Raw genomic sequence first — 69,572 nt, 5'->3', positions numbered from 1 at the left:
GGTGTACCCTTAGTGTCTCTTTGATGATGAGTTTTATGTACTTGAGGCCAACCAAGTCATCTTCGGTGACAGTGGGCTTCCCTTCCATCTTGTCGCGCAGCTCATCTTGTGCCTTCTGCATCAGTTTTGGGTTTCTCACTAGCTCCGCCATGGCCCATTGGAGTGCATTTGCGGATGTCTCGCTCCCGGCAATAAAAAGATCCTATGTACAAGGAAGAATATGCTATCTATGATGAATTGCATGAATAGCCGGCCTCAAGAAGCAAAGAAACATGTGCTATGTGTATTTACTTACAAGGATGAGTTCCTTGATAATTGCCATGGTGAGCGGCACCTCGAGGCCACCTTCCTTCTGCAACCTCAGGAGCACGTCCACTAGATCCTCCTGCTGCTCGGAGCTGCCGCCTGCAGCCGAATCCATGGCAGCCCTCCGCTCCTGGTGCTGCTGGATGGCGCTGTCCATCAGCTCCAGCAGCTTTCGATGGTTGTCCTGAACCCAACGCGTCGTTCTGCCGACAAAGCTCGCGAGCCTCGACGACGGAAACAGGTCGCGGACGCTGAATCTGGCGGAGATCTTTATCCCCTCGGCGAGGTGTTCCAGGAACTCCTCCCGCCGCTCGAACCGGTCGCCGATCATGGCGCGCACCGCCGAGTCCGCGACGAGCGCGGCGATCCGCTCGCTGACGTTGACGGCCTCGCCGGGCGTGGACGCCGCGATGGCGGTGACAAGGCAGCCGACCTCCTCCTCCCGGACGCGGCGGAACGACTGGACGCGCCGGGCGCTGAGCAGCTCCAGGACGCAGATCTTGCGGAGTTGCCGCCACAGGGCGCCGTAGCGCGCGAACACGACCCCCTCGCCCTCCGCCCTTATGGCTTGGGTGGTGGGGCCCCACGGGCGCGTGGCGAAGTTGAGGTCGTGCGTCTTCATGACCTCGCGCGCGGCGTCCGGGGACGACGCGACGACGACGGGGATCTCGCCGAGCCTGAGGTAGACGATGGGCGCGTCGAACCGCCGCGCCATGTCGGCGATGGCGCGGTGGGCGAGCGGGCTGCGGACGAGGTGGTGGAGGCTGCCGATGACCGGCAGCTGCCACGGTCCCGGCGGCAACCTCAGCCCATCGTTGCCATCACGCTTCCTGAGCTTGAGGAGGAGGAGAGGTGGGATGACGAGAGGGAGAGCCAAGAGGAGCCACCCCAATTGCTGCATGAATGAAATGGCCGGCCTAGAACTCGGTACAAGACAGGTGGTCTAAGTGGAGTGGTTCATGAAATTTTTTGACGACGCCAACATATATAAAGACAGAGTGAGAGAGGACACGACAAACAAATAATGTTCATCGTAAGCAGCTCATTTATTTGGCGTGTATAGTTGTCTCGTAATTTCCGATCCACAGCGATTAGTACAAAGCAGCAATAGATAGAGAGATATTGCAAAAGTACAAACCTTCGTCCCAATGAAGTACAAACACCACGCACATGTTGATCTAAGCGGTGAAGTAAACGTTACATATGCATGATGCATTATCCGCACGAAGAATTTTCTAGTAGCCCAGGATGTGACATCACGAAGGAATTTCAACCAGGCCAATTTGTTGTCAGAGACTTTATGCATTTTTTTTAAAAAAAAGGAAGAGGATGAATTAGAGCAGGTTTATTTAGTATAGTTGTTGAGTCTGTATTTGTCTAGCTCTTATATATATTTGCCACCTCGTCAAAAGAGACAATAATGTAAAGTACAATCTCTTCCATCAACTAGTTGTCTCTAAGTTACTGTTGACGCAATTCCGGTCAAACACACGAATGCGCTAGCACGCATAGATCACAACGATCGTCACTTGCGAGCTCCCTGCAATGACCGGTCTGACCGGTTGTTACAAACGGTCTGACCTATCATTTCGGAGAAACTGCAAAGACATAAAACCACGAGCTCGGGAGAGACCTCATCGGAGCTAATGAAGCTAGGATTGCTCCGCGATTGGCATGCCACTCACACTACTGGAAAACAGGCATTAGGTACCGGTTGAAGAAGGACTTAGGTACCGGTTTTCCAACCGGCACCCGCAAACCGAGACCCTTGGCTTGGTTCTAGGATACCGGGTAACCCAGCCGGTGCCTTTGGCACCCATAGGTACCGGTTGGAAAAACCAACCAGTGCCTTTGAGGCTGCCACGCTGATGCAAGCGTGCATCCTCTTTGGTTTCCAACCGGTACCAAAGAGTTTTCCCCGTTTATCCCAAATTTCTTTTTTATTTGTTTTGTTTATTCTTTGAGAATTGCTCTGCGTACCCGATCGAGCTATACAGTACTATACTATACGTATACGTCCATCGGTCGTGTTAGAGTTCAAAGAAATTAACTAAAAGTCAAAGTCAAGCATTTAGTTAAGTTAGCTAGCAATTACAATATATATACAAATATGTAAACAACAAGACATCACGTTTAAAAATATTTACAAATATACAAGTCATGTTTTTACTGCAGTTACTAATCCCTCAAGAATTTCAAGAGGACCCTCTATTGATGTGTCCATCATGGTAGAACTTGCCTCTAGGATCCAGAATCTCCTTCACAATGAATCCTGCGAGCTGCTCGCACATAGCGTTAATCCGATCAACAGGTAAAGATTCCATGTAGATTTGCGACATCTATCATTTTTGAAAAGATTGATATATATTAATCCACCACGTTAGTATAATTAATTGAACGTAGTTGAGAACGGTATGGACATATTGTGGCATCCTCCGAAGTTTGTATCCCGCATTCTACTAGACCATGTATGTAGTCGCATACATAGTACCCACACCAATCAGTTCCTTGTTGTTGCCTCGCACACTGTAAAAGAAATAAATCAGTTATTCTATATTTGTGTATGCCTATGCAGAACAATTGATATTACTTAGAGAATTGGGCGCGATCCAACATACCGGAAAATCCATTCTAACATTCAATTGCGACTTCCCTCCACCGACTCCTTTGTTCTTCTTTACAAATTGTTTCCACACTCTGTGCAGGAAATTTACTTGAATGTTGAATAATTGATGTAAAATTGAAAAGGATTTGATATGTGCACATTGTACTTACCTATTTAATGGGTCTATGAAGTGTTGGATTGCAGACTGTGGGCACCTCATGGAGTCGAACACTGTAAGATTGCCACTCTCCATGCAAATTATGAGCAAACCCCAATGATAACTGCAGATATATACACAACTATATTAGACTTAGCATTTATTTAGGAATATAAAAGAGGTTTTACCCGACCAAGACTTACCCATAGTTGTAGGGTATCATTATATAAGATTTGCAATGTTGGCGCATCAGGGCATGGTACATGTTTTGACACGTCTACTTGTAGTTGTCGTTAAGAGTTTTCTGGTTGATTATCAACAGCATCATGAAGCCCACCTAATGATGCCATCCTTCTTTGCGTCATCTTTGAAGCTCCATACTGAATGATAAAATATAAATTATGAAGTGCACATAGTTATTTATGTTGATGACAATCTAAATTTTTTTTATACTTACAGAACCCAAATGGTCATGATAGAGACGTCTAGGGCTTGTCAATGATATATGTCATGTAGAAGTTCGAAGTAGGCCCAGAAGTCATCCTCCCCACGATAGAAATCATGGTCGCGATACTTAACTCCAAACATATTGATTTCTTCGTTGGACATACGCATGTACCATCTATGTAAATTGAACATCTGTGTGCCTAGTTTGATCTCGTCCTCCTCAGTGACAAGAGGTTTCCCAAGCTTGAATGGATGAGCAACAACTTCAGCAATTGGGATATCTGCAGTCCCCGCTGCCTGATCAAGCGTGAATCCTGTTTCGCGAAGAAATTCTGCTTCATTTGGTTGCCTCCCCACCACGAGGGGCTCGAGTTGCTTCTGTACTGAGCCAAGCTGAGGAACAGTCTTTCCACATTTCTTATTTTTTGTCTCCTGCTGTGCCTTTATCAGCGTGCGATCAAAGTCCGAGGGTAGTTGTTTCGGTCCTGGTGGGTTGTTCAAGCATGAGTAGACCTTGACTGCTATTTCTCAATCTATTGGTACCCTCTTCTCTGGGACTTTAGGTTTGAAATGTTCTTTCACCTCGCGATCCACTTCCTCGTCAAGTTCCTCTTGGGTCAGCTCATAAGCTAATTTATTCTTAGGGCCTATCTTCTTTTCAACCCTTTTCTGCTTCTTGTTTGTGGGTCCAAGCAGTGGGAGGGATGCTGTCTTTTTCTTTCCTTTTCCTTCCGGTGGCGGAGGAGTTGGAGTACTACCAGCCCTCTGCTTAGGTAAGGGAGTTGAATCGCGATCAACATTGCCATAGTCGAGTGGAGATGGTGCTGAGGGAGGCAAATCCACGGGAGCCTTGTTGTTCGCAGTCAGTTTGATGTCAACCTTGTGCCATAGAACAATCCCGTGTTGTGCGTCTCCTAACGTCTTCTCTCCATCACCTCCAACAAAATTGAGCTCGAGATTCTCATTAATATGGGTCAGTTCAACTATCTGCTCGACTGTGATGGAGGCATAGGCAGGGGGTATCGGCATTCCATGAATTGTACTAGCAGGATTCACGGGTAGGGCAGACCCGTGTGCTACCTGAACAGATATATTATTTACTCGCACATGGAGCTCGCATGTTGTTGGAATGGTGATATCATCGATTGGGTACCTCTGCTGCTCTGGTGCTGGTGCCTCAATCTGGAGTTGCTCAGCTTGTACATCGGGCGCCGCCGTGGATGCACAACTGCTGCGTCGCTGATCGGTCAGGCTTATCACAACATCCGGCGCCTGCGGGGCACCAATGGTCCTTTGGCTCAGAGCCTGCTGCACTGCCTCATTGACCCTTGCGTCCATCTGAGATTTCAGTGACGCAACTTTTTTATTCATCTTTTCTTGTATAGCACGGATTTTCTCGTTCTGTTCAGCCTTGCTCCTTCGATGAGTCTTATATGAGCTATCTCCGGCCCAAGCAACTTTCCATGGGACCACGCCGATGATGCGTGCTCGTCCAGGGTGTTCAGGATTCTTTAACGACCTAGTTAGCTCATCATTCTCCCTTTGAGGCTGGAATGTTCCTTGTTTTGCCTCATCTATTACTGTGACCAGATCGCGGGCCACTTCTTCCATATTCCCAGTCACGACCAAAGTTCCATCTGTTGGGTTGAGTGTCACACTGTTAGCAAATAACTACACTTCGATCTATCCGGCCATTCCCAAGTCACCGGCCGAATGCCTCTATCCATAAGGTCTTGCTCCGTCTTCTGCCATTTCTTTACTGCCTTCTTGTACCCACCTGCCACAAGGTGGTGGCTGTACTTTTTGTTTCCCGCATTCCTTTTGGCATGTTCAGATTTTTCTTGTGCGTCCTCAGATAGCTTGTACTGTTTGAAGTCCTCCCAGAAAGGTTTAACTTGAGAAAAATCGTTCTAGTCCGGTTCCTTATCCTTCTTGATGTAATTGGAGAACAACTTTTTCTTGAATGTTGCAAATGCAAGGGCCATCTTCTTCAAGGCACACTACTTCACAAGTTCTTCATTGACTCCTTCCGGAAATGTGAACATATCCTTCAGTTCTGTCCACAGCATTTCCTTCTGGTGTGGAGGCATAGCATGTTGTTGTTCTTCTGGATTGTTCGATTTCCAGAGTCTTGTGGTGATCGGAATTCTCTGTGGCAGAACCAGTTTGAATTACACCAGTTCAAGTGCACATCTCACTTCAATCAGTATAATCATTGGTCTGTCGGGTAAAATCCCGATAAAACTACTTGATATCGAATCATAACACAAGTATATTTCCCGCACGAAGGCGAGTCAGAGATACAACAATCCACAATATTTTACATCACATAGATAAGTGGTGTAACTTACATCAGAGTTTTGAAGCTAGCAAGCTGAAGCTCTAGCTTTTACAAACTTTATTCTTAAGAAACTTAAAGAGGTTCAAAAGAAACTAGGATAAGAGAAGTTCTGCAGTGGAAAAAAAACATAACTATACACAACCGTCGTGGGGTAGATGTCATGGTAAGACTGAGCATGACATCATTCAGCCGAGTCAATGCTGGCTGGGGATGGTTCCCTTTCCACAAACCAACCAGCAGGTACAACACTAGGCCAAGTCAAGCTAGTGTTTGGGTCTTCCAAAGTCATTCCTGAAAACAAGGTCACAAACAACACTGAGTATGCTAATACTCAGCAAGACTGACCCGTCTAAGGGTATATCATAGCTCTTTAACTAGACATGCAAGGCTTATGAAGGCTCTGGGGTTTCTTTTGTTGAAAAGCAACAAAGAGTAGGTTCTTACTTTCAATTTTTAGCTTTCATATTCTAGTTGGGTTAACCAGTCTAGATGAGCACCTATCTACACAAACATGGGAGAGGATATATTTGCATCCAACAAGATTGAGTATCATAAATGTTTCATTTCTTACTTTATGAGGTAAAGGGATCAAGCAGTCTCAATATCCACGAGAAACGGACGATTCTGAATCGAATTTCCAACCTTGCAAGGGTAAACCTAACACACACGCTTGGAGCACTGATGAGTCACTCCCAAGCAACCGTTTGCTTCTCATTCCGGTTCATGGATCAGGGCCACTCTCCCCGACTACAGAGAGCCCGACCCTCTCTGCAGCCGTGGTGTTGCGCAACTTAATATAACTTTCAACATAAATTAACTTTCTATCTCTACGAGAGAGTGGGGGTGTATGTCCATTTGCCGGGCCGATCAGTTACTAGGCTTGCCGTGTACCATATTTACGGCATGTGGCTAGTACTTTCAAACGCTTAACCACCGCTACCACACACTGCGACCTTATCAAGTTCATCAACACAGACGGATTTCCAATAAAAAGCTTGTAACCAAATCCTTCCATGGTCCTTATAGTGATTGCAAGAAAGTAAACAATCAACTCCTATGAAGCTCGCGAGTGACAGGCAATCACTCGACTTTTACCGGTCTTATTAGCATAGCATCTAATCGGACTCTGTTCTAGTGTTCAATCAATAGGAATCTAGAATTATGCATCTAAGGTTTTCATTCAATTCCAATAACTTAAATGCACAAGTAAATAATAACCATAAGTTGCATAAATTAAAATAATAGATTTATGCACCAGGGCTTGCCTATAGAGGTGTCTATATGGTCAGTGGACTTTGGCTCTTCCGAATCAGAGTTCGGAGCTTTAGTTAGTTCAACAATGTTGGCCTGAGCTTCAGAAAAATCCCCGTCTGGCTCCTGGATGAGCTCGTAAGTTCCGTCGACTAGCGGGGTAACTTCTATATGAGATGCAATATTTGGAAAATTAGTGAAGTGTTTGACTATAGCTTTGCTTCACTAAAGAGTTAAAAACCAATAAAGTAAACATTTAAGATTAAACTTAAAAGTTTTACTTTACTGGGCAATTGTTTATAGAGTAAAAGTGAGCACAAATAAATTCCATAAAATAGCATGGAAAAAGAGTTTTGATTTCAATATAACAAACAACGAAAAGGATTTTTAAAAGAAATCCTGAAAAAAATAAACAAAACACTGAAAATAAATTTTAAAAGTATGAGCTAGAGTCCACTAATAGTTTTAGAAAAAATTTATAGAGCTCAACATACTCTAAAGAGCATGTGGTTAAAGGCTCAATCAAAATAAAGCTTTGGAAACAAAGATTTCAATAAAAGGAGCCATATACTAACCCTATTTTTAGAATTAATTACACAAGGAAACATTTCAAACTCATCACACCAGATGATAGATCTAATTAAAAGGAACACAACAAAATTAATTTCACATTTTTCTAATTTTTTTACATTTTTCTAGGATTTTTCAAAGTTCACTAGAAAAAGAATAAAAGGAAAAGGTCTTTTTGCAGAAAAGACCCCAGGAAAGATTGCAAACCTTGCAATCAGGTCCTTGGCTAGGGTCAGCGGGGGGGAAAGGGTTGACTGGCCAATTCCGGCGACGGGGATCGCCAGCGGCGAGGGTAGAGTGGTCAGGGAGCTTTAGGAGATCGTGGCGCACCTGCAGGGTGGCTTGGGTGGGACGCGGGGTGGCCGGGGGCACGGCGGCGAAGGCACACGGTAGCGAAGGTGCTCCGGCGGGGAAACAGTGGCCAGAGATAGAGGGGAGCTTCACTGGTCTATAGCGAAGCTTGCTGGAGGGTCGAGGGAGTTGGAGTGTGACTGAAGCGGCGGGTCCACGGCGGCGGGGCTCGTCGGAGTAAAGGAGATGGGGCGGTGGCGAGGGATACCGGAATTGGAGATGGTCGGGGCTTTTTATAGCCCGAAGGGGAGGGGGATGAGCATGGGAGAGGGTTCCTGGAGAGGATAGGCGCGTCAAGGGGATAAATCCGGTGGCGGCGAGGAAGAACCACGGCGGGCCGGTGAGGTGGCGCAAGTGGGCAGCGTGGCGCGTGCGTGAAGGGCCAGCAGGGGCGGCGCTAGAGGCGGTGGAGGTTTGTGCGCGACGCGTGGAGGGGGTGTGGCAGTGCTCCGAGGTGGCGGGCTGGCGAAACCGCGGCGGCGCGCTTGCCAGAGAGGAGAAACAGGGGTGGCGGCTCTGCGGCGCGGCGTGGCAAGGGGAAAGAAGGCCAGCGAGGTTGCAGTGGGACCAGGAGGAGCTGGGGAGGCCAGGCGGCGCTCCAGTGATGGCGCAGGGAAGCTGGTGGGCGGGGAATCCCGCGGTGGCTGCGGAGCAGAGCTCCGAGGAGTCTGGAGGTTGAAGAAGAGTACATGGGGACCATTTTGCAAATATAGAAAAGTTCCGGGCTCTAACTGTAAACTAAAATTTCCCACTATTCTAGGGCTTAAATGAAAAAGTGACCAAAACAAAAGTTGTTCAGTTTTTCAAGATCTACAATTTTTATGTTGTGCAAATTTTCACTAGATCAAAAGATTTTGAAATATTTGGAAAATTTCAAATGAACTCTAATTAATAAAAGAAAAATACCTTTTTGATAGCAAATTTCAACAAATTTAGGACTAAATTGCAATAAAGCTGCCAAGTAATTATTACTAGCACTTTTGCAAGAAAGTCCTTCACAATTTTGAAATTACTTCCTAAGCCAAAACTTTTTGTAATAAATGACTTGTAATTTTCCATAATTACAAAAATACCCCTAATTTTGTATTGAAAATTTAAATTTCCACACAAAAACAAACTCAAGTTTCACACATTATATTATGTTCTAATAATTAGACACCTGAAGTGTCACATTCTCGTCCGAACAACAACCCCACATTGTGTGACAAACTTGGTGCTAGCAGCCTCTGGAGCACATGGACAGCCCTCTGCGTCCACTTCTGTGACGACCTGTCTTCCCTCAAGTTTTTTGGTCGGATGGCATCTCCCTTTCGACTTCGATGTAGAGCACGACTAAATGAAATAAAAGATATATTAATCGCAAATCTAATATAGTTAAGTCACCATGCATAATTAAGATACGTACTGCAACGGGCTGCTGAGCGGGCGTCGGGGTAAAGTCATCATCCCCGTCACTGCCATCTCCGGACATATTCAGGAATGAATCGGCTGTGCGGGCCTCTTCGTCACCGAATTGTTCAGCGGCGTTGACCCTAGTATCTTCGTTTATTGCATCCATCATATATCTTGCGGCGGCCTCCTCATCGTAGGTGTCCATCCTTAACTCAATTGAAAATTTAAAATTATATGAAATTTAATAGTACAAAGTATTTGAAAATTAATCGTACAAAGTATTTGTACATGTAATTCTTGAGGGCAATTAAAATACACTTACAAAATGATAATGCGCTTAGGAATAATTAACTCAACAAGAAAAAACAAACTAAATATCTAAAAATGGTAATTTATATTCTAGTTTATCTAAAAATTATATTAAATTTACTGAACCCTAAAGAATTGTAATATATCTAAAACACTAAAAAAGTAAATAAACTAAATTCTAGATAATATATCAAAAACTAACTAAAAACAATTGACTAAGTAAATTCACTATTCACTATTTAAAAAAGAATTGAAACAAAAAAAGGCCTGGTACACCGGCGGCCGAGCAGGGGGCAACCGGCGGCGGCGCCCGGCAGCGCGCGAAGAAGGGGGAGACGGCGCGTGTATGTCGAGGAGGAGGCGGCGTGGTGCGGTGACTGCGCAGCGGCACGCAGGAGAGGAGGCGGCGGCGTCGAGGTAGGTGGTGGCGAGGGGGAAGGGCGGCGGCGCGCCGGGTGCGCGCTCGAGGTCGGCGCGGCGTGGTGGCAGACGGGGCGGTCGAGGTCGGCGCGTCGTGGAGGCCGATGTTGGGGAGGCGGGGGCGTCGAGGTGTTGCGGCGTCGAGGGCGGGGGCGTCGAGGGCGGTCGGTGTCGAGGGCAGCGGCGTCGAGGCGGCGCGGCGGTGGACGACCAGGTGCGGAGGGGGGCGGCGGAAGATCGCGCCTCGAGGGCGCGGAGGGTGCGTCGCGGAGGTCGACGATCGGGCACTGGAGAGGAAGTAGAGTGGGGGAGGAAGAACATGGCTATATACCCTGGCCCTTTGGTACCGGGTGAAAACATCACCCGGTACCTAAAAAGGCCTAAGGCACCGGTTGTAAACCTAACCGGTACCTTAGGCACCGCAAAGGTACTGGTTGGGTTTACAACCGGTACCTTAGGTCCCCAACGGGCGGGAAACTAGAAAGGCCTAAGGTGCCGGGTCAAGAATACCAACCGGTACCTAAGGCTGAAAATTCTGTTGTCTTTAGTATTTTTGTCATCCGTTGTTTCAAATTCAGAGTCTAGCCCAATGCTAACACTACACACTTTGCAAGCCGCGGCCAGGGTTCGACTCCTGCCACGCAACCTTTTTTGTGAAAAGGTACCTTTGGTACTGGTTGAAGGTTTCAACCAGTACCTTAGGCCTCCTTTTCTATTCTCCTTTTTCTTAATAGTTCACTAATAAATCAGTTAATTGCCTAGAAAATCATTTAGTTGCCCAATAAATATATTAATTGCGTAGTAAATCATTTAATCTTCTAATAAATTAGATAATTGAGTAATAAATCTGATAATTGCAGAGTAAATCATTTAATCATCTAATAAATTAGATAATTGAGTAATAACTCCGATAATTGCATAGTAAATCATTTAATCGTCTAATAAATTAGATAATTGAGTAATAAATCTGATAATTGCCTAGAAAATATGTTTGTTGCCTAATAATTATAATAATTGTCTAATAAATCATTTAATGGCCTAATAAATTAGTTAATTCAATAATACATCTGATTAATGCTTAATAAATTTGTTAATTGTTCAATAAATCTATTAACTACCTAATAAATCATTTATTTGCCTAATAAATCTGATAAATGGCTAGAAAATCATTTAATTTCCCAATAATTATATTATTTGTCGTATTTATCATTTCATCGTCTAATAAATTAGTTAATTGAATAATAAATCTGATAAATGCCTAGAAAATCATTTAATTGCCCAATAAATCTGATAATGTTTGTGGAAACTATTACAAGAGATAATCATTCAACTAATGAAATATTAACTGTGGTTTGCTTTACAATCATCCCTTTATTGTGATCATGACGTGCGTAGGGAGCCTCCTCTTGGGCTAAAAGAATACTTGTGTCAACCTCCACTACGAACGGAGTCATGTCTTCGACCTTGTTGTATTCTTCTTCATCTGTGACATCGTCGACTGACAATTTTTCTTTTGCCAGCCAGGACTATGTGGCGCTTTGGCTCTTCTCCCACACCTATAAATCTTAATTTATTTCTAGACTTGTCCTTTTTTTGTTTGCAAGACATGTCCTGCACATAGAAAACTTGGGTGGCATCCTTAGCTAGGACGATTGGTTTGTCTCGATAGCCAAGCGCTTTGAGGTCTACTGTTGTCATTCCGTACTCGTCGATATCAACACCTTTCCCTGTCAGCTTAACTCATTGGCACCGAAATAGAGGGATCTTCAGCGGGAGTTCCTAGATCTCCTCAATGTAACCAAAATATGAGTTTGTTTGTCCACTAGAGTCTGTGGCATCTATATGGACACCACTATTTTGATTGGTGCTCTTGTTATCTTGGGCTATTGTGTAAAATGTGTATCCATTAATTTCATATCCTTGGTACATCAAGATTGAATTTGCCGGACCCCTGGCCAGCCAAGTTAGCTGCTCATGAATTTCACCGTTGGCCATGACTTCCTTCTACAACCAGGTGGCGAATGTATCGTTATGATGGTTTGTAATCCATGTCTCAGACTTCGAAGGGTACATGCTTTGGACCATTTGCATGTGCTCCTCCATATATGGAGCCACCAAGGCTGATTGTTGTAGAACTGTGAGATGTGCTTTGCTCAATGTGGCATGATCGGTGGCATTTACTGATTTTCTTCCAAGTGTGCCCTTTCCAATCAGTCGACCCTCATGACGTGATACTAGAACCCCAATTGGGCAGAGTTCATCCACATAGTCAACACAAAACTCAATGACCTCCTCTGTGACATAACCCTTCGCAATGCTTCCTTCGAGACGAGCCCGATTACGAACATATTTCTTTAGGACTGCAAAATATCGTTCAAAAGGGAATATATTATGAAGGAAAACAGGACCAAGAATACCAATCTCCTTGACTAGGTGAACTAGAATATGTGTCATAATATTGAAGAATGATGGAGGAAATATCATCTCAAGACTAACTAAACTTTGAACAACATCCTCTTGTAGCCTGATTAGACTCGATGGATCTATTGCCTTCTGAGAAATTGCGTTGAGAAACGCACAAAGCTTTATGATTGTTGCTCGAACATTAGCTGGTAGAATACCTCTTAGTGCAACTATAATTAATTGTTTCATCAACATGTGACAGTCATGGGACTTTACGTGTGCGAATTTCTTCTCTTTCAGGTTCAGTAGCCTCTTTATGTTCGAAGAGTAGCTTGATGGAACCTTGATACTGTTCAAACAATCGAACATACTTTACTTCTCTTCCTTGCTAAGAGTGTAGCACGCAAGACCTAGGTAATGACGTCCTTTATCCCTTTTTTCTGGATGTAGGGCGGCCCGTTGTTTCAATCGTTGAAGATCTTGTCGCGCTTCCAGTGTATCCTTAGGCTTACCCTAGACACCAAGGAAGTCTAAAAGGTTCACACAAAGATTCTTTGATAGGTGCGTCACATCGATTGCGTGGCGGACCTCTAAGACTTCCCAATAAGGTAAATCCTAAAAAATACTCTTCTTTTTCCACATAGGTGCGCGTCCGCATCACTCTGCACTGATCTGCTGCCAGGTCCTTTTCTGAATACTACTTTTACATCTTTAACCATTTTAAACACCATTTTCCCACAACGGTGCCTAGGTTTTGTACGATGATCTGCCTTTCCACCGTAGTGATCATGCCTCCTCCTTAATGGGTGCTTGATCGGAAGAAATCGACGATGACCCATATACACTATCTTCCTACAGTGCTTCAGATACATGCTGTCGGTTTCTTCTAAACAATGGGTGCATGTCCTATAACCCTTATTAGACTATCCGAACAGGTTGCTTAGTGCGGGTCAATCATTGGTTGTTATGAAAAATAATGCACGTAGGTTAAAATGTTCCTTTGCATGCGCATCCCACATAGCAACACCCTTCTCTTTCCACAACAATAAAAGTTCGTCAACCAGTGGTTTCAGATACAAATCAATATCATTACCAGGTTGCTTGGGGCCGGGAATAAGCACCGGCATCATAATGAACTTCCGCTTCATACACAACCAAGGAGAAAAGTTGTATATACATAGTGTCATAGGCCACGTACTATGGTCACTGCTCTGCTCACCGAAAGGATTCATGCCATCTGTACTTAAGCCAAATCTTATATTCCTCACATCATTTGCAAATGTTGGGAATGTTCTGTCCACCTTTCTCCAATGCGACCCATCAGCAGGGTGTCTCAACATATTGTATTGCTTACGTTCTTCTTTGTGCCATCGCATCAATTTTGCATTTGTTTTGTTCATGAACAAACGTTTCAGATGTGGTATTAGAGGGAAATACCACATCACCTTTGCAACACCCTCTTCTTAATACGTATCACGTCAACGTCGCCTGGATCATCTCGAGGGATCTTATACCGACATGCATTGCATACAGGGCACGAATCCAAATTTTCATATTCACCATGATATAAGATGCAGTCATTAGGACAAGCATGTATCTTCTGTACTTCTAATCCTAAAGGACAAACAACCTTTTCTGCCTCGTATGTTGTTTCGGGCAAGGTGTTACTCTCAGGGAGTAAGTTTTTTATAAGTTTCAGCAACTCCTCGAATGTCTTGTCAGAAAAACCATTTGATGCCTTCCATTGCAATAATTCCAGTGTGGTACCCAACTGTTTGTGGCCTTGTTTGCAATCTGGGTACAACAATGTTCTGTAGTCCTCCAACATACGCTCCAGATCTTTCGATTCCTTTTCTGTTTCACAAACTTTCTCAGCTTCACGCAGCATCTGACCCAGATCATCTTCTACAACGTGTCCTTCAGTATCTTCTTCAGGCTCACCCATTGCGGTGTCATCAAAAAAGGCACCGTAATTGGCTGTAAAGTCAATAATCCTGTCCTCTTCTTCTTCATTATTATCCAGCATAATTCCTCTTTCTCGATGCTTGTCAAAACATAGTAGTTCGGCATGAAACTACTATTGAACAAGTGACTGTGGATGGTTCTTAATGATGAGTAATCCCTCTCATTCTTACAGAATTTGCATGGGCAACGAACGAAACCGCCATACTTGTGTTTTTCAGCCGCTTCTATGAATTCATGCACGCCATCCATGAACTCCTTTGAGCGCCGGTCGGCCATGTACATCTATTGCCGACTCATCTGGGTTCACAATTCATTTATATACATCATAGATTGTCATAATAATTCATTCATAACACACAATTTAACCTAAAATAAATACGCTATCTCACAATTTTGTACATATTTAAATTTCCCCTTTAATAAATCACTAACTTATTATAATTGTACATTTCATTATAATAATATAATTAATTAAATCTCTTGCTAACTACATATAAAAAATAGCACATCTATAAAATAATAGCAAACTAACCAAATTGCTAACTACATCTAAATAAATATTATTATCACATGTACATCAATTAATATAATAATAATATACTAAATGAAAGAATAATTAATACATCTATAAACTAAATAACTACATCTAACAATTAATTTCTAAATCATGGAGGAAACAAAATACTAACCTTTCAAAAAAAATTGCAAAAATTCCCCTCCCCTCCCATCCCCTCCCCTCACTTGGCTGCCATGAACAGTGAGTTCACAGCAGCTTGAAGGTGGGGAGGGGGGGCTATTTATAGGCACGAGCCAAAGGCACCGGTTGGTGCTAATGACCCGGTGCCAAATCTAGCGCATAGGTACCGGGTTATATTACCAACCGGTGTCTAAAGAAGGAGCAACTTCCGGCACCGGGTCGTGGCATCACCCGGTGCCTTTACCTGCACAATAGGCACCGGGTGATGCCGCGAACTAGTGCCTTTGACGCCATCGTCATTTGGTACCGGTTGGAGGCACCACCCGGTGCATGTGCTCTAGTATTGGCACCGGGTCATGCCATGACCTGGTACCAATATCCCTCCCTTGCGCCCAGTCCAGGCCAAAGGTACCAGCTATTATTGCAGCCGGTACTGACCTTTGGCCTGGACCTTTGGCATGTTTTCCAGTAGTGTTAGGATGCCTTTAAATGCTATATAGATGCAGGAAGAACAACAAATCGAAGTTGGAAAAGATTAGAGCAAACAGAAAAGGTAAAAAGATAAATGTGTTTGATAGATTCAATTGAATGCACCCAATCGGCCGTGACCCTTCATATATATAGGGTGGGGAGGTCCGTACCCAATAGGAGTCGAAACTGATAGATATCATGTGTTAAAATATAACTCTTATCTCGGATTGGGCTATTCCAACCAGTCAGACCGGTTAGGTTAAGGTACGTAGATCTTTCTGTAGGCATAACTTCCTCATCCGGACTTCAAATTGGAAGTTCAATATATGCATTCTGATCATCTCGACAAGATACGCAATGGTGAAGTTCAATTTTTATTTTGACAAAGTCACCTTGACCTGTGCATACTGATTAGACCAGTCTGCACAGCCATTCAAATTTTGGTCGTCTACAGTTATATCTATCTTTCTGTGGCTCAGGATGATGCAATGTTGCCCACGCATGATGCATGCGCACTTTATCTCGAGTGATTCCTCTGATTGCAAATACAAACTCAGATAATGACAATAATTTAGATAACCCCATATTATTTTGAAATTCTCCATGATTGCCATTAAAAAATATTAGCTAAAGATATCCTACCTCTTTATAATATAACCACTACCATTATGAAAAAATAGCAAAAATACCTTTTAAAACTAAACCATCACTGCCTTTGAAAGAAGATTAAACCAGACAACTCATATATTTAATCCAACAAAAACAAAAAAAATCTAACACAAAGGAATGTAAAAGAAGACAAAATCTAACACAAAGGATGATTGATCTATTACATCATTATGAAAAAAGTATTTTCTCAAAGAAGAAAAAGAAAATGCTGACATAAGATATTAGCTCACCATCTTATATGATGTAGACCATCAATTAGATTACGCTATTTGCGTATGCCATAGCTGTAACATCCCACATTTGTGCCTATATTGAAAATGCTGAATTTTCAAAAAATTTGAAACTTTTTACGCAAACTCTATAGTTAAAAAAGAAACTTTAATTGGGCTATTTTTCATTTGATATGTAAACCTCGACTGCCAAAACCAGTTGCTTAAGAGGTTTATGCCGTTGAATTTGTGTGGTCACCAAATGACAAACCAAGTACTTGTTCTTCTTTAAAGCCGATTAACAAAACTCAGAAGGAAGAGATCAAGTTTACTTTTGATTTGTCGAAGTGTGAGAGAATCTTTGATGAATTAGCAAAGATTGAAAAAAATAAGTTCTTTTACACAATTCTGTCGATAGAAGAGTTAAAGCGGCGTGCCTATTGCAAATTCCATAATACTTTTTCTCATGCTACTAACGATTGCAATGTACTTCGTAGAAAGATACAATTGCCATAGATGAAGGACGACTGATTCCTCCTACAATGCAAATTGATCAAAATCCTTTTCCAATGCATACATGTATGCTTGGATTGAAGAATCCCAAGATTTTAATTCGGCCAAGTCAAGCCTAATCGACAAAAGGAAAAAATGTGATCATTGGAGAAGAGAGGCCTGACAAGAAGATGCTGCAGAACAAGACTTCCCGAGCTGCAACAAAGACTTCAACACTCGGGGTGCAAGGCAAAGAAAAGAAGACCGGCAGCAAACTGACCGGTCTGACCGGTGTCCAGACCGGTCTGACCGGTGCACCCAGCAAATCTGAAAATTCCTCCACGTCTGAAGTTAGAACAAGGCCAAGCTTTGAAGAGCTCTTGGCCAAGAATGAGAGGGAGGAAGCTGCCCAGAAGCATAAGATACGGCCAAATGAAGCTAAAGTTGCAAATTCAATGTCAACCGCTGGTCAGCAATTGGATTTTCGTCCATGTCAAGATAATTGTGTTACTATGCCATATTCAAGGCCGCTCCATTGTTTTGGCCATATTCCTATTATTACACACATTTGGATTACAGTTGGATGCATATGCAATCTTATTATGTTCAATATCCTTCTATATATCCAAGTTGTGTATCACCATGACCGGGTGCTGCTAGTAACAATCTGGTCAAAAGAGATCTTAGTTGCAGCAAGGAGGGTGAGAAGGACTTAAAGAAAGATTCAAAGAATTTACAGCCGATGTGGTGTCCCTCAGGCTTATCTCACACTCAGAAAAGAAGGTTACAACATTTGTGCAAGCAAGAGTCAATGGAGCAACAAGTGGAGGTCAAGCCAACAAAGTCAGTAGCCACGAAGAAAGTTTGGAGACTAAAGCAAATTGTTTCATCATCAGCTTGAAAAGAAGAAAGTCATGGCCGATAATTTTTATCGCCCTTAGCACAAAAAATGGTCGATGTATTATTGATCATCGCCCTTAGACAATTTTGGTCGAGAGGAGTGTATTTGGCACGCAAGCTTTGCCAAAAACAGGGTGTCAGACCCGGGGCAACGGGGCTGCTCACATGTGCAGAATATTATAGAGTAGGGAGTAGTCATGGATATGCCCTACCTCTTTTGTATCTACCCAAATAGGAGTAGAACTAGTCGGCATACTCGGAACCAGCTGAACTCCTCGGACTGGGAATCTAACAGAACTAGACCAGGACTTTTCGTGTAACCATGTTCCCCCTGATTATATAAGGGCGAACAGGGACCCCCTCAAAAGGGACGAGACACATCGAACAACACCTAAGGGAATACAAACCACCACACAGGACGTAGGGTATTACGCTCCGGCGGCCTGAACCTGTCTAAATCCTTGTGATCTTTGCACCATCGCATTCTGACCTCGGCGAGTCCCTACTTACAACCACTCTCCTCGGGATACCCCTCGGAGAACCCGACGGTAAAACACCGACAGCTGGCGCCCACCATGGGGCCTCTCGCCAACGATCGCTAGAACAACCCGATGGCTCCTCTCAACGACAACTCCATGCTCGATAAAGGCACCTCCTTCCGCGTAGGCTACTGGATCTTCGTCGCCGACGGATCAGGCGGTTTCGAAAGCTGCCCAATTGACCAAAATGCTCCAGAAGCTTCGGAAGCCGTAGAACGCCACGAACTCGACTTCATCGACCAACTCGAAGAAGTCGGATTCTCGGCCCTCAATCATGAAACTCGAATCCAACCCGAATTCGGCGCGATCAGAGCAAGAACGTTAACACCCTCTGAATTGGAAGAGGATTTGGAAAGACTGCTAGGAGATACCAAACAAAAAACTCCCATGGATGGAAGGGTTTTATCTTCCAATGGCATCCACTTTGCTGAATCAAGCCTTCGGAAGAAAAGTCAAAAACCGGTTTCAAGAAAACTACTCGCAGAAAGAAGCCATCAAAGGACATTTTTTTCAAACATCGATAACATCGATGAAAAAATCGAACACTGCCTTCAGCTAGTAGAAGACACGTTCAAGGACAAGACTTCCTATGAAGAATTCTCCAATCCTTGGGCTCTCAGCCCTGCAGAACTGGAGCAGGATCAAGCATTCATCAAATACCTCAAAGAACTGGACGAACCAATCTCCAAAGATGAACTAGCTGAATGGTCAAATGACATCGATTTGTTTATGGAAGGACTGACAAATCCTGACAAGCTTGAAACACTTTGGGAAAAATCCAAAGCGAAAAAGCTATGGGATGATTCGCAAAACAAATCATCAACGCAACTAAACCAGTACTTGTCTGAATCTCAACCTGCAGAAGACTCTGTTTCAATCGAAGACTACATGAGCCATTGGTGCAACGTCATTCAAACTCCAAATTCACCTACCCCGCAAGAAAATCATCGCACGACACAGCTATTTTCTCCGGAAGAACGCGACAATTTGGACAAGTGCAACAAATTCATAAATGAACTTTCGGTTCGAATCGAAGGCGGATGGCCCCCAGCAGACTACATCCCATATGACGAAGACCTTTTGCGACATACTATCGGACTCTCTCCCCGAGTCAAGACAGACAAAGAATCCTACCCGGATTCGGATCAAGTCCCTAAAAGAAACCGACTTGTGATACAATCCGATTCCGATGAGAAGACAGAATCCGACAAGGAGTCGACTTCTACTGCCTCTAAAAAAGGAGAATTGCAGAACTCAAATCAAAGAGAGGGGCAACAATTCTCAGAATACGAAGAATTACCGTTCTAGCAAGGTCTTCCACTCAAAGAAGATAACAAAACGAAAATTTCCGACGGCGATCGCGAAATTTTCATGGCGATCCTTTCGGATCCTACAAACCAAAAGGCCATTTCCACGGCACTAGAATACCTCGATTATGATGATTTCCTTTCTAAAACAAGGCAAGCGAAGCAGTAGCAGCCAGCTACGAATTCCCTCCATCACCACCAGGAATCACGGTCACTGTCCACCTGGACAACAATTCGAAGAAGATTTTCAAAACGGAGTACCACCAATAGCTTGGCGACTCATTCGACTACTCCAACAGTGACTTACACAATGTTATCAACATTGGCCGCAATGTGAAAACAGTCATCATCAATAAAGGGGAAGATCATGAAGAAGTCGAAGCCTACAGCCCGACATCCAACTTCAAACTACCCGACAACTACGGGTACAACTCGCGGAAATGACGCAGCGACAAAGCAGAACATCCTCCTCAACCGACCAAGCAGTCGAAGATCGATTCTACTCACCAAAAACTTCATTCAAGATGTTTTTTGCACCCCAAAGGGAAGCACTCAAGTTTCCAATGCATCATTCTTCGCAAAGCACTCGGAGCACCTCCACCTTCTGCCGACAAAGACAAAAAGAATCAACACGAGCAAAATCTCTTTTGACAATGAAGGAAGAAGGAGCTAGTCGGATGGGTCCAACCACCTCAGGGCTCACCCCCGGTCTTACACCCAATAAAGGCTAGGATGGGTCCACCCGAGGGAGGTTCCACCCCCGAACTACTCAAAGAAAAAGTACTCCCCATAAAATAGTCGGTTGGGTCCAACCACCTCAGGGCTAACCCCCAGTCTTACAACCAATAAAGGCTAGGATGGGTCCGCCCGTGGAAGGTTCCACCCCTGAACTATCAACAAAAACAAGATGGGAGTATGACAGCTACTCGATCGAGTCGCCTCAGGGCTTACCCCCGGTCTTACACCCAATAAAGGCTAGGATGGGTTCGCCCGAGTTCCGACTTAGTATCCAAGCTACTCGTGTTGGCAGAAGACAATTACTAAAAACCGAATCCCCTCAGGGACAACCCCCAGTCTTACACCCAATAAAGGCTACGTTGGGTCCGCCCAAGCAAGATTCAAATATATAAATAAGAAATCGAGTGTTTCAGAATCTAACAGAGGAGTGCACAAAGAAGAATTCGTCATCAAAGACCCCAGAGACAAGATCTCTACCTTCTTTAGGAGTCGTTACTCTATCAGCTACATCGAATACCAACCTTTCTTTGTTCACTCAAAGTAAAAGGCATGGCGAATCGAGTAGCTGGAACTAAGAGACATGAGCTCCGCGGCCCTAGAGATAAGTTCTCTACCGTCTTCAAGAGTTGTTACTCCAATCAGCTACATCGAATACCTACCTTTCTTTGTTTACTCAAAGTAAAAGGCACGGCGAATCGAGTAGTTGGGGCTAAGAGACAAGTTCTCTACCATCTTCAGGAGCTGGTACTCCATCAGCTACTTCGAATACCAACCTTTCATTGTTCACTCAAGATAAAAGGCACAGCGAATCGAGTAGCTGGGGCTAAGAGACATGAGCGCTGCGGCCCTAAGGGACAAGTTCCCTACCTCCCAAGAGGATTCTCTCGTCCATGAGACGACAACTAACCGACTACTTCGGTACTCGACCTTCGGAGGGACAAGTTCTCTATCTCCCAAGAGGATTTTCTTGTCCATGAGACGACAACTGATCGACTACTTCGGTATTCGGCCTTTAGAGGGACAAGTTCCCTATCTCCCAAGAGGATTTTCTCGTCCATGAGACGACAACTGATCGACTACTTCGGTACTCAGCCTTCAGAGGGACAAGTTCCCTATCTCCCAAGAGGATTTTCTCGTCCATGAGACGACAACTGATCGACTACTTCAGTACTCAACCTTCGGAGGGACAAGTTCCCTATCTACAAGAAGAGCAACCCACCCATGAGGTGACAATTTGTCGACCGCTACGGCACTTGACTCAAGATCTCAATCTCCCAAGAGGATTTATTCATCCATGAGATGACAACATGACGACTACCACGACACTAGACTCCAAGAAGATACAAGATTTCTAATTCCTAAAAGGAATTCTTAGTCCATAAGACGACAACGCGTCGACTACCACAGTACTCGACCTATGAAGAGACAAGATCTCTATTCGTCCTCGAGATGACAAGCAATTCGACTACAACGGTACTCGAAGAAACAACTCAAGACAGCCAACGACAAGCTTCATGAAAAGGCAACCAGATGATCGGCCATCAATTAAAAAGAAAGTACTATACATACAAAATGTTAAAAGTACTTCAGTGGATACACAGCCACACAAAAGCCAAAAGAATATTACAACAATTGTTCAAGGCTCTGGCGCCAGCTCCAAGCCACTGATAACCTTATCAGCGATGGGTTTCATCTCCGTGACATATTCAGAGAATTTCTCCTCCGAACAGCCAACGGTCACCCCATCGCCAATAAGGGACAAGTTTGCAGAAGGGAGAAAGGATTTAACTAATCCTAAGGCATAAGCTAAGTACTCTCTAGACGTCTCGGAGAAGAAGCTACCAAGTCGCTGGGGGCTTCACGAAGAGGCTCCAGCAGACTCTTCTCACCAGCTTCCTCCTCCTCCTCGACCATGTCAACGACTACCTTAGCCGCCGCCTCAAGATCAGCTAGCTGCTGGGACAACTCCTGGATCTGCTTCATGTCTCTGACCATTTGCCTGTCAGAGTCAGCTTTGATCTTAGTCAGCTTCTCCACGGCATCTGCATGACGATACATAATATTTTTAAGATCAGTCACTAGTTCATCTCTTTGCAATAACAAGCTTTTAAGGTCTGTCAAAGCAAGGAAAATATGAGCACAGAAGAAGCTACTCGAAGGACACAAGCATCAAAGAAGGAAAAGACTACCTTTCTTCTCCTCGGCAGCAGCTTTGGCCTTCTCTTGCAGCTTGGAGGCCTTATCCTTAATAGCAGAATTGTCCTGCTCCAAAGCTTCGACACGGGCCTCCAGAAGCTTGACCTTCTCCGACTGCTCCCGAGAAGACTTCTCAAGAGCAGCCATCTCCTCAAGCCGTCGCGCCTGGTCAGTTGTCAATTGGAGACCCTCTCCAGTCTGCCGAAGGACCTCAGCTTGCTCAGCGACTTGTTTAGCCAAATTCTGTCAACAAAACATAGTCAAGACAAAGTACTCGACAATCCAATATAAGTACTCGAGTACAAAAAGTCACGTACAACATGAGCAGAGTGGCAGCCCAAAATCCCCTGGGCAACGGTAGTCGATCCCTCGACCAACTTCTCCGCCTCTTGCTACGGCATTAGATCAACATTGGCGGCAGCCAAAGGACTCTTTGTTTGATCCTCGTTCTGCTTATCTGAAAAACACAAAAAATATCAGCAAAAGCACGACAGAAAACCAGTCGATCACATCTCATAAAGCCACTCACCAGTGCCAGCAACAGGAGACTTCTTGCCCGCCTCCTCGGCCGCAGGACTCTCCGCCGTTCCAGCTGCAGTATCGACCAGCCGATCACCATCTTTCGATGGGCTGGGGGGAAACTGGGTAATGCTCTTAAGGGAAGCAAAGAATCCCTTCTCCGACTCATCAACCCCAAGAGCATTGGGGCTGCTACAAAATAGAGGAAGGACTCGACACTTAAGTACAAAAATAAAGAAAGCAAAAGACAAGTGATCTATCAACAAAGAATCACACTCACTGGGAAGATTGCTTCAAGACGAATTTTTTCGGCTTGATAAACTACGGGACTCCGCTGAGCCCCGAAGCACTCTGTCCCTTAGCAGAGCCACTCCCGCCGGACTCAGTCACCGCAGCAGGAGTCGATGAATCTGGGGTCACCACGGAGCTCACCGCCCGCCTCTTGGAAGAAGAAGGGGGCCTAGGAACAAGAAAGGTCATCAAAAAAACCAACTCAGAACTCCAGAAAAGCGACAACTCATACTCACCGATCACTACTACCAGCGGAGGCGGCCCCCCGCTTGCGAGTCCTCGCTGACTCAACGGCCGGCTCATCCGCCGCCCTGTCCTGGACATCCGACACCGTCCGACTAGCCGATGGACATGTGCACCAAAATCAACAATCATCAGTTGAAAATAAATCCAACAGCTCAATCAAGCAAAAGAGCAAAAGCAATGGTAGTCAGAGTCACACTTGAGTCAGTATGTGCCAGAGGCACATCTTCAGGCAGCGGAGGCCTACTCTGATAATTTTCGGGATTAATCTGCATGAAACACACCAAATAAACTCGACTACTTGACAAAAGTACTCGATCTAAACTACGATCGACTACTCGAAGCAGTACCTCCCGAGTACACCTGTCGGCTCTGAATGCCCCAGAAAGACTGGGCCTCCAGTCTATGTTCTTCAGAAGCGCGGCCACCCGGCCTTCCAACTCGTCCTCAGAGATCTTCCCCCGAGTATATCGAGTGGGATCCTCCTCACCCGTATACTCAAAGGCAAGATGAACCCGCCGTTGCAGAGGCTGAACCCTCCGAAGAGACCAATGCGCTACCACAGAAACACCAGTAATCTGGTGATCCGCCTTCAGCCTCTCGATCTCCCCAAGAAGAAAATTAACCTGGTCCACCCTACCTCCCCTGGAATTCCAACTCGGCTTCTTCACAGGGGGACCAGGAGTACGAAGAGGAAGAGAAGAAGAAAGATTCCTAACATAAAACTACATTGCCTTCCAGTCGATGACCTTGTCACTCAACTCGTAAGGGATATACTTGGGTTTCTTCCCCTGACGGAACTGCAGCCCAGCTCCCCCAACTACATCTACTTTAGAGTCATTGGGATGAGGCTTCAAATGGAAGAAGTATTGGAAAAGATCAAAGTGGGGCTCAATCCCCAAGAAAGCATCACACAGATGAACAAAGATCGAGATGTGAAGAATAGAATTAGGGGTCAAGTGATGCACTTGGACCCCCAGTGGGGAAGAAGGCCTCGGAAGAAATCAAAAACTAGAAAACCGAGGCCACGAAGAACATGAGGAAAAAACAACAGATTCGTTTTCTTCCTCATGAGGAAAAGACACCCCATCCGAGTGCCTCCAATGGATCACGTTCTGGGGCTGAAGAAGAAGACTCTCTACCAGATTCAACAGATGGGAGTCGGTACATTTACTCGACTTCCACCCTTGGACCTCCGCATCTTCTCCAGCAGCGTCGCTCGCCTTCCCCCTTCCAGCAGATCTCTTAGGAGCCATGGGAACGAGGAGAAGACGATTCGCTCTCGCTTCACACTCAGGGGCTAGTGGTGGCTAGTTTCTCGCGGCACTTGGAAGCGAGAGCAGAGGAGTTAGCGGTGGCGGAGTAGACTAAGGAAGCATGCTAAACCTAGATTTACTCGAACAGTTAAATAAGCAGAGCCAGTGGCAGTATGTAAAAAACAGGAAGTTCAAAGGCCGCGAACCAAGTCCTCAGAGATATTTCAGTTGCCAATCTCGAGATTAGCTCCAAAGGAAACAGAATCAACTCAGAAACAGAAATCTACATACAAAGATTACATTCCAAATAGAGGAAAATACACAGATCCGAGCAACTTCACCACTCGAAACTACTTGATCTAAGCTACAAAGGAGACATCCCAAAGGCTGGTACAGAGATACAAATCTTGTTACTCCCTAAAGGGAGTAATCCAGGAACATTTAGGGAGGAAAAGGCTTGTTGGCAAGAAGAGATGCATGATCAGGAACATCGCAAATCCTCTTCTTGCACCTGCTCTTCTCCCTGATATGTTTCGCAACAAAAACAATGCCATCTCTCCAGAATCCATCGAAGGGGAAAACACTAAAACTTCCACCCAGAGAATGGCTCCAACAGACCGCAAAGGCTTCTGATACGGCTTCCACCATCAGCCCACCCGGTGCAAGATGACCAGGATGGCTGTGATGTGAGAAGCAAAGGTGGCGGCCACAAAGATAGCAAGTGTTTTTGCTGCTCGCAAACACTCTTCTAGCACCTACAGAGATGAATCGACTACTTTCATCCGGAGGTCGAGTACTCTCCAGCAAAGAACTCCACTTGGAACCCATGGCTACAACTGCAAGATTGAAGAAACAAAGACCGCAGACCCTGCTTAAATAGAAGAAGCAGTGGAGCCTCACTACCCCTCGTGACACCAAAGGACAGGGCAGTTCACGGGCGAAACAAAAAAGATTCTACAGTAGTACTCGCCACGTGAACCCACGGGCACACAGTACACCGCACTGTCACCTTTTCAGAAGATTCGCCGCGGTACTGATGATCTCAGAAAGATCGCAGAGGACATAATACGATCTCCTGGACCCTTAACCCCAAATCACGGATTTGAATTCAAGTCTCGCGGGCTACGGAATACGTATCATAAAATGGCAACTTTTTTTGAAAAGGTTTCAAGTTCCAAACAAGAATCCGGAGCACCTACAAGACTGAGTTGATCCTCAGCCTGATTTATCAAATCAAACTAAGCTCGGGGGCTACTCCATATGGAGCCCGAGTACATCGCGCACCATATATCAAGACAGACTTGGGGCTTGAGCACCTCATAGCCTCGGTACAGCCGAAGAAGCACCCGGAAGACTACTCGAAGCACTCGATGGACTCCAAGAATGGACAACCTGCTCTAGAAGTATCCGAAATGCTCGGACAGAAGTCCAGAAACTCTTGAAGCACTCGACGAACATCTTCAGAAGCACTCGACGCCTACAGGACTCGACTACGAAGAGCTCGGGGGCTTGTCAGACCAGGGGCAATGGGACTGCTCACAGGCGCAGAATATTCTAAAGTAGGGAGTAGTCATGGATATGCCCTACCTCTTTTGTATCTACCCAAATAGGAGTAGAACTAGTCAGCATACTCGGGAACCAGCTGAACTCCTCGGACTGGGATCCTAACAGAACTCGACCAGGACTTTCCGTGTAACCCTGTTCCCCCTGATTATATAAGGGCGAACAGGGACCCCCTCAAAAGGGACGAGACACATCGAACAACACCTAAGGGAATACAAACCACCACACAGGACGTAGGGTATTACGCTCCGGTGGCATGAACCTGTCTAAATCCTTGTGATCCTTGCACCATCGCGTTCTGATCTCGGCGAGTCCCTACTTATAACCACTCTCCTCGGGATACCCCTCGGAGAACCCGACGGTAAAACACCGACACAGGGGGCATATGTTGATGACCAAAATTGGCAGCAACTTGAACAGATCGGTCTGACCGGTATGCTGAAGCGGTCTGACCGGTCGTGTTCCCTGTAACCGGTCTGGCACGACTGACCAGTCTGACCGGTGGGTCTGACCGATTTGACCGGTCCTACGGAGTCCGAGTACAACTAGTGATTTTCATAGATTTAGATCTGTAAAAGGATTTTTTGCGGGTAAGACCATCCCACCCTATAAATTAAATGGCCACGGCCGATTGAAAGAATCCAATCGATCAAAAACACATCAATAAATTACTTTTCTTTATCTTTTATTGCCTTTACTTTTATCTCCAAACCCTAGCTCTTCCAATCACGTATTAGTTGTTTTTCCTTCATGTCCGCGATGTCCAAAGGCGTTCTAGGTGGCCTGGCGACCCTAGAACAACCTTACGTGCGTCTGCCCTGACGGGGTCCCTCCCGGGCGAGCGTTCGTCGGATTCGCTGGTTTACTCCGGTGAACCGGTCCGGTTACCTTGACCGGTCTGTGCAGGAAGTGCTGCACCGAGCTCTTTCTCGCGCCGCGCGACCGTGCGCTTTCGTGTATTGGCCTAGATCGTGCGCCAACACCACTTAGTCTTACAAAAGATAATTTAATTAAGAGGAATTGGTAAGGTAGCAAATGATGTTGTTTTTGTCATATAGATGAAATAATACAACATCTCTTTTTCGATTGTGGCTTAGTTCGTTTGGTATGGGACAATAATACGCGGCTTGGTATTCCAAAGCCTCGAAGTGTATCATAAATGTTTGGAAATTGGCTGAGAGGGATTGACAGCGATCTTAAATCGCTAGTTTTACTTGTGTTTGGAAATTGGCTGAGAGGGATTGACAGCGATCTTAAATCGCTAGTTTTACTTGTAGCTGCAGCTACATGTTGGTCTTTATGGTTGTGTTGTAGGTCTAATCTTTCAAAACAATCATACTTCCTTTTTACTGGTTATCTTCATAATTTCACATGTGGCTTTGTACATGGGCTATCCTCTACACACGGATTAATTGCAGTGGTCTCTCAGCGCTTGGCACAAATGGCCAATCATTCTTTTTTTTTACCTAGGGGTGGCGATCTAGTCTATGGATTGACTGAGAGCCTGTTTCTTCTCTTCATTGGCAGGTTGTGTGCTTTTCTAGCAGAGGTTGAGAATTTATTCAAACATTGTTGTATCACCTCGATGTAACACTACTTGATATTGATAAAATTTCCCTTTTTGAAAATAAATGCAAGCCGCACATAATGAAGATGGTGGAATCCAATCGCCATATGAACAGTCTCCTTAATTTACTTTACTATATTACATTAAGTCCTTTTCATTTATTGTTTCTAATTCTAGACAAACTCCAATCAATTCATATATTCAAACAAACCACATTGTCATATCCATAGGACATTACATCTATATATTTTATAAAAGATATAGGAGATGTTGTTTGGTCAAACACTTTCCAAAACGGCTTCAACTCCATCACAGACGCCACTCTATCAGGGAGCCACAGCCTAAAAAATAAAGGCAGTATATAAAAATAGCCAAACGGTGTAATTGACGATAATTAAGGTAACAGTTTTCAAGTGTATGTGAATACATCATCCGCTCTTCAACTCAGTTTGAGTTGAACAGTTTCATCTATCTACATAAATGCTGTTGATCAGACCCTATCAGAGGACAAGTACTAATAATAATCAATAAATTCAACAAGTTTGTTGTTTGCCATTTCTAATTACTTCACTGATTCACCTATTACACACCACCACATGGTAGCATGTATTTGCCTGTAAACGCCCGCAGCACCTGGTAATGAAAAATGGATATCTGGCACTACATATGATGATCGATCAGGGGAACTGGAAGCCCGCAGTGCGTCCGCCGGCAGAGGCCTCCGGCGGGCTGATGGCGACCCAGAGCAGGGAGATGGTGATGGAGATGAGGCCCGACCAGACGAAGACGATGGTGGGCGTCTTGCCTCGGCGGCCCATGAGCCCCTTGGCGAAGGGGTAGAGGTGCGCCAGCACCCAGAAGCTGAAGAAGCCGCCGCCGATGAACTTCCCCCACCTCGGGTTGTCGCTGTAGACGGTGCGCGCGAAGGCGAAGGCGATGGCGATGATGTTGATCATGCCGATGGTGATGGGCGGGATGAGCAGCGAGGACCACTTGACCACGTAGAGGTCGGCGTAGATGTCCTCGTTGTCGTCCGCCGCCGCCTTGGCCGTGAGCGTGAAGGAGATCTCGATCCCGGCCATCACCTTGAGCAGGCCCTGCACCACCGCGTACAGGTGCGCGCTGGTTCCTGCCAACAAACATTGTAGTTGTTGTTGTTGTTGTTGTTGTTGTTTGTCAGACTCAGAGATGCATTGTTGTTAATAAGTTGCTGGCTGGCAGAAGAGATTAACAACGACAATGAAGTGAAAACGCAATGCGCAGCGTGCCTGAGATTAGCCAGAACTGCTCGTTCCGCCACCAGTCCTCGAGCGCGATGCCGGACCACTTGACCTCGAGCACGCCGAGCGCGATGAGCGTGACGGTGATGGTGAGCAGGTAGCAGAGGAACGCCACGTTGAGCGTCTGCACGATGAAGAAGCCCGAGAAGAGGGACAGCGCCGGGATGAAGCAGTAGACGAGCAGGAAGATGGAGGTGAAGGGGTAGATGCCGACGTTGAGGTAGGCCACCCGCTGCAGGAACATGAGCCTCCGCGACGCCAGGAAGGCGTTGTTCCGGGAGAAGAAGATCTCCACCGACCCCGTGGCCCAGCGCAGCACCTGGTGCAGCCGGTCCGTCAGGTTGATGGGCGCCGTGCCCAGGAACGCGTCGCGCTTGGGGATGCAGTACACGGAGCGCCACCCGCGGTTGTGCATGCGGTAGCCGCTCACCACGTCCTCGGTCACGGAGCCGTAGATCCACCCCACCCGGTCGCCCCACTCCGTCTTGTCCTCGTACCAGCACGAGATGACCGACACGGCCTCCGCCACCGTCGGCGGGTCCAGTGGCGGGCGGGGCACGGTGAGCGCGCCGGGGGGCCTCCCGTGCCGCACGGCCGGGTGGTCCGCCAGCGGCCGCGCCTGGAATCAATGTTTTAAAATTTAGCTAAGTTGTACAAGAAAAAAATCTTAGCTGAATTTCTCTCAAACAGCTATAGCCGGAGAATAATGGAAGTTATAACCCGAGATTTAAAACCTTGCCTGGAACTCGGCCACCGGGATGGACGCCATGAGCGCCGACGAGTTGCCGAACCGCCGGGGCACCAGCATCGATGTCAGCTCCGCATCGAAGTCCTCGGCCTTGAGCGACTGCGTGTCCGTCTCCGGGTCGGCCTTGAAGGACGTCACCTTCTTCTTGTTGAAGAGCCAGCCGGTGTACTCGGTGGTGCGCGGCGGGTCGAAGCCGTAGAGCGCGAAGCGGCGGAACATGCAGCCGGTGCCGACGTACATGGGGCCCTGGAGGCCGTCGAGGGCGCGCATGTTGCCGTCGAAGAAGACGGTGTTGTTGTTGGCGTAGCGGTCGGAGGGGTCGATGCCCTCGAAGCGCTGCGGGAACTGGATGTAGGCGATGCGCTCGCCGCCGCGGTCCATGACGAAGCACATGGCCTCGCGGATGGCCTGCGCGTTGTTGATGTAGTGGTCGCAGTCGAAGTTGAGGATGAAGGGCCCGTTGGACATGACGGCGGAGCAGCGCACCAGGGCGTTCATGGCGCCGGCCTTCTTGTTGTGGTCGTAGCCGGGGCGCTTCTCGCGGGACATGTACACCAGCATCGGCAGGCGGATGTCCACGTCGCTGAAGTCGATGATCTGCTCCTCGTCGTGCATCCCGTACAGGGGGTCCGGCGACGGCGGCTTGAGCATCACCTGCAGGAATCATTCATGGCCATCAGATCGATGTATTCCCTTATTTATTTCAGATTTCAGATTATTCCATCCTCCATTCCATGGCGATCGAGTCGAGATCGAGGCATGCCTGCAGGATGCCGGCGTGGTTTCCCTTGGCGTGGTCGGGGGCCGACGCCGCCCAGGTGCCCGGCCAGTGCGTGCCGTCGGCCATCCACGTCGCCTTCTTCACCTTGGGCTGCTCCGCCGGGTCGGCGCCGCTCTCGCGGAGGTGCTTGAGCATCTTCATGTCCTCGCGGGCGTTGAACGCGTCGGAGCGCCGGCGGATGGAGTCCGGCAGGCCGTTGATGCGCACCTTGAACTCGTCGAACTCCCGCTTCACCTTGCGCCGGTCCTTGACGAAGTCCGACCGCCGCTTGCCCTTGGTCGGGTCGCCCTTGAGCGCGAAGTAGCTGTCCGGCTGCCGGGGCTCGATGTCGTGCTTCTTGCAGAAGGGCACCCACATGTTGGCGAAGCTCGCCGCCTCCGCCATGGCCTCGAAGGTGAGCAGCGCGCCGCCGTCGTCCGACACGTAGCACGCCAGCTTCTCCACCGGGTAGTCCGCCGCCAGGATGGACAGGATGGTGGTGGCCGTGGTGAGCACCGGCTCCTTCTCCGGGTCGGCCGTGGACACGAACACGTCCAGCCCCGGCAGGTCGGACCGCCCGTGCGGGTTGGACGGCGACGGCGTCTCGAACTTCTCCTTGAGCACGCTCAGGTCCGTGCTCCGGTTCACGGGGTTCACCTTGGGGAGCATGTCCAGCAGCCAGGAGAAGGCGAACCAGAGCTCGCACACGATGGACATGCCCCACAGCCACAGCGCCTCCATGTTGGGGTTCTGGATGCGCCACGTCAGGTAGAAGAGGAGCACGAACATCCGGATCACGATGAAGATCCGGTACGGGCTGATGATGGACGTCGGCATGGGCAGCTTGCGCGTCAGCGGCTTGAACGGCTTCTGCTCCGGGAGGTCGCCGGCGCCGCCGCCTCCGCCGCCGCCCTCGTCGTCCAGGTCGTCGTCGTACATGCCGCCCTTGGGCCAGTACGCGTTGCCGTAGCCGTAGGTCCCCGAGCTCTCGAAGAGCCACTGGTTGTGGTCGAACTCGCCGTTCTGGTTCCGCGCCAGCAGGGACTTGCTGGTGTTCATGCCGCCCGGCCCCGGCAGGTAGTGCTTACCGTCGGCGGGGTCGTCGTCGGCGTACTCGCCGATCTTGTAGTGCTCCTTGCAGCCCGGGCAGAGGCACCCGTCCTTCTGCGCGTCCAGGTAGCAGTCGCGGCAGATCTTGAAGCGGCACTCGCAGGGGTACATCTCCTCGCCGCGCTCCGTGCGCATGACCTTGCCGTCGCAGGCGGGCATGCCACAGCGGGAGGCGCCCTTGGAGCCGGCCATCTGCGGGTGGCTGACGTCGGACTCGATGACCTTGTCCATCAGGTGGGCGCGCGTGACGCTGTTGAAGCCGCCGGTGAAGAGCGAGTTGGAGACGTACTGCTCCTCGGCCTTCATGGCCACGGACGCCGGCTCGGCGCCGTCCATCATCGGCTGGTTGTCGGGCGTCGGCGGGATGTGCACCGTGTAGTTGGCGTAGTCCGCGCCGAGCTCGCCCTCCATGTCGATGTCCTCCCTCGACAGGCTCACGTACCGCCCGCTCGGGGTCCGCCGCGCGAACTTCACCGTGTTCCCCGGCGCCGCCGGCCCCCGGGAGCCGCCCGCCGCCGGCCCGCCGCCGCCGGGGCCGGGGTTCCGGATCGCCTTCTTCGGCGGTGGGTTCGACATCGTGCGTCTTCGATCCCTCCTCCTCCCGACGATCGAGCTTCTTAATTAATTACGTGCCCATGGCGATCGATCGATCACTCGGCCGGCGCCCGCCACACGCGCCGAGCTGCGGGCGATGATGGTTTGTAAACCAAGTATGGAGGCGAGAGGGGGAAGTATATGAGGGGGAGTGATGGGTGGTGGCCTGCGCCCCGGCCGGCGTGTGCGGTGGTCGCTGCTGCGGAGGAGATCGATGCCTATATTAAGGAGCGGAGAACTAGCCGGGTTTAGTGGACGGCTTTTCGGTGAAGGACATTGCTGCTGAAAGTATGCTTGGTAAAACCAATGCAAAAAGAATGGGAGCAGCATTGATATTTACCACATGTATGCTTGGTAAAATTTAACAAATCAGGTGGAATATATGAAAACTCATCCTACAAGTTTGCCCCGAGTTCAATTTTGGTTCCTCAAGTATCAAATAGGGAATCCAAGTAAGTTCTTAGTTTCTTGGCTGGGTCAAAATTATCCCTACGCTGACATGTCATCCGTGCCATGCCAGCATTTAGGTGCTCATAGATTAATTAGCATGTTGGAATTGCCTCTTCTGAATAACATTCATAAAATGCAGCTTCATCTTTATTTACTAAAACTTCATATATGATGGCTAACACATATCACATGGCGTTCTTGCCCCTGTTTCAAAGTGAAATGGTGATTTGGCCCTGCTTTTTGAAAACGAAGGGAGCATTTGCCCCTGTTCCATAAAAATCAGTTAACGTGCCGACGGCGGAGCTTCTCTCATCCTCTCTCATCACCGACGCGTGTCGGTGCCGGCGCCGGGCATGGAGGTGAGGCGGTGGCTCGTGCGGCGGATCTAGTGTCCTAGTGACCGGATCTGGCACTCCCGAGGGCAGATCTCCGCGAAAAGGCTACGGCGCCCCCGTCCCCGGCTACTCATGGCGGTGAGCGTCAAGGAAGGGCCACGGCGCAAGTGCTGCCACAGTCCTCTGTGTGGAGAGCAGCGTGGGGTGCAAGCTAGGCGATGGCCCTCCACGGCCTCCTGCTCGGCCGGCCTAGTCGCCTCCACTCCCCCCGCCCTTCGGATGACGTCTTGCTGCTCGATGTCTACCATGCAGCGGATGCGCTTGGGTCGCCAGGGATGGCGATTGTGGAGTACGCGCAGTGGGATGCTTTGGCGAATGCCTTTGCTGGCGACTTTGCTGGTGCCGATGGCGGCGGCGGCCTAGTGCGTCATCTTGAGTTCTATCCCTACTATACACATGGTTCTTTAGGTGAAAACTGTATCCACGCCTGGATGAGCGACGACGGCGCCACTGGCATCGTTCCCTTCTTGGAGGCGTTGTCTCTTGAGACCCAACTCGACCTCCAGCGGCGGTTGGGCGATGGCTAGGGGTTGTCTCATCATTGCCGAGCTGGCTGCTTGCAGCGCTCCGCGGTGACTGTCATGGGTCGTGGGCTGCGTCGAAGGAGGGCGCTTGCAGCACCAGCATCACAGGACGACTAGGCTTGCAGCGAACTCTGTTCATCGTCGGAAGACAACGCAAATGACTACCCTGGCTCTCCAACTTCTATGTTGTTGCTTTTTTAGTGGTTATGCTACAATTCCACCCTTATGTTGGGGTGTAGTGTTTTTCTACTTGTGGTTATGCCACAAATAGACCTTTTGCTTGGGCTTCGTATTGGTTCAGACCTAGTTTAGCTAGGTTGTTGTTGAGGTTTTAGCTCGATTTTCCTAAATTAACCAGGCAAAGGGTTTTGTCTCATTTTTCTTAAAAATAAGGCTTTTGATATGTGATTTGCCACACTAGTTGAATACAATTCAGGCGGGGTACTCCCCCGGCCGTGACCATTAAAAAAACAGTTAACAGTGTTAAAATTGCTATAAAAATACTAAATTGTCCTTGCAAATTTGCCCCTACTATTATGTGAACTTTGTGATTTTACTCTTACCCTATTTTGAATAGAAGAAATGACAACATTTTGATAGATTTAAAAAGAATTTTCTCAAGCAAATTCAATTGTCTTATCCCAACAAGAGCTTGCAGTGTGGAAAAAAAAGCTATCATTTAGCTGTGGTGGCAATGGAATTTTTGTTACTTCTGATAAAGCAAGGAGAGAGATTGGCTTTTCACAACATATTGGTTTTTCACCTAAGACATTCAAATTACCCGAACACATTCAAAGCAAGGAGAGAGTTAGAGAGACTAGTCAGGCCAAAAACGTGGACCTAAAATATTAATAGAAAGATATTATTCGTTATTATGTTCGAAGCAACATCGTATCGATGTATTGGGTTAGATATAAAAATTACAGTAAAGCGGGCATAGTAGTTTTGTGTCTGAGAGCGCGCAAATTTCAAGCATTGTAGTATATAGGTACAGGTAATTTTTCCTTAGGAATATTTTTTTTGTGTCAGTAGGTATAGTTTAATTATTTTAGTAGGAAAAAAAGTAAGATTAGAAATGAATGAACAATTTAATTATATTTTGTGGGTTTACGGAGGGAAATCGAAGCCCAAGAAGTAGTACAACTACCACATGTAAATGTAGTATACAAAGTTTAGTTATTATTTTTTTATGTAGAAAGTAGTTAAATATATTTTGTATTGTGAAGAAAAATATTTTTTAAGATAAAAAGACTAACTTAATAGAATCGTGGACCCCACGTGGGTCCCGCATGAATAGTACATGGGTCCCACGCGGGCCCGCCTGAATAGTACGTGGGTCCCACGTGGGTCCCGCCTAAATAGTACGTGGGCCCCATGTGAATAGTTTGTGGGACCCGCGTGAACAGTGCACGGGCCCCGCGTGGGGCCCGCAAACAGTAGCAAGGCCCTGAGAGCGCGCCAGTTCTTGGCACTTTAGTATAGGTACTCAATGCTTGAGCAAAGCAGAGCCCGTGACGAGGCAGAGGCAGCCGCGTGCCTGAGCGGCCATGCCGGCACTCAACGTGTGCCCGCGCCAGGGCGCGCGTGGCCACTCCCACCAGCTCACGCGCTCCCGCCTGCACGCCCCCGTTCGCCCGCGCGCTCGCGCGGGAGCCCCCCTCTCCTGTGCCGCTGGCGCCGCCACCCGCTCGCCTGCTCTGCTGTAGCGCTGCCACCTGCGCTGGGGTTGAGAGGAAGTCTGGGAACGTAGTTTGGGGATGAGAAATGAGAGAGCTATTGGATAGGGTCAAGGGTAGTAAGGTCTTTTCCCACAGTTTAGAATTTTTCTCCACTTTATTTTTATTTTTTAGTGGGTATCCAACTAACACAGTTAAACCAAGAGTGAACGGTGCTTATTTTCAAAAAGTGAAAAATCACACAGTTGAAAAAATGAGGACAAAATCACCATTCGAGTTTGAAACAGGGGCAAGAACGCTAAAATCCCATCATATTATTATCCATTATATATGAAAAGGACCAGATAGATATTCATTAACCTAGCTATTTGATTAATTTAACCATCATCAAATGCATTTCAGGTTGGAAAGAAAACAAGTTTGGCGCATTTTCTGTGAATCAAACATCTTGGTATATTCAGTTCTTAAAAAAACTCGACATACGAGGGGCAAGCCGCCCCCGGACATTAACGTAAGAAGAAGACCTCTCACACAGGTCGAGAAAACCCCCGAACCCCCGCCCACCCTTACACAGGGGCGCGCCGTAACCCACACTATAACCTGTGTGAGAGCGGGCCGAGTGAGCCGGGGCCTATTTCTTTGTGCTTTAGCATGTAGGCAGGCGAGGGGATTTTTTTAACCTCAGCCTGAAATTCACTCCCACCGGAAGTCGAACTCAGGACCTATGGAGTGCTACTAAGGCCACCTAACCAATCCGGCTAGGCACCCTTTCGGTTCTTACAATCACATTAATTTTAATCCCACTGTTTTTACAAAAAAATTATGAAGAAACAACAGATCTTATTATGATTTATTATCTTTGTCCATTCCTTTTCAAGCAACACAAAGGAACATCATCTCGTAATCCATTGAGTTAACTTCTAGTTTCGCAAAACAAGGGGTAAATAAGACAGGGCCGACATGCATGCTAACTCAACCAAAGATGCTCACATTTGACGCGGCATGAACATGCATGTGGCGAAATATATAGTTTCATTCCATTAAACAATGGACACAGTCAAATCGCTGGCCACCGAAATCGTGATGCCTTTCGGTGAAACAAGTGGCATTTACAACAAATTGCAGCCAATACATGCGTAACTTGATCACAGATAATATATTTAAGACCCCAGATTCAGAAAATGGAGCTGCATCCTGAGCGGTCTTTCCACAAGACATAAGCCACAGATTACTCGCTCCAGGTCCCTTTGTGATCCGTGTCCACCGCATGAACTGGTCAGACACCCAACTGTCCAGGCGCCCTGCATCACTCCCATTCCGCCACCTCAAATCCTCAATCCGGCCGCTTCGATCACCTCACATACACGCACGCTATAAATGCCCCCGGCCGGCGAGCTCGATCACTTCCCCACCCTGAACCTCCATTGCGCTCGCACCTGCATGCCCGGCCGCATGGCTCCCAGCAAGCTGCCGCCGCTGCTCCTCGCCACGCTCGCCGTCCTCCTCCCCGCGCCGCCCGGCCTCGGCGCCGGCTTCGGGGCGGGGGCGGGCACCATCGACATCACCAAGGTCCTCGCCGGCTTCCCGGAGTTCAGCTCCTTCAGCAGCATGCTCACCGAGACCAACGTCGCGCTCGCCATCAGCAGCCGCGACAAGGTCACCGTGCTCGCGCTCAACAACACCGCCGCCGCCGTGGCGTTCGGCGGCACGCTGCGCGTCCCGCGGTCCCTGCTGGCGGACCTCCTCGCGCTCCACGTTGTGCTCGACTACATCGACAAGCCCAGGCTGGGCGCGCTGCAGCACGACCGCAAGGGCGAAGGCTCCGTGGTCACCACGCTGCTGCAGGTCCTGCGCGCGCCGCCGCGCGGCGTGGGGTTCCTCCGCGTCTACACCGGGGACGCCGGCCGCGCCATGCTCTCCTCCGCCGCGCCGGGGGGGCTCGGGAGGAACGCCACGGTCGAGAAGCAGATCACCGCCAAGCCGTACAGCGTGTCGGTGCTCCAGGTGAGCGGCTTCGTCGTCCCGCCGGGCATCAGAGTCCCGCGGGCGTTCCCGCCGAGGGCGAGCAGGCACATGGCGGCGCCTCCGCACAAGGAGCCTGCGCTGGCGCCAGTGCCGGCGCCGGCGCCCTTCTTCGGGTCCGGGCCGCTGGTTCCGAGCCCGATCAAGCCGGTGCCTACGCCAAACCTCGTCGATACTCCCGCGCCGGTGCCGGAGGAGACGGGAGTCATTCCGATCCCTAGCGTGCACGGTGGTCTTGCGGCGAAGGTACCATCGGCCGCCGGACGCAGTGCGGCGAGCTGGAGTATCGCCGCCGTGGCCCTCGGGATGACATGTCTGCATTTGCATTTGTATGTATAATAGGGGTAGCAACTAGCAAGCGGCAGAATGCAGAAAGACGGCCGTGGGTCGTGTACTCTGTCTGGTGTGCTTGGATCAACTAGTTAGACCCATTTTATCATTTTCGTTTCTTGATCTGTAGCCAGTTTTCCATAATCTGCAACATGCAATTTCATTTCATTTTCATTTGGTCGGAGTACGTATCCGACCAAATGAGCAGACAAATGAGCAGGTGGTCAGGAAATCTGATGCTTCTCAGATTCAGCAGAATGACAGAATACTCATAACTGAAAGTTTGAACATCATCTCTAGTCCTAGCTTTCAGTTCAAACTTCAAATGTTCATGACAGTATAGCCTAACTGAAAGCAGGATACACTTCATCAATCATAAAGTTCAAAGCTAGGATTCGGCAGAATAGGTTGTCCCCGGCACACCCAAACACACGTCCTTACATCAATCAATCTAAACATGGTTCAAGTCTTCTCACTCCGCATCCTCTATCTCAGCATCCTCTGGAACACCTCGGAGGTACAAAACATTGTTGCACCTGTTGATTGAACAAGCATAAATATATCATACAGGTGCAAACTGAATAAGCAATGCAGAAGAGTTTTAAATCAATATCAAAAGTCAAAGGATGGGCATGAGATGCACTACAGATTCCTAACTATTGACCCATTATTCCAGTTCTAAAAAGTTCACAAACGAATTATGGTTTTAAAGGATCCCTAGCTTTTTCCTTGAAAGATAAATTCTGCAGATCCACACTACCCTTAGGATCAGTAGTCAAGTCAGATTACGGAAGCAGGATGAAAGCATCTGGGTTACCTAGATTTACAAGGCAACACTACTTGGTAGATACTCAAAGCAAAGGATAAAAAAAGGCTACCTGATCAAAATCTCTCCCAAGTTCCCAGAGAATTGCCCATCAATGTACTCCTCTGTGTTAGCAAGCTGCATGCATTAGAGAGAGGTAGTAATTAATTTTATATGTCACTTCATATCCAATAGATATTTAGCTATTTGAAAAAAAAAATCAACAGATGGTAGATCTAATAGTCAGACAGCCAAATTGTCGAATTAGTACCTGAAGATTCATGTAGGAGTCAACAGAAACAAGATAACCTGAGAACGTTATATAAAGGCTTATAAATATTGTTATGGGCAGGACAGTGTCTAGAAAATAAAAATGTAACAGTTGAAATCTGAAAAAACTCAATACCTTTGTACTCCATACCCCACTTAAGTTTGACAATTACAGGCTTCCCTGTTAGGTTGTTCAAGAAAGGTTTAGGGTTGACTGGCACAGTCTGCACAAAGCAAGAATCCATTAGTAAGTGTACCGCAATGTAATGCTTTATTGTGGCAGGCAAATATACAAAAAAAACTTTTAATTCATTCTGTGGACTTCTTTAGTTCAATATAAATGATTCCATTATGTTAATGATGGCATGGTATTTAAAGCACCGGATCAGGCTGGTGCAATCAGATCACATCTAACAGGCCTGCATGATGAACCCAATGGCTCAGCCTTAACTGAGATCAGACTAATCATCCACTAAAACTTAAATATCACAGCAAAGATATATAGACAAGTCAACAATGAATCAGATGAAGTTATCTTTTTATCTAGTAAATTATCTTAGTGTTTTTCAAATTATTCTGCAACTACAAGGCTACTAGTAATTGGGCTTAGCAGCTTGCTGCTTATAGCTCATTGGAATAAATGCTTTTCACCAGATGTTAGATCACAATAAATTTCATTAACTGAATTGCAAAGCAGTAATCAACTGTGTGTCTGTGTATATGCACAGATAAATGTAGATGCACCTTTGGACTGAGCTAGCAGAAGCAATCGCAAATGTGATAAAAAAAAATACCATGGTACTGGCAAAGTGAAATGAATGGCCTGAACTTTTGAGAGGTTAAAAAGACTAATATCAGAAGCAGGTGCATTGGTAACTTCGATACAACAGTATAGTGCTGAGTTAAAACACAGAAAAATCCATCCAGAAATCAACCAAGGATATTAGCTACATGGAAGTACATAATAACCATTAAAGAGAAAAGGAACACTCCATTGAAGAAAGGGAACTTATTCTATGTCAATGAGTTCCAAGCATAAGGGCATGCCTCCCAGCATTACAAGATTCGGAATTAATTTCTCTTTGTAATCTCTGAACTTCTGATGCCAATACTCTGGTGCGGCATCAAGTTACTCTTTAACAATTTACCCTCATCCAAATACAGCTGATTCCTTCAAATATCCCAAACTATAGGCCTCGTCTATCTAGCATCTATCTTGCTGGACCTCGCCTACCTAGGTGCCTCAACTCTCAATGCCCTCTCCACTTCGGCTACGCGATTCCCACAAACACGGAACACCTGGACCAACATCGGACGCACGAACATCAAACTAAACGGGTGCAAGAACAGTCAACGACGCCAAACTACCCGACGACACTAATCAGTAGCACGAACAGATCTAGTATGCAAACCGCCTAGAAAGAGAGATCGAGAGAGAGAGGCGAGGGGAGTCACGGGAGCTTACAGCCATCGGAGCAGACGAGCAGCGGCCGCCGCGGGCACGAGGTCGAGGGGAGGGCGAGGGAGGCGGCGACGGCGGACGACTCGGCGAGTAGAGGGGGCAGCCGAAGCGGGGCTTAGGGAAGCAGGGAAAAACCGCAACGGAAAGCTTCGTAGGCTGGACCTTATGGGCCTTCGCCAGCTTTTAGAATCTCACAAGGGGCCTTAGTATTGCCTTTCGTTTTTTATAAATCTTTTCTTTTCTAAAAATCCCTTCTTCTAAAGGGAAAATGGCAAATGTTATGAGTTACACGTGTGACTTACGGTCAAATCACCATACAAGTCGAAATATTTTTTCTTTATTGCGGAACATTTTTTTGTTGCTGGAACAATTGAAAAATTGAACATTTTTTTGTTGCTGGAACAATTGAAAAATTGTTCCACAACAAAAAAATATTCCAATGACAAATTTGATTGGATCACATATGTGGACTGGTTTGTTGGGTCAGTTTTAAGCACAAAACACGGAATCCTTGCTGCCACAGTTTTGCTCAGGGTAACGCCCATGACCCTGAACAATGCCCAACAAAACACGATGGAGGGGTGGGCATTCGGGTGTTTTTCATAAATTTGGATATTTAATATTTGTGTTTTCAAAACAGCTACCCAAACTTAACCCAACAAATTAAAACCCCCAAAATATCATATTTGGGTTCGCGATTTCCCAAAATAATTGAAGAACTGCCCGTCTCTCTCGTCGCTCCCCAACAGGCAACATGCCATCGCCATGGGCGGGTGACGGCAAGCTGCAGCGGGTGGTGCTATGCGGCGGGGATGAGCCGCTAAAAGACGTGCGGGGAAGCCGGCGCCGGGACTCAGCGAGTCTACGTTGTGGCGTGGCAGGCATGCGCACTGAGCGGTCAGAGTGCGTGAGTGGCACCTAGTGTGGCGGCACCACACACTAGGGGTGTGGCGGAGGGAGTTGGGGTCGGGGGAAGGGAGAGTGCGGTTATATATGACCAATGACGACAAAACCTGCAGCCATCTAAAGAGTATTTTTTTCCGCACACGATTAAATAGGCTACTGCCCAACAAACTAGAATCACATTCTATTTAATTAACCAACAATACGGACTTAACTGGCTAAAGTAGTAGTGTGAGTAATACTCTCGCATGGGAAAATAGAATAAGAGATGCATGCATGAAGATGGAAACAAATTGATGACATCACCTACATGCAATTTAGTTTCCAACTAAAAGATCTATAATTCTTAAACCATATATCAAAATTAAATTCACCTTATTGTGTTTCTTGCAATAAAAACTTCAAAACAAGACCATGTTTGCTTATGTTTGGGTGAATATTTTTAAACGTACTTTTTTAATTCGGAATAATCAATTTCAACTACTCAGGACAAATATTTGAAAATAGTGAACACATAATTATTTTCTACAAACAAAAAGGGTTAAACATAGGGCAAAGATAATAGTGTATCACATTTGGAACATTTGATTGTATAAGATAAACAATAGAAATTGAATATTGCGAATAAATGTGTCAATACAACTGAATAAATTAGTCTATAAATATGAACAAAGAATATGTGTTGTTTGCACATGTGCACCCACCTCGTTTTTCCAGCTGTATGCATGGTGGTGCACCATCCTCTGGTGGATCAAGAAATTTTATTAGGCCAATTTATTACGCCGGTACGGTATGAATCCTCGTTAGGGAGATAGGTTGATGAATTGTAGCAAGGGCGATATATAGCCACACGTGGGAAGGGAAGGCCGGGAGGGGAATCAGTCTAAGGGATATGGAGGTTAGGTTGTGGGCTACTGCGATACCAGGCTTGGATGGGCTAAATATTGGACTTTCTTGTTGATTTGGGGTATTTTGAAAAATTAGGGTACCGGAGCTTATACCCCAATTTTCCGAATTAAATTCGGGTTTGTGGAAGTCAATACCAGACAAAGATAAAGTCTTTCTGGAGCATATTCGGGTATTTCAAGCTTGGATTTAGAAAATTTTGTACCAGAAACTACTACAAAAATAATTTGTAGAAATGCCCCATTTTCCAGGAGTGGAACAAAAGGTAGCCCATTCATATAAAGAGAGAGGAACTATTGTAGCAGTTGACCCACTCTTAAAAATATATTTCTAGGGGCGGGTGATGGTATTACCCGTCCCTGAAAATGAACACCATTTGTAGGGGTGGGTGATGGCGTCGCCGCTGCTAAAATAATTTTTAGTTGCGAGTGATGGCATGACCCACCCCTACAAATGGTATCACGTAAAATATTCATAATTTTTTATATGATCTCGGATGAAGATAAACTTTATACTAAAATTATAGAGCTTGGCGAGATCTAAAATATTGTAGTTAAGAATTTTTTTTATTTGAGGTCATTTAGTAGTCCAAAAAATTATTGTAAGTTTTATAGTTTCAAAATCTAAAAGTAGAGTAGTTCTGTATCAAAATTTGAGGTCATTTCAAGCAACCTAAGATGTAGAGTAGTTCTGTATCAAAATTGTAGTTGTAAGATCTAAAATTTTATAGTTTATATATTATTCATTTAACACTATTATGGATCACAAAATCATTTACTAGTTGTGCCCTGCATATGGCTATGACTATATAGTATCTTATATAACTCAAGTTATATTTTTAAGTTTCCACAGGCTTAATCTTCATATACTCTAAATTATATTTGGCATACTGTTGTCTGTATCTATAAAAACTATGGTGTAGAAGTTCAATTTTTTAAATATGTTCTTCTATATTTAAAGATTTAAATAAATTTTTGGAATAAACAGAAAAAATATAGAGGCAGGTGATGGTATCACCCGCCCTAGAAATAAATTTCTAGAGGTGGATGATAGCGTCACCTACCCTACAAATTGATTTCAGAGTTAATATAAAAGAATACGATATCTCATTGAATTACAAATGTCTGTGTAGTGTGGTGGAAAGTGTGGCTGAGAGAAAGGTGCGCGCGAGGCTTGAGGTAAGCGGTTCGAATCTCGGATTATGCAAGTGTGCATATTTTGCAAAAAAGATTATACCTTGGTAGTAGATGGGCTTATGGTGGTGACCGGTTGGCCGAGATATTTTTTCTTTTTTAGTTTGCTGTTTTCTAATTTTTTTTATTTTCTGAAAATTGATTTGTAGGAATGGGTCACGCCATAACCCATTTCTAGAAATCAATTTCTAGGGACAGGCACGTTTCTTATTCCTAAAAATTGATTTTTAGCTGCGAGAAATAGAGATGGGTACCACATCTGCTGTTAAAATATGTTTTTACCTGCCCCTAAAAAACTTTTTTAGTAGTGAGGGCTAAAACATGTAATCACCCCTTGGAAAGCAGGGACTAATAGTTACTAGTACTGTTCATGAGATGTTGACATGGCCTCGATTTATGCAAGTGTGCATATTTCGTCAAAAAATTATACCTTGACAATAGAGGGACTTGTGGTGGTGGCCGCTAGCTGGGATATTTTTTTTCTTTTGTATTTTGCTGTTTTCTATTTTTTTTTATTTTCTGCAATTTGATTTGATGTAGAAACTGTTTTCTAGGAACAGGCACGTTACCCGTTCCTGCAAATTGACTTAGCTGCAAGAAAAAGAGGCGGGTACTGCACCCGCTTCTAAAAATATGTTTGTACCCGCCTCTAAATCTTTTTTTTTTGGTAGTGAGGGATAAAACACGTAATCACCCCTCATAAGCAGGGACTAATACTTACTAGTACTGTTCGGGATATGTTGACATGATACCATTTGGACAACATTGTTGATAAGGGATGGGCGACCAAACTCACAGAGACATTTCCCACAATCACTTTCGTCTAACGCAAGGTACTCAGCGTCAGCGGTTGTCTTTTTGAAAAGGGAAATCTTGTAGAGAAAGACGCTCTTCGGAAGAAGAAGAGAAAAAGACAACAGCATCCAGCAAGAAGAGGGTGACACAGAGATAAAATAGCCGCGTACATACTCCTTAATCCTCGTTAGTCAAGGTTGGTTGGTTGGCATGGGAAACAAAACGCTCTACATGTGGTGTTTGGTTCACCCGTTTTTGGGTGTGATCCGATCACACTGCAAATGAATTACATTGTTATTGTTTGGTTTGATCTCTCTGTAATAAGATACTGCCGGATCCAATAGCAGCGTTGTACAAAGTCGTTAACACTGAAAATTCCCCATATCGGAGGTGTAACGATTCAATCTCCGTTTTGCCTTCTCTAGATAGACTTGTCGGTGGCTGAGGAGGCGACCACGCACATGATGCTCCAGCTCGATCTTCACGACGAGGAGCTTTATCTTCACTGAACACAAGCAAGCATTGACAAAGTTCAGAGTTTGGCATAACTTTTGGAATAGTACAGAGTTGTTCTATAAACTGGTTAACTTCCTGAAGTTGTATCTAATTGAGTACATGTATTTTTTAAGCTATTTAGATTACAAAAATTTCCTGCCGGGTCAATTTTACTTGAAAAGGTGTTACCTGTTCTTTGTTGATTTGCTCTTTGTTCACACATTTGGTTTGACTTTTCAGTAATTCTGCAATCCTCAAAACATTTTATTTGATCATGTGTATAGGACAGAGAAACAAAGAGAAAATTAAAATACAGAAGAATAGGAGGGAAATGTGCTAACCTGCATTGCCACGGGAGCTTGAAATTTTGACCCATGGCTTCTGTCAACTCAACTCCAAAAACCAAGAATGACACTCAGCATAACTCTTTGTAATGGCCACTGGAACATGCAAACAGCTAGGTGAAGAAGCCATTACAAACACAAGCAGAGATCTGAAACAAGCATCCATCAGTCCATCACCCATCTTATCTCTCTGTTCAACGAGCATTTGTTCACAGAGCATTAGAAAAATAGCACAATATAGAAGTTATCTTACTGCAAAACAAGATCCCTCCACAATGGACCATATGTTTATCAAGTTCAGCTGGGACCTAAAAAAGCAAAGACTAGCTGGTTAATACATGCAGCTATCCAGTTTCAAGAATTAAGCATGTCTTGATCACTGTAAAAATGAAAGAACCACTATATATATATATATATATATATATATATATATATATATATATATATATATATATATCCGTGATTGTTCCTGAGCAGTAGACTTTAAAGTGCTCCACATATAGACAGAGAATTATGAAGGGCAGCATAATTGACATAAGAACATGGGGGGCTGGCGGAGCTTCTATGGCAGGAGGTGTGTTTTTTCTCACAACCTTGTTGTGAATTTAGCCGCCGAAGGATGAGATCAGCGTCTAAAATGTCGAAAACAATAGACTAATCCTTGACCTATATTTTAACAAAAATTATATTAATTATTTCCAGAGCAATGTAACTTAAGCTATTGTACAATGTATGTTCTGCTCTATGTCCATCAAAAGCTCCCACTAAGTTCAATTGCCAATTACATTAATTGTTTACAAGTTTATATGGCTAAATTTAGTGGAGCTCTCAAGCCCTGATGCAGTAGCACCAAACAATTTTTTCTCAGTAAATCTCACCTTCAGTGCTTGCAACTCAACATAAAGCTCAATACTATGTGTTCAACTCGATCAGGCTCTTGGAGCAGCGCTCACCACAACATTCCCTCTCTTTGCTGCAAAAAAAAAAGCACTCCACATTCCACTCAAACCCCACTAGCAGCTGTGTCGTCACCACAATCAAAAATTGAAAACAACAATAAGCATAAGCACTGACACGAGCTGAAATACTGCAAAGCAGAATCTCCTTCTGACCTCATCGACATGCTGCTCCCAGACGCAGCTGAGCAGCCCAAAGACGACTTGATAGTCCTAAGTGGAATCAAATCACTCCAGATCGATCAGCCTTCAGCTTCGCGACAATGATGGCGATGTCAAGGGGGTCTATTCCTGCTCGGGTAGTAGTACTTTGTATTTGTAGCATAAATTTTGCATTGAGAAATAGACCAGATCTCGGTATGGGACACTGAAATCTACCGAGCTACTATGCCACGTTACAGATGCAGTGAGAACAGAAGGAGAGGAACCTTTTCCAGATGAATAGACTACAATAGAAGCTGTCTTCTCTACAAATTTGAGGAACTGTTCGAGAAATAGACATTCAATATCACGAAACTACATACGGACATTTGGTTTAAAATAGCGACAAAAGAATCACAGGCATTAGTGTCAAATTACTAAACTGAATCACAGTACCATTTCATATGATGCCAAACCATAGGTGTAATGCAGATGTGAGTTTTATTGTCACTTTATTTTCGCCATCAAAGTATATTCTATGACAATATCAAACAAACTTGCCTGTGATTTTGCTGTGAATGGATCACCCAGAAGCAAGATGTGAATGTCCCCTCTCAAACGTGCACCATCATGTAGCCTATGTAGAAAGAGATTTAAAGCATAGCATGAGAACACAATCGATTGGTAAATGGAATTAGGATTACCTCTCGGAAAATATATAAGTCACTTGATAAGAACGTAGACCTTCTTAGATATGTGCAAATTCTTTGAATTCCATTCCCTACAAGCCAGCAAGAAAAATTAGCCTTACGGTTACAAGTAACTCAAGCGAGAGAGTTGGGTTGACAAGAAATCCAGCAATTTAATCCATGAGAGTGTGCAGGGAGAGGGGGAACAGAGAGAGGACATCAAGGGCGTTGCATTTTACCTTTTACCCATGGAGGAGGTGCACTGTGGTGGCCGGAATTTGCCGGACAACGAGGAGGCGGCGGTCAGCTCGCGACCCGACCTGCTGGCGGCGAACAGGGTGCCGCGGTAAGAAGGCACCGCAGGCCACCCATGGCTCGTGCCCCATCAGGGGGGGTGGAGGAGGGGGTGCCGAGCGTGCGGCGTAGGAGTCCCGTCCGCAGCTTGCGCCCTAGAAGGAGGGGGTGCCGTTGGGTCGTGGTTTGGGGCGGTTGGAGAGGAGGGCGAGGGCGGCGGACAGAGAGGAGGGGGGCGGCGGACAGAGAGGAGAGGGAGGGAGAGGGGTTGCACAAGGGTGTCAAGAGGCAAGCGCTCCGGGATCGAATCGCTAGCCGTAGATGCACAACACATTAAAAAGGGCGCTCCACATTTGTTGGAGGTCGGACGAAGCGAGGAGGGAGGGGACGAGGGGTAACGGTCGCAGGGGTGTACATGGTGTGGGTGTGGGGTGTGAGGGGGTGCTAATTTACGGTCGCCCGTATGATTGATTTCCAGACACACGTGATTCCTTTGCATTCATGTCCCCTCCGTCTGGTCAATCCCTTTCACTTTCATCTTCACAGCATGTGCCTTTGCATTCATGTTTTGACACCAAATTTCAAGATTAAAAATTCAAAAGAAACAAAAAAAGTTGAAGGCAAAAAATAGAATACATAAAAGTTTGGATTAGAAAATTTTGAGATCAATAAATTTTGGAGAGAAAAGTCATGGTGCAAAAATTTTGTACGAGAAAAAATTTGAGAGCCAAAAAAAAGTCCAAGCAAAAGATTTTGAGATAGAGAAATTGAAGATAAATATTTTGGCACAGAATTGCAAGATAAAAAGATTCAAAAGAAATAAAAAAAAGTTGAAGACAAAATTAGAACACATAAAAGTTAGAAAAAGAGAAGGTGAAAATTGAAGCCGGAAGAGCACAGTACGTGTTTGAGTGTGGCCCACTAGCCCCCCACGTGCACTAGCAGCGCGTGCGGTTGACCACAGAACAAGGGTGTAGATGAGCGAAAGTACTGTGACCCTTAGCCTCTATTTAGTATATATATATAGTAGAGGGATAGAGAAGAGATAGAAATAGAGATAGATAGATATAGATTATCTAAAATTAAAAACAAAATTATCATACTAGACCACTGCAATGTCCTAAACAAAAATAGCTGCCATGCTATTTTTAGTAAACCATCGCATACCCGGCATGCAACCGCAGCCAGTGGTGGCATCGTACTGACTTCGACCATCCCGGACAGAGTCGCCACGTGGCAGAAAGATCGATGGCTTCCGTCCTCCCCACGGCCAACCTCACCACCTGATCGAGATCGATCAGGCTCCTCACCCGGCCAAGCAAGCAGCAGCAATGGGCAGGACGGCGGGCGACGACGACGACGACGGCCCGCCGCCGGCGTACGCCGCGCAGCGCGGCCCCCGGCGCGACCCGCGTCTCAAGGACCTGGGCATCTCTTGCATGCTCAACACCGAGGTGGCGGCGCTGCTGGCCGTGATCCGGCGGCGCCCGGACCCCTACTCGTACCTCCCGCCGGCCGTGGCCGCCGCCGAGGAGGCCACCTTCGCGGGCCTCATCAGCTCCCTCAAGGCGCTCCGGGGGCTGCTCTTCCAGCCCCGGCACGGCGCGTGGCGCTGCTCCGACCCGTCCACGTACCTGACGCCGTTCCTGGACGTGGTCCAGAGCGAGGAGGCCCCTCCCGCGGCCACCGGCGTGGCGCTCTCCTCCGTGCTCAAGATCCTCCGCATCGACGTGTTCGACGAGTGCTCCCCGGGCGCGCGCGACGCCGTGCACGCCATACTCGCCGCGCTCACCAACTGCCGCATGGAGCGCTTCTCCGACGCCGGCGCCGAGGAGGCCGTGCTCCTGCGCGTGCTCCAGGTGCTCGCCGCGCTCCTCCGCGCCCGCGCCGCGCCGCTGCTGTCGGACAGCTCCGTCTGCACCGCTGTCAACACGTGCTTCCAGATCGTGCAGCACGCCGCCGGCAGCCGCGGCAGCGAGCTCCTCCAGCGCACGGCGCGCCACTGCATGCACGAGATCCTGCAGGCCGTCTTCGCCAGGCTGCCCGACATCCGCGACGGCGACGGCGGCGACGACGCCGACCCCGCGGCGCCCGGCGGCGGTGGGTCCTCGGGCGCCGGCTTCGGCGCGCGGTGCATGGTGGACGTGTTCAGCTTCCTCTGCTCGCTGCTGCTCAACGCGCCGGACATGGTGATCACGCCGGACGGGCAGGGCGCCTTCACCTCCGAGGAGGACGTGATGCTCTTCTCGCTGGTGCTCGTCAACTCGGCCGTGGAGCTCGGCGGCGAGGCCATCGGCAAGCACGCCAAGCTCCTGCGCCTCATCCAGGACGACCTCTTCTACCACCTCATCCACTACGCTACCGAGTACAGCCCGCTGGTCCTCTCCATGATCTGCAGCACGGCGCTGAACCTGTACCACTTCCTCCGGCGGTTCCTCAAGCTCCAGCTCGAGGCCTTCTTCATGTTCGTGCTGCTCCGCGTGTGCGGCGGCGCCAACGGCCCGCACCTGCAGGAGGTGGCGGTGGAGGGCCTCGTCAGCTTCATCCGGCAGCCGACGTTCGTGATCGAGATGTACGTCAACTACGACTGCGACCCGCTGCTGCGCAACGTGTTCGAGGAGATGGGCAAGCTGCTGTGCAAGGCGGCGTTCCCTGCGTCGCCAGGCCCGATGACGGCGGTGCAGCTGCAGGCGTTCGAGGGCCTCGTCAACATGATCACCACCATCGCCGACAACGTCGAGGTGGACAAGGCCCCCGCCCACGACGCGTACGCCGTCGACGTGTCCGAGTTCCGGCTCTTCTGGACCGAGCGCTGGGATTCAACCTCCGCCGCCAGCGGCGGCGCTGAGCGAGAAACGTGGGTAGACTTCGTGCGCAAGCGCAAGCTGCGGAAGAAGAAGGTGGCCATCGCGGCGAACCACTACAACCGCGACCAGAAGAAGGGCGTGGAGTTCCTGAAGCTGTGCCACCTGGTGCCGACGCCGCCGGAGCCCCTGAGCATGGCCTTCTTCCTCCGCTACTCCCCGGGGCTGGACAAGAACAAGATCGGCGAGTTCCTCGGCGACCCCGACGAGTTCAACCTCCGGGTCCTCAAGGAGTTCACCGAGACCTTCGACTTCACCGGCGCCATCCTCGACACGGCGCTGCGCACCTACCTGGAGACGTTCCGGCTGCCCGGCGAGTCCCAGAAGATCCAGCGCATCCTCGAGGCCTTCTCGGAGCGCTTCTTCGAGCAGCAGACCGCGGGGGTGTTCGCCACCAAGGACGCCGCCTTCATCCTCTGCTACTCGCTCATCATGCTCAACACCGACCTGCACAACCCGCAGGTGAAGAAGAAGATGTCGGAGGAGGACTTCATCCGGAACAACCGCGCCATCAACGACAAGAAGGACCTGCCGCGGGAGTACCTCTCGGAGCTCTTCCACTCCATCTCCACCAACGCCATCACCGTCTTCAGCACATCGGCGGCGGCGGTGGAGATGACGCCCAGCCGCTGGGCCGACCTGGTCAAGCGCTCCCGCGCCATGGACCACTTCACACCCTGCGACTTCAAGCACAAGCTCAGCCGGGAGGTGTTCATCGCCATCTCGGGCCCCACCGTCGCCACGCTCGCCGCCATCTTCGACGGCGCCGACGACGAGGAGACGCTCAACCAGTGCGTCGAGGGGCTCGTGTCCGTGGCGCGCATCGCGCGGTACGGGCTGGAGGACGTGCTGGACGAGCTGCTGTGCTGCCTCTGCAAGTTCTCCACGCTGCTCAACCCCTACGCCACCACGGAGGAGACGCTCTTCACCTTCAGCAACGAGCTCAAGCCGCGGATGGCCACGCTCGCGCTCTTCACCATCGCCAACCGCTTCGGCGAGTCGGTGCGCGGCGCTTGGAAGAACGTCGTCGACTGCCTGCTCAAGCTCAAGCGGCTCAAGCTGCTGCCGCCATCGGTGATTGACCCGGAGGCGGCGGCAGCAGGGAGCGGCGGCAGCACCGGGCGCGGCTCCTCGGAGCGCCCGGGGCACCGCCACAGGGCGTCCACCTCGGACGCCGGCGGCGTCATCTTCCCCGCCACGCACCGCGGAGCCGGGACCAGCCGGCACGTGTCGGGCATGATCGGCCGCTTCTCGCAGTTCCTGTCGCTCGACTCCGGCGGCGAGTCGCTGCTCTCAGTCGGCAGCGAGTTCGAGAACAACCTCAAGATCATCCAGCAGTGCCAGGTCGGGGCCATCTTCAAGGAGAGAGGCAAGCTGCCGGACGAGGCGCTGCAGAACCTCGGGCGGGCGCTCATCTTCGCCGCCGGTGGCAAGGGCCAGAAGTTCAGCACGCCCATCGAGGAGGAGGAGACCGTCGGCTTCTGCTGGGACCTCCTGGCGCTCCTCGCGTCGGCCAACCTCCACCGCTTTGCCACCTTCTGGCCTCCGCTCCTCGACTGCTTCAGCGCCGTGTCCCAGCTGCCGCTCTTCTCGCCGTGCCCCTTCGCCGAGAAGGCCATCGTGGCGCTCTTCCGGGTCGCCGTGCGCCTGCTCTCGGCGGCGCCGCAGCGCGCCGTCGACACCCGCGCCTCCGAGGAGCTCGTCTTCAAGTCCATCAACATGATGTGGAAGCTGGACAAGGAGATCCTCGACACCTGCTGCGAGGCCATCTCGGAGAGCATCGTGAAGCTGCTCACGGAGCACGCCGGCGGCGTGCAGACGCCGCTGGGCTGGAAGACGCTGCTCCACCTGCTCACCGTCACTGGGCGCCACCCGGAGACGTTCGACCAGTCCGTGGCGGCAATGGTCAAGATCATGAGCGACAGCGGCGCGCACGTCACGCGGTTCAACTACGCCGCCGTCATCGAGGCCGCCTTCGGGTTCGCCGCGCTCAAGATCAGCCCGCTGGACGTGAGCACCAGGATCCTCGAGCTCATGGCCGAGTCCGTCAACTGGATCGTCCAGTGGCACAAGTCCGGCTACTCCGACCCCGGGAACAGCGCCGGCTTCAGCGGCGGCAGCGGCAGCAGCGCGTCGTCGTCGTCAGCGTCGTCGGTGGAGGACGCGTCGCGGATGGGCAACCTGGCGGCCAACATGTTCATCAAGCTCGCGGAGGCGCTGCGCAAGACGAGCCTGGTCCGGCGCGAGGAGATCCGGTGCCAGGCCGTGTTCGAGCTCGGGCGCGCCTTCAACCTGGCCGCGGCCGGCGACCTCGACCTGGGCCCGGCCGGGTGCCTGGCCTGCTTCAACCTCGTCATCTTCGCCATGGTGGACGACCTGACGGAGAAGACGCTCGAGTACTCGCGGCGCGAGGGCGCGGAGCGGGAGACGCGGAGCATGGAGGGCACGCTGGCCGCCGCCGCCGAGCTGCTGGCCGACGTCTTCGTTCTGCTCCTGCCGACGCTGGCGCAGGCGCCGGGGTTTCGGACCTTCTGGCTAGGCGTGCTGCGGCGGATGGACACGTGCATCAAGTGCGACCTCGCCGCGGGCGGCGGCGCCGGGGTGATGCAGGAGCTCGTGCCGCGGATGCTCAAGCGGATGATCATGGAGATGAAGGCCAAGGAGGTGTTGGTGCCGAGGGAAGGGGACGAGCTCTGGGAGATCACGCACATCCAGATCCAGTGGATCGCGCCGGCAGTCAAGGACGAGCTGTTCCCTGAGTAGCTAGTCATCACCATCAGTGACCATTGGCAGGGGGTGAGTTTTGTTCATGGCTGCATGACTAGTAGGAACCAGGAAACGATACTTTTGACTGCAAATAGTAGGATTAAGCCCAAATTGTGATAAATAAACTGCATCCAGAATTATTGTAATGGATTTTGATTGATTCGAATATAATCACGCTATTGCCATTGTTATATAAATATCCGATGGCCATCCGCTCCGGCCGCAAACCTAGCAAGCATCACCTCCTCCCATGGCTGCTAATCCGTGCGCGCAGGAGGGCTCAAAGGGGTAGAATATTCGATTTTATAGTTGGGGGTAAAGTAATCCACCATGAATAGTTGGGAGGAGGTGTTATGTAGACTTTTTCCCAAAATTTATAACAAAAAAAGATATATTTTAGTCACATAATACCTTTATTACAGTGTACAAGCGACAAACGAATTTTCGTCGAGTGAGTGCCACAAATTGCAAAATGTGATATAATTTTTACTTTATATGAGATAAATAAAACGTCATAGAAGACCGCATATGTTATAGTGCGGTCAGGGGCTGGTCAGGATGCGGTTCGGAATATGAAACCATTTGAAAGGGTGAAGCTAAGGTGTTTAGAGTCATGGTCGTGTATTCGTGTTCACACATGAAAATTCCTTGTGTGGCCCTCAAACAAATGATACTCTCTTTCTATGGCCCTGTTTTCATCTTGGATCCCTTCTAGGGGCCTGCTGTTATCTCTCCACTTAACTCCCAGTTAAGTGACCGTGAAAAAACAAAAATACCCCTGGCACAAACAACAAGTATTGAGATCTCATAGAGAACAAATATTGTACGTGTATTATGTTTGTAACAGTAGGATATTATGAAGCAAATTCCCCACATTTTGAACACACTAGAGAAATCATCATGCACAACAATATATTAGATTCACATTCAGTTGTTTCAACATAATAAGGTAAATCAGGTAAAGCTCCACAAAATGAGTACATTTCTAACATGCGAGTTGACATGTAGTAGGTTCAGACACTTCACTTGGACTGCATGACATTCATGTTCGCAGACAGCTCCACAAAACAGATTAATACATAAGCCAACTAGTCAAGAACATGGTAAATCACAAACTGATCCTTCTTTTGCTTCTTGTGGTCATTACAGATGCAAGGATCAACTTTTTTGCTGCTTGTGCCCATTGCAGGGCTTTCAAATAACACATCATTCTTCTTTCCTTTCTCTTTAATTTGCTTCTTAGCTTTAGTTTGGGCTTCATGAGCTTTTTCTAATTTATTTATTCTGTTTGTAACTAACAGAGTCTTTAATTTCAAAAGGAAGGGGGTAAAATCAAAGCGAACGATAATGAGGATAAAATTACAATTATGGTTCAAAGTGAGGGCAAGAACATAATAACTCCTTTTTAATTAAAACTACCCTAGATTCAAATCCTACGGTCCGCCGCTGGCTGACTCATCACATACACCAGCCCCCCATTGTGGCATCGCGAGTGCTCACCAGTCACCACCGAACCAGGACCACAACAAGGGAGAAAGCAACAACGTGCGCCAAAGAAAGTTGGCTTGGCGTGTGAAAACACGTAATAATGACTGTATCATAAAGACGGAGTAATACTATAGTTGCAATATGGACATAACATTCTTTTGACAATATTGTTTGGGAAGGGATGGATCACAGCCACATTTTCACGATCACTTTCGTCTAACACAAGCTGTTGAGCGGTTGTCTTTTGTGCAGGTCGCGCCAGGAAGAGAGAGAGACAACTTTCTTCTTGAGAAGAAGAGAAGGAAACATCACCAGCAAGAGGGCGACAGGGAGATTAAAAAAACACACTTGGGAATGAAAAAAAAAACACTTGGGAATGAATAATCCGGTCTCGTATAATACACTCGTTAGTCAAGGTCGGTTGGCATGGAAAACACCTAAACAAGTTGCTTTACAGACAGACATAAGTATGTATAGTTCAAACACAACATTACACGTACTCGGTGCGATGGTTTCAGACGAAGGACGATTGAGTTGGCGGATGGTGAACAAACAGCGTAACTGACCTGACGCACACGCACAGCAGGCAACACTAAACTAGCCATAAGCCCATAAACATGCTCGAGTTTGATGGCTGCCAATGCAATTGTGGCTAATCCGTGTTAGTACAATAACTACCCAGGAGCATCTGTCTCGGCGTACGTGTTATATTAGGCCAATCTCAATACGCTACCGATGCATGGTTCAGGGAAATTAAAGCAAGCCGCGGGCGGCAGGCGGCTACGTACATGTGCTGGGAACGAAGCTGCGCGTCCGCACCGCACAGCCATTTCGAAGTTTAGGCGGGGGGGGGGGGGGGGGGGGGGGGGGGGGGGGGGGGGGGGGGGGGAGCGCATGAGCGAGCACAGCAGGCTAGGAGGGGCGGCGACAGGTCATGACTCGCCGGTCAGGTCAGGAGCTCGATCGTGAGGACGCGGATCGGGATATAAAACGGTTTGAAAGAGTCAATAGCTAGCTACTCTTAGGTGTTTAGTCCATAATTAAGCCACATGATTGAGGGCTGCGGCAGCAACGTGTTATTAGTAGGTGACGCCGTGACGCGACCAGCCGTCGTCGTGCGCGTCGGTCTCTCCCAGCTCCTGACGTTGGACAACCAGGAAATGCTGGAGGCAGAGGCACATCTTGTACTTGTAGTAGTTAGCCTGCCTCGCGCTCGTCCACGCGAGTTGTTGCATTAGAGTAAGCATACATCATTATATATTATTCGATCGTACACCCGAATGCAAGCGTATACGCAGGTCCATGATCGCTGTCACACGCACCTGCCCCCGGTTGCAGCGACGTCGCCGCGCATGTCCACTAATTTTCATTACACTAGCATTTACTTCCTCCATCCTAAATTAGTAGTGGTAGTTTTTAACTTCACTAAATATATAGATTTTACCGTGCATTTAGACGTAATTATATACCTAGATTCATAGAAAAAAAATATGCATGCATATATAATAAAATTAAAATTTGGAGCGGCAGGAGAATTTGCCAATATAAATAGTGGCAAGCAGCAGGGGGAAGTTGCGGTCCGAAGCGAAAAAGAAAGAGACGAGTACATGTAGAGCGATCGAGTACCAACCGCGGCCGTACGTAGGCGGGGCGTGGCTGCCGATTGGATTCGTGCAGCTAGCGTACCCATAAATACGGTTACGGGTCACATGTACGCGGAGGACTGCCCGCGGGCCCACCCAACAACCCACCGTGCGTCGCCATGCATTGGGCATTGATGCACGCACACGGCTTTGTTGGACTTGGACGGCCGGATTGGACCTGGACCAGCTTTTCCACCAAACATCAACGCAATCCGCCACGCCGCCAACAACCTTCCCGGTTTCGGTTTCCCCATGTGGTGCGGCTCCCCACACGGCAGGGAAACAGCTAGAGGCTGTGTTTAGATGAGGGGAATCGGGGGAGAAAAAGTCACATCAGTCATTGTAGCACACTGTAGCACTTTTTGTTTGTTTGTGGTAAATATTATTCTACCATGATCTAACTAGGCTCAAAAAATTCGTCTCGCAACATACATCAAAACTATGCAATTAGTTTTTTTTATTTAACTACATTTAGTACTCTATGCATGAATTATTTGTTATATTTAATGTTTCGATGTGATAGGAGATGTGATGGATGTGATGGAAAGTTTGGAAATTTTGTGGGAACTAAACACACCCAGACTCGCTCCGCTGCTGCCTGCTCCTGCTCGCGCAGTCGCGCTGCCTCTGCCTTGTTGCGTCAGCGTGGCCGTGGCGTATGGAGGCGTCGTCCAACCCACCCCTCCCCACCCCACCCAGCCGACCGCGGAGATGCTTTTCTTTTTTCCCAGCCGCGCCGGTCCGTGGTAGGTGAGCCCGCCCTGGCGCCGTAGCGCGCTACAGCTCCACTCTACCCATCCATATGAGGCAGGGGTGGAATTGAGCCGAGCCTCGACTTTTTTCGAGCTTTCTTCAAAATCAATATATTCGTATTTATTATAGTCTCCCGCGTTGTTTGATATGCAGCTTCAAATCGAGCATAACGAGCCGAGCCGAGCCGAGCCTGCCAAAATTGACTTTTGTTCCAAATCAACTAATCTTTATTTAAAAAAAAGAACGAATGTAATCGGAGCAATTTTGAAACGAGCCACCGAGCCAGCTTAACGAGCTTTTTTCCAGCCCTGATATGAGGCAAGGGTGGCGAAATGACCGGACTGACCTTGAGGTTTTAAGTGAACCCCTCCCCTCCTATTGCTAAGCAACGGTAATCAAGCGTGGAGCCGTTTGCCAATCAATGCCATGGCCCATGGACAGCATCTAGGAGCCTGTCAGCTCGCGACGGAAACGGGTCACGTTGCCGTTGGGGAGGGGGTGGATTATCCACGCCCATACCCAAATATTACTCATTCCCAATTAATCTATATCCAGGGGCGGAGCCAGGAATTTATTTTTTTCATTATTAGGGAGCCAACCATACTAATTTATATAAAAATTTAATCAAAATTCAAATTTTCAATGTAAATTTAGGAGCCATAGGGGGCCAGGCCCCTGCCCGCCCCCTGTCTACGCCCATGTCTATATCCAAATGAGTGGATAATTACCCAACGGATATAGATAATGCAAGTGAAGTTGAATGAAATGCATCTCACATCAAGAGCCGGACCCTAAAAATAAAACATCGCGTTCACGCTATAAAATTTTATCAAAATTAACTGAAATTTGTTGGAGATGACTCAGTATGATTGGTAGCTGCTCTGTGCAAAGCAGTGTGACTAGACTTACACGTGGACCCCACGTCAAGAGCCAGACCCTGAAAATAAAATCTCGCGTTCAAACTATACAATTTTATCAAAATTGATTGCAATTTGTTGGAAATGACTCGGTATGATCGACAGCTACTCTGTGCAAAACAGTGCGGCTAGACCTACACATGGGCCCCACGTCAAGAACCGGACCCTAAAAATAAAACCTCGTGTTCACATTATAAAATTTTATCAAAATTAACTGAAATTTGTTGGAGGTGACTCAGTATGATCGGTAGCTACTCTGTGCAAAGCAGTGTCGCTAGACCTACACGTGGGCCCCACGTCAAGGGCCAGACACTGAAAATAAAACCTCGCGTTCACACTATAAAATTTTATCAAAATTAACTGAAATTTGTTGTAGATGACTCAATGTAACAAGCAGCAACTCTGTGCAAAGTAGTGTAGCTACACATACATGTGGGCCCCACGTCAAAGAGCGGAGTTACGGAACATAAGAGAATATAAAAGAACTAACTAACGGGTACGTGGGTAAAACGTGTATTATCTATATATATCCTACCCATATCTAAGTTGAGATGGATAATTCATACCCTATTCAAATACAACGGGTATGGATTTGAGTAAGGGTGGTGGGTATCCAGTGGCAACTTGAGAAACGGGCCTCTCAAGCCACCCGGCAAGCACATAATGCAAAACGGGCGGCATTTTGTTTGCCCTTTGACGAGGGAACCCATCCCTGACAGGACGCGTTCTCTTTGGTCCCATTATATTGCAAGATTTTACAATTCGGTGCTCCCACTCCACATGCGCCAGTGAGGAATGAGGTGGGTGGCGGTTGTTGGACTGACGAATCCGTTTCTTAAACCAAAAAACGATATTGACAAGGACAGTGTGGATCGTACGTCCTCAATGCAAATCAACCTTATCCTTATGATGTTATTGCATAAGCTCAAATTGGCTATTTTGGAGGTAGGTTACTACGATTCGTCTAGCGAGAATTCTGCGCACTTTTGTGGTAGATCATGCGAACCCCGAGTGTCACCGCCATGAATACCACACTGGACGGTGGTTGGTGCCCCAAGAGGAAAACATGCTTCGCAGAGAGGCAGGCCGATCCCGGACACAACGGGAAAACCCTGCCGCAGTTTCTTACCAAGAAAACTCGAGCACACCCAAGGGACCTTAGAAAGCCGAAAAGACGATCGCCATCACCAACCCCAGGCGCAGACAGAAATGAGAACACCAACACTCGACGGGGTCGCTCTCTGGCGCTGCTAATGGGGTTGGTAAACGACGTTGACGTGGCGCCCCCGTCCCAGTCAACGACCCACAGCTCTCTCCCACCAACCCCGTAGCTCTCTCCTCCTTCCTACCTCACCCCGACCGCTCTCCCACTTCCACCTGGCCCCCACCCGTCAGCCCCGCGGGGACCCGCTCACCTACTCAACAACTCCCCAAGTCCCCTGCTCGTATATAACCCCCTCACCTGCCGGTCCTCTGCCCTTCAGGAGGCGCCGAGCTAGCACCACCACCACCAGCAGCAGCACAAGGTTGGTTGAACCAATCGCCTGTTGCACAAGGTCACCAACCCGATTGACAGGCCAGTTCATCCGAGAGCGAGCTCGGTCGCCGGAGAGATGGGTTCCGTGGACGAGTCGGTGGCGGCGGCGGTGGCGGCGCCCGCGGCGGAGGTGGTGTTCCGGTCCAAGCTGCCGGACATCGAGATCAACAACAGCCAGCCGCTGCACACGTACTGCTTCGGCAAGATGGCCGAGGTGGCGGGGCGGCCCTGCCTGATCGACGGGCAGACCGGCGCGTCCTACACCTACGCGGAGGTGGAGTCCCTGTCGCGGCGCGCCGCGGCGGGGCTCCGCCGGATGGGCGTGGGCAGGGGCGACGTGGTGATGAACCTGCTCCGCAACTGCCCCGAGTTCGCCTTCTCGTTCCTGGGCGCGGCGCGGCTGGGCGCCGCCACCACCACGGCGAACCCGTTCTACACCCCGCACGAGATCCACCGGCAGGCGGAGGCGGCGGGCGCCAGGCTCATCGTCACCGAGGCCTGCGCCGTGGAGAAGGTGCGCGAGTTCGCGGCCGCGAGGGGCATCCCCGTGGTCACCGTGGACGGGCGCTTCGACGGGTGCGCCGAGTTCGCCGAGGTCATCGCGGCGGAGGAGCTGGAGGCCGACGCCGACATCCAGCCCGACGACGTCGTCGCGCTGCCCTACTCCTCCGGCACCACCGGCCTCCCCAAGGGCGTCATGCTCACGCACCGCAGCCTCATCACCAGCGTCGCGCAGCAGGTGCCATTCATTTCATTCATTCGATTCAATGAATCTCTCTCTCTCTCTCTCTCTCTCTCTCTCTCTCTCTCTCTCGTCGCCTGTCGGTGGCCCGGCAGAGCTTGGCTTGGCTTGCTCGCCGAGCAGGACAGGGTGACAGCCGCGTCGGCCAGCTGGACCCACCTGTCAGCGCGGCCGAGGAAGGAACATTCGTTGGTTCCCGCTTCCCGACAAGCTAAGCTAAGCCTGTCATAAATAATGCCATGGATCCATCCGGCCTTCTACGCCCGGCACTTCGTCAAATTGTTGGCTTGCGCGCCAGCACCCACGCCCCCACCCAACAACCAGTTGACCAAACCATATTTTTCTCTGAAGAAGAAGAAATTAATGATGCCATTGCTTCTGAATTGCAAACTGATCCAAGTACTCTCCCCTGTTTTCTTTTTATTTTTTTGATGTGAAAACAAACAAAAGGTCGACGGCGAGAACCCGAACCTGCACTTCCGCACGGACGACGTGCTGCTGTGCCTGCTGCCGCTGTTCCACATCTACTCGCTCAACTCGGTGCTGCTGGCGGGGCTCCGCGCCGGCTGCGCCATCGTGATCATGCGCAAGTTCGACCTGGGCGCGCTCGTGGACCTGGTGCGCGCGCACGGCGTCACCATCGCGCCCTTCGTGCCGCCCATCGTGGTGGAGATCGCCAAGAGCCCCCGGGTCACCGCCGCCGACCTCGCCTCCATCCGCATGGTCATGTCCGGCGCCGCGCCCATGGGCAGGGAGCTCCAGGACGCCTTCATGACCAAGATCCCCAACGCCGTGCTCGGGCAGGGCTACGGGATGACGGAGGCCGGGCCCGTGCTGGCCATGTGCCTGGCCTTCGCCAAGGAGCCGTTCCAGGTCAAGTCCGGGTCCTGCGGCACCGTGGTGCGGAACGCCGAGCTCAAGATCGTCGACCCCGACACCGGCGCCGCCCTCGGCCGGAACCAGCCCGGCGAGATCTGCATCCGCGGCGAGCAGATCATGAAAGGTACTCTTTAGCTAGTACTTGGATACATATGCATACGCATATCCATATCCTTGGAACGACGAAGCTAATTCACTTCATGTCGTCGTTACCGTTTAGCTGCCACACCACGCCACCAACCGCTGACGCTGACCTCGCACTTGCACTGGCACTGTCACGTGGGCCCACGTGCTGCTGGTGCACATAGCGCGCGTGGGCCCGGTGCCGTTGCTTAAGCTTAACTAGTTGGAGCTAGCACGAGTTGTCCTTAGCTTGGGGGAGAAAGTAGGCGCCACAACTTAGCCACAGGTTGGTGATGATGTGGACAAACCTCCTACAATGCTGGTAGTACTTAGGTTGTAACTAACCCGTTTGGTCTCTGCGATTAGGCCACGCGACAATCCAAACTCTTGCAATTTAAATTGTGGGTGGGCACTTGGGTGCATGATTAGTCTAGTATAGGAGTAGGGACCACCAAATATTCTTTGTGATCAGTTCCATGTGCATTTGCTATTAGAAGTTCCAGCTTCAATTCGACCCCACGAACCATCGTCTTGAGGTTTAAGAGGAATCTTACTTTAATTTCTTACTACTTAGTATAAACAAAAAGGTTTAGTGGAGATCCAAATCTCCTTTTACCAATGGTAGTTATCATTTGAATGAGTATTGTTTTAGTATTGACTATCTGGTGAGTCAAAGGGGTGAAAAGTCACCCGCCGAACACAGCAGAAAAGCCACGGCGTGCTTGGTCGTGTTCACGCTAGTTGGAGACCTTTTGTCCAAGTTCCCAAGCCTAACGATTGGTTTGGGCAAAGAATCCCGGTCTCCACCGCACGTTTCGCGCGTGTATGCATCTACGCGCACCCACAATTTGCGATGATGGCTGGCGAGTAGCCGGCAAGTGGCCTCGAAAAGTCATCATCGCCATGACACGGTCGCGGAATCCAAGTCCCAAATGGGCCATTTTTTTTGCCTTTGCGAAAGGCATAGGCATGTGACCACCATCACATACAAGATGGACGAACAAGGTGCTCGATCTCAATCCAGCTCCCTTGATTTTTTTTCTCTCTCTCAAAATTTTGGGCGTGCCAATGTGCCATTGATGAGCAGTAGACAGTAGTAGTTGGGAAGTCAAACTTTAGCGCGAGAGAGATGGCCAGGGATGGTGGTGGTGTGGACCAAGCCACCACCATGGGTCCGTCGGTGGCTGTGGCTTCAGCATCCAGTAGTCGGTCGAGGACAGATGCAGAGTAGCTAGCTTATTAGCTTTCGTGCTGAGATTTCTTTTCGTTTTCTTTTGCCGGGAAACTTTTCTGATGAGCTTTCAAACGACAGTCGCTTAGGTTCTCGCGCGGTCTACCTAATGCCAACTGCTGAACACGCTCACTAGGCATGATTATTGATTAGTTGGTGCTTGGCGATCGAGGGCGAGGACGGCATGCATCGCTCCAACCTGAAATGCGAGTCAATATTTGGTGATCCATCGCGCGATTCGGAGAAAGAAAGCTCCAATCGGTTGGGTGAGCAGGCCGCAGGCGCAGCGCGATTGACGAGTCAATGCCAGCCTTTCTCTCTTTGAACAGTCTGTCCGACCAAACGTTTCGGCGATATCTTTTGCTTTCTCTCTACCGCTGAATGGCCTGGTAGTTTCTGCCATTGCTGAATCTGTTTGTGTTGCTCAGAGCTCCAATAATAAAGGTTCTTTCAAAGTTACTGACCAGTCCTTTGGCGCACTGTCGTCAATCATTCAGGTTACCTGAACGACCCCGAGTCCACGAAGAACACCATCGACAAGGACGGCTGGCTGCACACCGGGGACATCGGCTACGTTGACGACGACGACGAGATCTTCATCGTCGACAGGCTCAAGGAGATCATCAAGTACAAGGGGTTCCAGGTGCCGCCTGCGGAGCTTGAGGCCCTCCTCATCACGCACCCGGAGATCAAGGACGCTGCTGTCGTATCGTAAGTCGTTGGTCATCGATGTGATGACAAGTTCAGATGGAACCAAACCACCACTGTGTGGTGCTGCCAATTTCTTGGATTGAATTCTGACATCTTCTGGTCTCTTCTTTCAGAATGAAGGATGATCTCGCCGGTGAAATCCCGGTCGCCTTCATCGTGCGGACAGAAGGGTCTCAACTCACCGAGGATGAGATCAAGCAATTTGTTGCCAAGGAGGTAAAAGCAATACCATGTTTCTTATGTTTCCATCACACAAAACTAGAATCCATCTGCATTTATTCAGGAACAGGTAGTACTCGTATTTTTTCAAAAAGAATAGGAACAATTAGTACTAAAACAAGAGCACCGTCGCACAAGCGCTTGCAAATAATTAAAGAACTCGACCTCATGACTGAAATCTCACACCATGCTGCCCTGCAGGTGGTTTTCTACAAGAAGATCCACAAGGTCTTCTTCACCGACTCCATCCCCAAGAATCCTTCAGGCAAGATCCTAAGGAAGGACTTGAGAGCCAGGCTCGCCGCCGGTGTCCACTGAGGCCGCAGTGTTTCAGTCGGCCACACTGTTGAGAAAAGGCCATGCAATAGGTGGTACCATTGTTCATGAAATGGCAGCAGAAGGGGCACCTAATCTTGTGGAAACATATATGTTGCCGAAAGAGGTTTTAGTTTGTTTGTTGGTTGGCCCTGTGTGGTGTAATGTTCATAAATGATATATATAGATGCATCTAGCTATATTGTTTTTGACCAAACGAACAAGGCTGATTACGGCAATACAGTAATGTATACCATGTTTAAATGGTATGGATTCATCTTAAAGTTACGCATGGCCTGTTCTTAAACTTGTTCGATTGTGTCATTTAGATCTATATACTCTGAAATTACAGATTCAGCTTTCTAAATTTAGCCTCGGGTGTCATTTAGATCCCTATACTTTCAAAATACAAATCTAGCTCTCTAATAACTTAGCTTCAGATGCAAGGCCCTTATACTATTAAAATGCAGTGGCATTCAAATTAAATTGATAAAACTTATTTTTTGAACAATTGATGATGGATTCACTTTGGAGGCAATATCTTAGCTTGTTAGGCGCGCCTGAAACTGTACTTGATTCTTGGAAGATTGTTCAAGCTTAAATAAGTTGTATCTGCACATGCCAAACTAGATAGTAGAATTAGGAACCTAGAACACCATGAATTACCAAATGAAATGTGGGGATAAGCTTAAGAGGCATCAACAATAAGTTTGAAAAAATAAAGCAATGAAAGTAATTGTGTGCTTAAAAGCGCAATATTTGATCCTATTATGCTTTATTAGTGGAATGTACTTGTATTTTAAGAGTATATTGACCTAGATGATACCGGAAGCAAGATCTGCAATTTAACAGTATAGGGATCTAAGTGAAAATCGAATAAGTTTAAGGACCGGCTGTCCATAACTTTTCTCTTACTACTACCTCAACCTCCTAGAGGCTAGAAAGTACAAGTAACTTTTTAAAAGTAAAATAAAAATGAGTTGAGAAAGGACAACAACGGAAGATGTTCAAATGGTCAAAGCCTATTTGCTGTTGCGCGCCTGTTAAGCATGAACAGAGTGCAGTTGGTGGGTTGCGCTTTTCGTGCCGTCACGGTAGTCGGAAGTTAGATATGGGGCGTAGAAGTAAGTGTAGTGACAAGGAATATTATACATGAGGGACTCGCTCGAATACTGAGTTTCTTCGATTCTTATATGGCGTCGCTGGTTGTGCCTGTCTCGGCGATTCTGGCAATCAACCAGTTAGCGTCGTCAGCTGCTGGCTACAATCTCGACGCAACGGTGGTCGTCCTGTGGTTTAGATATACTCTAAGGGCTAGTTTGGGAGCCCAAAATCCCGGAGGGTTCCCGGCCTTTTCCCGGGGCTGGATCGCCACGCGGAAATTGGCCCCGGGCCGCATTAATTCGCCATTTGGAAGCCCACGACACGGGGGTGTGAAACCCTATCCTCGCGTTTCCCCCGGGGCGAGCGCTCCCCACCTCGAGGGTCCGGGCGGCGCTTCCCCGAGCCGCGTCGCGTCCAGGCGAGAAGTGCCGCTCCGCCGCTCCTCCTCCGCGTCCAGGCGCCGCCGCCGGCCGGCCCTCCTCCGCCGCAGCTCCATCCTCGTCGTCTGCCCTCCCCGTCGAGCTACCTCGCGCCAAGCAGCCACCAACCGCCGCCGGCCGCTCCTACGCCCTACCCTGTCTCCTCTCCTCGGACCCTCCCCCACATCGGCGGTGCCCCGGAGCCGCCTCACCTCGCCGGATCCGTCCCAGCTCGAACGCGACAAGCCGGCGACCCTTCCCCTCCCCTCCGCCGCAGGCCGCACCGCGCCACCAGGACCTCGCCGGAGCTGACCCACCTCGTGCGCGACAAGCCGGCGGATTCAGGTATGCGTTCGTGCTATTTGCTTACTCTTCTTGCTTGTTCTTCTGCAGATTTTCTTGCTTGTTGCACTGGAAACCCTAATCCTATCCACAGCCCCCTCTCTGCCTCCTCCCCGCCTCCGTAACCTGCAGCTTTGAAATCAATGGAACAATGTGCTTTATCCGTGATTTCACATAACAATAGTCACTTTGCAACTAGCAGGTTTCTTCCTTGTCTTGCATGCTAACTGTGACTACTGATATTGCCTTAGCTAGCAACTAGCAGGCTGGTGTTTCCCATGTTCACTTGTTAGGAGGAGGTTTAGTCACTGTGCAGGATCGACATGGCAAATGTTGTTAAGTTGCTGGGACACACAGTTATAAATAGCCAGCTCCTAACACCTCTTGTTGTTACTGTTAAGTCAACAATAGTCACTTGTTATGAAATTTCGCTGTTTCATGTGCTTATGATACATGTGATTTATGAAATGTTTTTTATCTGTAGTTTACTTGGCAACACATTATTGAATTTCCAGAAAGTACAGAAACTTGTGCCCCTCTTGATTACTAATAGTGTCTGTGTCAGAATGTATATAATTTAGCATCGTGAATGGCTTATCTTTTCTTTTATTCTGAGTTTGGCTTGATTGGAGTTTCTTCAGGCACAGCACTAGCCTCTGTTCTCCATTTATGCTTCATTCTTTGTTTTGCAGTCTGCAATCTTATCCAGTTTCTCTGCTCTGTATTTGACTGAAATTGTGAGGCTGAAGCAGCTGTTAGACGAGAAGGCTGAAAAAAAAAGAACTCAATTATTAGATGCTTTCACATACAAGTAGGTGAGTGAGCTTTGTTTACTAATCGTTTTATGGCTTGAATTGATCTCATACTGCAGCTAGAATTATTCTAGAAGATATACATGCATCCCAGGTTGCTAAGTGATATTTTCTAGATAGTTGGTAGTTCTCTTGCTGCTGCTACTGAATTTGATAGAAAGTGTGGTCAGCTGGCCTTTTATGGTCAGAAAATGGATTGCCATGGCTAAAAGAACTCCTATGGCAGTCCATACTTAATTTTCGATAATATTATGCTTTTCTTTATACTCAACTCCTAGTCTTGTTTGCTGAACGACTTTCTCTTGCAAGTTTTAAATTTTTGTTCATGATTCTGGATGTTTGCAGCATAAAACTCCTAGGGTTTCTACTCTTCTGATTCCGTGTGTAGCTCTTGCAAACCTCGGCCATCACTCTTCTCCAAAAACCACTCCTTCATCGCTGGTTATTCTTAGATAAGCCTCCCAACTGTGTAATGCTTGATTGTCATGTCTGTGTGCTGCGATGTTGATTTTTTTTGTTCTTGATTTCAAGATCTAATTTGGGCACCTCATTGGTACCCAACATTTTACTTTCATGTTGCAATTGTGTGCATCATTCAATTGTTTGGCAGTATTTGCATGTATCTTCCTGACTCTGCAGTTTATATTGGTCTGAGTGCCTGCAGTATCTTTTCTTTTTTTGAACCAAATTCTGATCTTCGTTCTTTATGCTGCGTTCTTTATTTGGCACTGAAATCATGTTGAGTGTCGATTCTTTCATGAAAAATTAATTAAGCTGACATTCTGATCACTAGATCTTCTTATTTGGAAAATGCATTCTCTTTTACTTTGACTAAAACTGCAGAATTATTGTTTTTATTTGTTCAGGGTAGCAGACCTAGCTTAGGTCATGGTGGCGGAAACGCTTTTTGGTGCTGGAGCATCTTCCATGGAGTGATAATTCAGTACCCTATACTACTAGTATGAGGATCTGGGGAGCCCTTCATCTCTCCTCCTTGTCCTCCCCAAATCGAGCTCCTGCAACTTGGATGTGTAACTTTTACTCATTGGATGTGATTGTAGTAGCATACTGAGAACTTTTACTCACAAGTTAATGAGTAGTACAAGATTGCTCTTGTTTCTGTAGATTGCAGTGCTTAACTTGGTGTGTTTAACTACAAGAACATGGTAGGACATGACCTGCTAAGTAGTAGACTAGCAGTTGGTTTCTGAAGCTATTTATCTAGGTCTGCAGTGGACTAGTAATTATTTAATATTTTTATCAATTCAATTATTTCCTAATTTAGATAGTATTAAAACTGCTATACCAGTGGAAGCATATTTAGCAAGTCAGTTAGCATGTCCGAAAAAACTAATGATTTTTTTATCTCGTAGTAGATGTGTGTCAACTGTTATGATTTAGTTATGTTGTCCTATTATTCTCGTAGTCTCTTGCTGTTCTATGATGAACTGTTGATAGATAGAATTTGTGGATTGTCCTGACCATTCGTATCCATTTTCCATTCCTTTTTTTTGTCACAATATGATCTTTTATTATTGATATGATTGCAGATGTCTTAGGAATCACACCTACCAGAGATTTCTCCATAATTGAGATGCATTGAAGTTTGGTTTGATGCAAGTGCCGAGCAGGGTTTACAATTTCGGTGGAATTTCGCCGAAATTTCGTTTTTTTTCGTTTTCGCTAGTTACCGGGAGGTGGAATTTCGGTATATTTCGTTTCAAAATTCAAAAATTCAAAAAAATTGTAAAAAAATATGTAAAAAATATGATAAAAAACTAGATGTTTTTTTGAGCAATTAGCACTTGAAATAATTGGAAAATAAGTTGATTTGGTTGGTTGAAATCACTAAATGGGTTCGGACCTGTTAACCACTAAGAAACCCGTTAAGCGTTTTAACCTACCCAACTCACCTGGGTCCGCCTCGACGCAGCTCGTCACTTGTCCAGTCCCCTCCTCGCTCTCATCTCTGTTCCCCTTCCATCCCTCCGCCCTTCCGTCGCCGCAAGCAGCTGATTTTGCTGCCGGGAACCGAAATTTCGGTGGAATATCACCGGATTCCGACCGGTATGTAGCGGATCCTGCTGCTAGGAAGGCGCGGCGGCTTACCGCGGCATCCCGACCGGATTTCGCTGTTTTACCGGCGAAAAACCGCTACTAGGGTCCGGATTTCGGCGCTGGCTCCGGGAAAGAAAGGTATGAGGTTATTTTGCGATGGTGATGCTTGTTGATGTTGATCTAAGTTAGTTACTGGTGATATGTGATGAACTTCATGCTGTTTTTGCAATGGGGAAGCTAGGGTTAGAGGAAATGTTAGGATTTGTTAGTTGATTTGGCATGGAATGTATAGAAAAAATCTTTCCAACATTTTGGATATGAGTTGTATCTTTGGATTGTAATAATTCTAATGGACTTTGGATGTATTGCATTGTATGTGTGGACTTTGGACATGAGTTATGTGTTAAATGGTGTATTTGTCATTGTTTTGTGGAGTTATATATGTTATGTATTATAAACTGTCAATATACACATAATCAGGGGAAATTTTGCCAAAATTTTCAATTTTTCCATATATACAGTACAGTGACATCATTTTCTGTTAATTTGCATCATTTTTCGGTCGACAAAAACCAAATTTCGGTCCAAATCACCGAAATTTCGGTCAAAATAACCAAAATTTCGGTCGGAATGAAACGGAATTTCGGTTTTTGAATTCAAAATCCCTTTTCGTTCGGAATTAGCGAAATTTACCGAAATTTCGGCCGAAATTTCGTTTTCGGCGGATGGCGGGATTCGGTTAACAAACGAAAAGGAGAACCCTGGTGCCGAGTGAAGATGATTTTTTGTTGTAGAAAATGAGGATTGACATTTGTATTTGTTGGTGTGAATGTATGGATATATGGTTGACCCTGCAATAAGTTATCTTGTATATTTAATTATTGGGCACCGATATTCTTATTTTATTATTTTAATTATTTTTCATGATTTTTCTGCTTTAATTTTTTTTGAAAAAAGATTTTTCTGCTCCATTGAGACCATTTTTTGGTGTTCGGTAGAGATTGTTGTTGCTGCACTGTGGCCAACAGCAATCTGTACAGCCATCAAACAGCTGCAGCCGTTCAGCTACATGCTGCTAAAGCTGTTTTGGACCTGCAGCCGTTGCCAGGTAGCGATCTCGGACCCCAGCCACGTCCAACCCCACCCCCACCGGTTCCCCCAAATAGCAGCGGGAATATGCTAACCGCGGTGGGGAATGGCACCCAGGGAATTGAAAGATAGAAAATTTCCCGCGTAGGATTACCTTCCCCGGGCAAAGCTTCCCCCTCCTCCCAAACTAGCCCCAAACCCCGCCGGAATCCCTATCTTTTCCTGGGGCTGGAAGCCCACGGTG

At 47.8% G+C, this 69,572-nt stretch overlaps 6 protein-coding genes and 3 long non-coding RNA genes across 14 annotated transcripts in view; 5 read left to right on the top strand and 4 right to left on the bottom strand.

Annotated features, from left to right (window-relative positions):
- Positions 1 to 246, top strand: part of LOC120712128 — a 1,808-nt gene extending 1,562 nt beyond the window's left edge. Inside the window, exon 2 of the long non-coding RNA XR_005690704.1 lies at positions 1 to 246. This exon is cut by the window's left edge and continues 1,085 nt beyond it. This is a non-coding gene — a long non-coding RNA (uncharacterized LOC120712128).
- The window catches only part of LOC120712127 (zealexin A1 synthase-like), a 2,257-nt gene extending 990 nt beyond the window's left edge, over positions 1 to 1,267 (bottom strand). Inside the window, exons 1-2 of the mRNA XM_039997850.1 lie at positions 296 to 1,267; positions 1 to 202 (exon numbers count right to left, since the gene is read on the bottom strand). The exon at positions 1 to 202 is cut by the window's left edge and continues 990 nt beyond it. Coding sequence (XP_039853784.1) covers positions 1 to 202; positions 296 to 1,207 — 1,114 coding nt within the window. The 5' untranslated portion in view covers positions 1,208 to 1,267. The remainder of the gene's footprint in view (positions 203 to 295) is intronic.
- Positions 1,268 to 28,813: 27,546 nt separating this feature from the next.
- Positions 28,814 to 32,648, bottom strand: LOC120639149 (cellulose synthase-like protein D3). The gene is made up of 4 exons (XM_039915175.1): positions 30,966 to 32,648; positions 30,194 to 30,856; positions 29,443 to 30,073; positions 28,814 to 29,303 (listed from the first exon to the last, which is right to left on the bottom strand). Exons 1-4 carry the CDS (start codon positions 32,646 to 32,648, stop codon positions 28,852 to 28,854), a joined length of 3,429 nt encoding a protein of 1,142 aa, XP_039771109.1. The 3' UTR covers positions 28,814 to 28,851.
- A 4,671-nt stretch (positions 32,649 to 37,319) lies between these two features.
- Positions 37,320 to 38,406, top strand: LOC120713355 (fasciclin-like arabinogalactan protein 3). The gene is made up of 2 exons (XM_039999338.1): positions 37,320 to 37,979; positions 38,194 to 38,406. Exons 1-2 carry the CDS (start codon positions 37,320 to 37,322, stop codon positions 38,404 to 38,406), a joined length of 873 nt encoding a protein of 290 aa, XP_039855272.1.
- On the bottom strand, positions 38,285 to 40,765 carry LOC120712126 (probable small nuclear ribonucleoprotein F). The gene is made up of 5 exons (XM_039997849.1): positions 40,604 to 40,765; positions 39,275 to 39,362; positions 39,140 to 39,177; positions 38,942 to 39,006; positions 38,285 to 38,599 (listed from the first exon to the last, which is right to left on the bottom strand). Exons 1-5 carry the CDS (start codon positions 40,607 to 40,609, stop codon positions 38,536 to 38,538), a joined length of 261 nt encoding a protein of 86 aa, XP_039853783.1. The 5' UTR covers positions 40,610 to 40,765; the 3' UTR covers positions 38,285 to 38,535.
- Positions 40,766 to 44,547: 3,782 nt separating this feature from the next.
- Positions 44,548 to 48,556, bottom strand: LOC120712125. 6 transcript variants are annotated; one of them, XR_005690700.1, is made up of 7 exons: positions 47,262 to 48,556; positions 47,038 to 47,114; positions 46,115 to 46,970; positions 45,490 to 45,544; positions 45,234 to 45,385; positions 45,082 to 45,137; positions 44,548 to 44,902 (listed from the first exon to the last, which is right to left on the bottom strand). It is a non-coding gene; the product is annotated as an uncharacterized LOC120712125 (long non-coding RNA). The 6 variants fall into 6 exon arrangements; XR_005690703.1 differs by having other exon boundaries at positions 45,234 to 45,544; positions 46,115 to 46,209; positions 46,311 to 46,970; XR_005690702.1 differs by having other exon boundaries at positions 45,234 to 45,544; positions 46,115 to 46,256; positions 46,349 to 46,970.
- On the top strand, positions 48,551 to 53,131 carry LOC120712124 (ARF guanine-nucleotide exchange factor GNL2-like). Its single transcript, XM_039997848.1, has 2 exons — positions 48,551 to 50,888; positions 51,438 to 53,131. The coding sequence occupies exons 1-2, from the start codon at positions 48,648 to 48,650 to the stop codon at positions 52,941 to 52,943; spliced, it is 3,747 nt and encodes a 1,248-aa protein (XP_039853782.1). The 5' UTR covers positions 48,551 to 48,647; the 3' UTR covers positions 52,944 to 53,131.
- A 6,083-nt stretch (positions 53,132 to 59,214) lies between these two features.
- On the top strand, positions 59,215 to 63,811 carry LOC120712123 (probable 4-coumarate--CoA ligase 3). The gene is made up of 5 exons (XM_039997846.1): positions 59,215 to 60,023; positions 60,477 to 61,029; positions 62,757 to 62,970; positions 63,084 to 63,186; positions 63,391 to 63,811. Exons 1-5 carry the CDS (start codon positions 59,361 to 59,363, stop codon positions 63,505 to 63,507), a joined length of 1,650 nt encoding a protein of 549 aa, XP_039853780.1. The 5' UTR covers positions 59,215 to 59,360; the 3' UTR covers positions 63,508 to 63,811.
- A 1,124-nt stretch (positions 63,812 to 64,935) lies between these two features.
- LOC120712122 lies at positions 64,936 to 67,305 on the top strand. The gene is made up of 3 exons (XR_005690697.1): positions 64,936 to 65,372; positions 66,062 to 66,184; positions 67,048 to 67,305. It is a non-coding gene; the product is annotated as an uncharacterized LOC120712122 (long non-coding RNA).
- The last annotated feature ends 2,267 nt before the right edge of the window (positions 67,306 to 69,572 follow it).

The sequence above is a fragment of the Panicum virgatum genome, chromosome 6K (genome assembly GCF_016808335.1).
Source record: "Panicum virgatum strain AP13 chromosome 6K, P.virgatum_v5, whole genome shotgun sequence".
In the NCBI taxonomy this organism is placed as follows: Eukaryota; Viridiplantae; Streptophyta; class Magnoliopsida; order Poales; family Poaceae; genus Panicum; species Panicum virgatum.
The sequence above is the reverse complement of the archived record's forward strand: the minus strand, read 5'-3'. Positions and strand labels throughout refer to the sequence as shown.

Coding starts and splice junctions, on each gene's coding strand:
- LOC120713355 (XM_039999338.1), top strand. CDS start 37,320: ATGCTCACCGAGACCAACGTCGCGCTCGCCATCAGCAGCCGCGACAAG. Junction 37,980..38,193: donor ACGGTGGTCTTGCGGCGAAG/GTACCATCGGCC, acceptor CTTGATCTGTAG/CCAGTTTTCCATAATCTGCA.
- LOC120639149 (XM_039915175.1), bottom strand. CDS start 32,648: ATGTCGAACCCACCGCCGAAGAAGGCGATCCGGAACCCCGGCCCCGGC. Junction 30,857..30,965: donor ACCACGCCGGCATCCTGCAG/GCATGCCTCGAT, acceptor TGATTCCTGCAG/GTGATGCTCAAGCCGCCGTC. Junction 30,074..30,193: donor TCCCGGTGGCCGAGTTCCAG/GCAAGGTTTTAA, acceptor CATTGATTCCAG/GCGCGGCCGCTGGCGGACCA.
- LOC120712126 (XM_039997849.1), bottom strand. Junction 39,178..39,274: donor GTGGGGTATGGAGTACAAAG/GTATTGAGTTTT, acceptor TAACGTTCTCAG/GTTATCTTGTTTCTGTTGAC. Junction 39,007..39,139: donor ACTCCTACATGAATCTTCAG/GTACTAATTCGA, acceptor TAATGCATGCAG/CTTGCTAACACAGAGGAGTA.
- LOC120712123 (XM_039997846.1), top strand. CDS start 59,361: ATGGGTTCCGTGGACGAGTCGGTGGCGGCGGCGGTGGCGGCGCCCGCG. Junction 60,024..60,476: donor TCACCAGCGTCGCGCAGCAG/GTGCCATTCATT, acceptor AACAAACAAAAG/GTCGACGGCGAGAACCCGAA. Junction 61,030..62,756: donor CGGCGAGCAGATCATGAAAG/GTACTCTTTAGC, acceptor TCAATCATTCAG/GTTACCTGAACGACCCCGAG.
- LOC120712124 (XM_039997848.1), top strand. CDS start 48,648: ATGGGCAGGACGGCGGGCGACGACGACGACGACGGCCCGCCGCCGGCG. Junction 50,889..51,437: donor AGCACAAGCTCAGCCGGGAG/GTGTTCATCGCC, acceptor CGCTTCTCGCAG/TTCCTGTCGCTCGACTCCGG.